The sequence below is a fragment of the Lepidochelys kempii genome, chromosome 1, assembly GCF_965140265.1.
Source record: "Lepidochelys kempii isolate rLepKem1 chromosome 1, rLepKem1.hap2, whole genome shotgun sequence".
Taxonomy (NCBI): Eukaryota; Metazoa; Chordata; order Testudines; family Cheloniidae; genus Lepidochelys; species Lepidochelys kempii.
The window spans coordinates 329,808,394-329,869,379 of record NC_133256.1 but is presented as its reverse complement, the minus strand read 5'-3'; the positions used below and the strand labels follow the sequence as shown (position 1 = coordinate 329,869,379).

Here is a 60,986-nt window from a genome sequence, read left to right as displayed (position 1 = left end):
TACATGCCTTAGCTTTATTGCGGAGGTCTGTTCTTCAGTGGACTCATCTGACACCTTGTTTCTTCTGGAAGTGCGTAGTTCCCAAGTGGTAGTTTTGTGCACATTTCATGTTTCTTGACATTCTTAATTAAATGCACTTTGGGAACTGCTAACACTGTCATCTGAGAAGCATTTAACATGCAGAGGAAGAGTCATAGGGTATGTGAAATCCTTCAATAAAAGACCCATGGCACTGTCTCTCAAAACCCAGATCAATTGACTCCGGCTCAAGCTGCAGGGCTACAAATAGCAGTGTAGACATTCCAGCTTGGGCTGGAGCCCAGGTTCTGAAACCTGTCAAGGGGGGAAGGTCTCAGAGTCTGGGTGCCAGCTCACAGCTGAACAAATTCGTGACAATTTTTAGCCCTGCAGCCTGACCATGCAACTCCAAGTCAATCGACCTGGGCTCTGAGACTTGATGCCATGGGTTTTTCTTTGCAGTGTAAACATACTCTAAATGACAGGTTTCAGAGTAGCAGCCATGTTAGTCTGTATTTGCAAAAAGAAAAGGAGTACTTGTGGCACCTTAGAGACTAACAAATTTATTTGAGCATAAGCTTTCGTGAGCTACAGCTCACTTCATCGGATGCATACTGTGGAAAACACAGTAGGGAGATTTATACACATAGAGAACATGAAACAATGGGTGTTACCATACACAGTGTAACGAGAGTGATCAGGTAAGGTGAGCTATTACCAGCAGGAGAGTGGGGGAGGGGAGGGGGAACCTTTTGTAGTGATAATCAAGGTGGGCCATTTCCAGCAGTTGACAAGAATGTCTGAGGAACAGTAGGGGAGGGGGGTGGGGAAGAGGGAATAAACATGGGGAAATAGTTTTACTTTGTGTAATGACCCATCCACTCCCAGTCTTTATTCAAGCCTAAGTGGTGTATGTCCTCCTATTACATCTGTCCCAGTCTTTAGGATGCTTATTGAGGCCCAAATGTGGAAGTGCTTTGAGCATTCACTCATATGACGTTCACTGAACCATGCTGGGATTGCCATTGTTCTTTCCATCACCCAGAGTACACTCTCCAATATCTGCCACTTTTCCAGATGAGGTTAGACCATGAGCAGGTTTCCACACTGGCACAAGGCAGACATTTTCATAGCCATGAACGTGGCCATGCTCTGGGCAATATCAGAAGGTCATTAACAAAGCAGAAAACAAGAAGCCGCAGAAAAAGTATTAGGTCACAATATATGTAGAAAGTAAACTAGGTATATTACGAGTGAAGAGGAGTTTGCAGCATGTGCCTGAATGCAGTATGAATTTTTTTAATGTATAGTGTAACTGAAGCTTAACTCTTTATTTCCTGGTATCCTGGTTATTTACTTTATATGTTACACAAATTCTGTTTTGCATCTGGGAAAAATAAAGACTCAAAAAAGTGGGGCCACGTACCAGTTAACTTTACAACTCCAGTACCGCAAACCATTTCCACTGGCAGCATGACTCACAGACAAGATAACGTGGTAGTTGGAATTAACTGCTATGCATCTAACTCATATCACTGCTTTAGCTGGAGGAGACAGTGGTTTTGTTTTAGTTTCCATTTTCATCTGAAAATCATGCTTTCTGGCCAAGAGATTTTACTTCAGTGTTTCCCATAGGCCTTTAAAATAAACAGACATTATTAATTAAAAAGAGGGGGATTTTTCTATTAATCAAAAAATTGATGTAATTCTGAAAGGGAAATGTCTTTTCCTCTAGAATATAGGATCTTTCCCTTTCCCTATTACATTACTTTAAAAAACATCTGTTTAATATATGCTATAATACAACCTTCTACAATCAAGGTAAAGTGTTATTTTGTATCTGCACTAGGAAAAGTAAAGTTTAGGTCGGGTTTAGTTAGCCCATTTTGAACTCAACCTCTTGCCTAGTCTAGATAATTCCTATGAGTAACAAATCCTTATAGACATGACTAGGCTTTTCAGCTTAAATGCTCTTTCCCTGAGCCACACTTCAGTTGGTTGGCATTATCTCACTAGGACAAAGTGGACCTTAGCCCAGTAGATCTGGTGTCCAGCAGATCTTGTCTGCATACAGTGATCCTTGGGAGACTTAGAGATGTAGCAGCTTTTAAGGAACTACTTTCCCCCTTGTTAGCACAGAGGATGTAGACAGGGAAAAGGCAGTCATGACTTCGGGCGCCCTCCTCCTGAGGAGGCAGCTATAACAGCTCTTTGAGGACATTGGCTATTGGCACAGATTAGAGCAGACTTCAGACTGCTATAACCTGTTCTGAGGGATTAGCCCAGCGCATACTAGCCCCAGGATTAAGGAGCACTAATAGCAACTTGCAACCCCCACTTCAGTAGTGGGTAATGTTCCCTATTTTTACAGCTCCCAGGGGAGTACAAGGTGTTTACAGCACAAACAAGAACACTTGGTCCCTGCCCCGAAGACCTTGCAGCCTCGCTGTTTAATTAGAGATGAATTCACAGAGCAAATTAGATGCTCAGGCCACTACTGGTGATGCACATAGTTTAAATGGACAGACAGACATGAAATCAAATGGAGTTGCACTGACATAAAGCCAACATAAATGAAAGGAGGGTCAGCCCGTTCGTGTCTGCAGAATAAGCAAGCATTTGACTCAAAGTTATAGCCCTGTGCAATCATGTAATAACTGGTTACATTAAAGAACATTTGTTCAAGTAATTACACTGTCAAGCTTCTGCGTATAAAATAGCTGCTAGCTGCCAGGAATTAGGAAGATGCTTGGATGGATAGGCTATTTCATAATTGTTTGATATGGGGTGTCTTCCACCTTCTTCTGAAACATCTAGAACTGGCCACTCTCCAAGACAGGATCTGAACTAGATGGACCAGTTGTGACCTGCTATGGAAATTCTTATGTTCATCATTATTTTCAAAGCAAACATAACTATTTTAATGAACTAATGTACTGCAGGAGATCTCATTGATGGAGGCATAAAACAACCGGTTATCGGGAACTGCCCAATTTTGTATGATACCAACATCCTCTAAAATGAAAGTACCAAAAGAATTAGAAATAAAAATGGAAGGACAAGAAAAAGGTCATCACAAAGATCCCAGTAAGAAAACTTTTGAGTTGTGTTGAGGGGATTGAAGATGGGATTTTAGCCATATTTACAACTAACATCTGTAGTTCTGTAAATAGACATGCTCTACAGAATACATAAGAAGTCAGTGGGTCACTTACCTGCCCACACACATATCTCACCTCCAACCCTCCACAAAAGCTCAGAGGAACCAGGCCAGGTATGAAAAGAGGCAGTGCTCTTATTGCTGGGGCTCTGCTGGATTTAAAGAGGCTTGGCAAGTACAGATGCGAGTATAAGGAGGCACATAGTTGAGAGTGTGAAAATGTAGCCCAAGGCACAGTTAGAAGAGAAACAGGTAAGGAGGGAGGTAACATGAAATGGAACCATGAATGTGGAGTAAGGTAAAATTGTGTGAGGCCTTGAATATGTGGCTGAGGAGCCTGAATTTAATGCAGAAGGAGAGAAAGATGAAACTATTCTACTACCATCCAGATTGATAGGGACTCAGATTGGTTACCCGCTCATGGCTGTTTGTTCGGTGCAATCAGTTGGAGGTGCCAGTCCAGGTTCTATTAGAGATGTGTCCATGTCTCGAAACCACTGCCACAAGTGGCACTAATTGTCACCCTTAATGGTAGGACACATACTGATGGGCGTGGAAACAACAATCTCCTCATCCATAAATGTGATTCATATTTGAACCTATTCACTATCTTCACCAATTGTGCAGGACAAGTGTATTTGAAATTTTCTGGAGAGAGGACGTGAGGAGGATGAAGAGCTTTTTTCCCATCTATTTTTGTTAATCTGTGGGTGATGCTTCCTGAACATGTGGACAGGAAATCCCTTCCCTTTTCCTAAGGATCTAGGGAGCCTCAGAGCTACACTAACTACATTCAGAAGAGACGTTAGTTTTTTTTTTCTTTCCCTTTCTGATGCTGGAAAAAGAACATTTGAGGGCAACGGTCCCATTCAAGTGGAAATACTTAGCTCTTAAAGTTCCTTCTTTGAGTATGGGGGAAGGAGAGAGGAGATAATCCTGCATTTCTCCCAGAGTCCTTTGCAGGAGAATACTTTCCTTTCTATGGAAAGTGTCAGGAAGATCTATGGACAGCTAGCAGGATGCTGCAGCATAAGCGATAAGGGTATTAATATGATATCAGCACCATTGTATTTTTATTCTCAAAATCACCAAACAGTGACAGGCTTTACTAATGCCCCTGTGTGCTGCATCTGTGTGGATGGGGCCTATCCAGCTTGTAGCTATGAATAGTTCAGGATCACACAGACATTGATCAGAATGTCCTCATTCAGGGTGGCAATACATAATGTGGAACTCTGTGTTGTCTATGCAGAATAGCTGGACTGAGCAAACATGGGCTTGGTGCAAGATGAGCAGGGGGCATGTAAAGGCGGCTTTAGTCACACTTTCAGCCCACAAATCTTGGGAATGGCCAGGAACTAGACTGCTCCCTGGTGTAAGATCACCCATTCTTACAGCTGTCTGCCTATTTCCTCAAGGGACTGTAATGACAGTGGGGTATCACCAGGATGTAGGGACATTTCGGCTTTTCCTCAAGCTACATTCTCTCCCTGCATTGGGCTCCAGGAAGGAGGGTGGCATAGAAATCATTCAGTCAGCCGAATGGTACCTGAGGATTCTCTTAGTCAGGGATTGTCATAAATATACAGGGAAGGGTAACCACCTTTCTGTATACAGAACTATAAAATCCCTCCTAGCCAGAGGCAAAACCCTTTCACCTGTAAAGGGTTAAGAAGCTAAGATAACCTCGCTGGCCCCTGACAAAAATGACCAATGAGGAGACAAGTTACTTTCCAAGCTGGTGTGGGGGGAACAAAGGGTCTGCCTGTCTGTGCGATGCTTTTGCTGGAAACAGAAAAGGAATGGAGTTTTAGAACTTAGTAAGTAATCTAGTTAGATATGCATTAGATTCTGTTTTGTTTAAATGGCTGATAAAATAAGTTGTGCTGAATGGAATCTATATTCCTGTTTTTGTATCTTTTTGTAACTTAAGGTTTTGCCTAGAGGGATTCTCTATGTTTTGAATCTGATTAGCCTGTAAGGTATCTACCATCCTGATTTTACAGAGGTGATTCTTTTACCTTTTATTTAATTAAAATTCTTCTTTTAAGAACCTGATTGCTTTTTCATTGTTCTTAAGATCCAAAGGTTTGGGTCTGTGTTCACCGATGCAAATTGGTGAGGATTTTTATCAAGCCTTCCCCAGGAAAGGGGGTGTAGGGCTTGGGGGGATATTTTCGTGGGAAGACGTCTCCAAGTGGGCTCTTTCCCTGTTCTTTGTTTAACAGGCTTGGTGGTGACAGCTTCAGGTCCAAGGACAAAAGTTTGTACCTTGGGGAAGTTTTAACCTAAGCTGGTAAGAATAAGCTTAGGGGGTCTGTCATGCAGGTCCCCACATCTGTACCCTGGAGTTGAGAGTGGGGAAGGAACCTTGACTCAAATAAATTGGTTAGTCTCTAAGGTGCCACAAGTCCTCCTTTTCTTTTTGAGAAAAGACTTAGACTACCACCACTGGCAGTGCTTCTACTCAGGGTAGTAGTAAAGATCCCTACAGCACAGGACACCCGGGGCAGTTCATTGTCTCTGAAGAACATGCAGTCCCTTGGGTGGGGATTACAGTCAACATCTCAACAGCTCCTCCAGAGAAAAAAGGCAAAGAAGGACCTACTCTTAATGCAGCAAGTTGTCGCCCAGTCCATAACTTTTTAAGCCACAGACTTCTCCCTCTGATTACATAGCACAAGACTACATTGCAGATACATGTGACCTGAAAATCTGGCAGTAAAATGTTTTTCAGTAACTCTTTAGAAACAATTATGCTGAACAGAGCTGCTTTTTCAGGGATATTTTTTATTTGACTCATCCATCCCATGAGGAAGTGGGCCCATCAGGCGTATTTGTCCTCTGAGGACTCTTGCATACAAGTGCTTTCCATCTGTAAGTCCTAACCCTTGTTTGTCACTTAAATGCTGCTTAAATGCTGTTCAAAGGTCAGCCTGCTGGAACATGCTCACTGAATTGGAAGGAAGGAGCTTGCTGCCTCATGAGCACTATGGAAAAATGTGTGCTTTAATCTGTTGTTTATTTGCTCTTGTGTTAATTGGGTCTAGGAGGGAAAGGTTAAAATGGGGGGCTCTACTCAACACATGAAAATTGTGTGTTTTCACTGTTGCTTCAGTTCCTGTGCTGTTAGGCGTTGTGGAAGCTGGCAGGTTCTAAAGATTTGCTCCCACGGGAATTGAAATAAGCCAGAATGGGATGTTTACAGAAAGATGTTCTCATTGTTTTAAGCTGTTCCTTCATGTACTATGTCCACCCTGTACTTGGCAAATGAACTTTTCAACTTAGACATCAAGGATTATCACTTTTCCTTCTGAAAGTCTACATCCTATTTTTTCTAAATACAAGCTGTATCCACAGCAGTAGTAAACTTGGGGAAATGTGAAACAGCCTCATAAGGAATGGAGCAGCATCAACCCATCGTCATAATAGTAAACCTGCAAATGGCTCAGGAGCTGCAGGGTTCTCCCACTGTTCATCACACTGCATTATGTTTTGGCTGGTGTGTGGCTTAACTTTCCTAACAGACTCAGTGAGCTAACATTGATGAGGACTGGAACCTGTTATAAGGGAACCCTCCAGGCAGAAAAGCAGCCACTCACAGTCTGTCAGAGCCCATAGCATGGGCAGTCTGACCTAGTGCTTGGAGCCCAGAGCAGGGTCATGGTCAGGGGTCAAAGCCAGAGTCACAAGCCACACAAAAAGAGAAACTCCGGTACGAAACTGCAGAAAAGCTCCGGTACGAAACTGCAGAAAAACCTGAGTGTCTCTGGATTAAGTTTAGAAGTGTGAACAACAAGAGTGATGTAGTGGTGGGAGTCTGCTATAGACCACCGGACCAGGGGGATGAGGTGGATGAGGCTTTCTTCCGGCAGCTCGCAGAAGCTACTAGATGGCACGCCCTGGTTCTCATGGGTGACTTTAATTTTCCTGATATCTGCTGGGAGAGCAATACAGCAGCGCATAGACAATCCAGGAAGTTTTTGGAAAGCGTAGGGGACAATTTCCTGGTGTAAGTGCTAGAGGAGCCAACTGGGGGGGAGCTTTTCTTGACCTGCTGCTCACAAACCGGGAAGAATTAGTAGGGGAAGCAAAAGTGGATGGGAATCTGGGAGGCAGTTACCATGAGTTATTTGAGTTCAGGATCCTGACACAGGGAAGAAAGGTAAGCAGCAGGATATGGACCCTGGACTTCAGGAAAGCAGACTTCGACTCCCTCAGGGAACGGATGGGTAGGATCCCCTGGGGGAATAACATGAAGGGGAAAGGAGTCCAGGAGAGCTGGCTGTATTTCAAGGAATTCCTGTTGAGGTTACAGGGACAAACCATCCCAATGTGTCGAAAGAATAGTAAATATGGCAGGCGACCAGCTTGGCTTAATGGTGAAATCCTAGCGGATCTTAAACATAAAAAAGAAGCTTACAAGAAGTGGAAGGTTGGACATATGACCAGGGAAGAGTATAAAAATATTGCTCGGGCATGTAGGAATGAAATCAGGAGGGCCAAATCGCACCTGGAGCTGCAGCTAGCGAGGGATGTTAAGAGTAACAAGAAGGGTTTCTTCAGGTATGTTGGCAACAAGAAGAAAGCCAAGGAAAGTGTGGGCCCCTTAATGAATGAGGGAGACAACCTAGTGACAGAGGATGTGGAAAAAGCTAATGTATTCAATGCTTTTTTTGCCTCTGTCTTCACTAACAAGATCAGCTCCCAGACTGCTGCGCTGGGCATCACAACATGGGGAATAGATGGCCAGCCCTCTGTGGAGAAAGAGGTGGTTAGGGACTATTTAGAAAAGCTGGACGTGCACAAGTCCATGGGGCCGGACGAGTTGCATCTGAGAGTGCTAAAGGAATTGGCGACTGTGATTGCAGAGCCATTGGCCATTATCTTTGAAAACTCGTGGCGAATGGGGGAAGTCCCGGATGACTGGAAAAAGGCTAATGTAGTGCCAATCTTTAAAAAAGGGAAGAAGAAGGATCCTGGGAACTACAGGCCAGTCAGCCTCACCTCAGTCCCTGGAAAAATCATGGAGCAGGTCCTCAAAGAATCAATCCTGAAGCACTTATATGAGAGGAAAGTGATCAGGAACAGTCAGCATGGATTCACCAAGGGAAGGTCATGCCTGACTAATCTAATCTCCTTCTATGATGAGATTACTGGTTCTGTGGATGAAGGGAAAGCAGTGGATGTATTGTTTCTTGACTTTAGCAAAGCTTTTGACACGGTCTCCCACAGTATTCTTGTCAGCAAGTTAAGGAAGTATGGGCTGGATGAATGCACTATAAGGTGGGTAGAAAGTTGGCTAGAATGTCAGGCTCAACGGGTAGTAATCAATGGCTCCATGTCTAGTTGGCAGCCGGTGTCAAGTGGAGTGCCCCAGGGGTCGGTCCTGGGGCCGGTTTTGTTCAATATCTTCATAAATGATCTGGAGCATGGTGTGGATTGCACTCTCAGCAAATTTGCGGATGATACTAAACTGGGAGGAGAGGTAGATATGCTGGAGGGTAGGGATAGGATACAGAGGGACCTAGACAAATTGGAGGATTGGGCCAAAAGAAATCTGATGAGGTTCAATAAGGATAAATGCAGGGTCCTGCACTTAGGACGGAAGAACCCAATGCATAGCTACAGACTAGGGACCGAATGGCTAGGCAGCAGTTCTGCGGAAAAGGACCTAGGGGTGACAGTGGACGAGAAGCTGGATATGAGTCAGCAGTGTGTCCTTGTTGCCAAGAAGGCCAATGGCATTTTGGGATGTATAAGTAGGGGCATAGCGAGCAGATCGAGGGACGTGATCGTCCCCCTCTATTCGACATTGGTGAGGCCTCATCTGGAGTACTGTGTCCAGTTTTGGGCCCCACACTACAAGAAGGATGTGGATAGATTGGAAAGAGTCCAGCGAAAGCCAACAAAAATGATTAGGGGTCTGGAACACATGACTTATGAGGAGAGGCTGAGGGAACTGGGATTGTTTAGTCTGCAGAAGAGAAGAATGAGGGGGGATTTGATAGCTGCTTTCAACTACCGGAGAGGTGGTTCCAGAGAGGATGGTTCTAGACTATTCTCAGTGGTAGAAGAGGACAGGACAAGGAGTAATGGTCTCAAGTTACAGTGGGGGAGGTTTAGGTTGGATATTAGGGAAAACTTTTTCACTAGGAGGGTGGTGAAACACTGGAATGCATTACCTAGGGAGGTGGTAGAATCTCCTTCCTTAGAAGTTTTTAAGGTCAGGCTTGAAAAAGCCCTGGCTGGGATGATTTAATTGGGGATTGGTCCTGCTTTGAGCAGGGGGTTGGACTAGATGACTTCCTGAGGTCCCTTCCAACCCTGATATTCTATGATTCTATGAAAAGGTCAAACTGGAGTCAGTAGCTGGTGTTAGGGCGAGGAAGCGGGAGCAAGGTGTGGTAACAGGAAAAGGGTGTGGGTACCTGCAAGGTACCAACAGTTAAAAAGGAGCTGGAACGTCAAAAGTGCTTTTATCAAACCATTGCAGCACGTAGAGAGAGAAGGCAAAGTTGTGCAGGATCAGGATGCAAATAAATTAAACTTTTCCAATTAGTCTCAATAACATCCACTTTTGTTTACTTAGTTAAAACTATTGCTGGTTGGAGATTCTCCAACTGAATGTGGTTTTTTTTTTTTCAAAATACTGATTCATTTAAAGCAAAATGTTTCATTGAGATGGTTCCAGTTTGACAAAGTTGTGATGGAACACAGGCAGGATTCCATCTGAAACCTAATCGGTTTCCCACCAGTTTGCCTATCTGATTCCTCAGCAGCTTGCCTGGTGAACTGACAGGGAGCTGAGAGCCTGAAGCCCTGGGGCTTTGGCATCCAAGCTCTCCTGGTGGGAAGCCAGGAGTGTGGAAACTGTGGCTCCCAAGCTCCAAGGCTCCAGACTCTGCTGGTGCTTATAGGCTCCTGGCTCCCCTTCAGGCCCCCAGCTGAGTTGCAAGGGAGCTGGAAGCCTGGGACCTGTGGCTCCAACACTCCTTGGCTTTGCCAGGGCTCCTCCAAAGCTTGCAGGGAAGGCTGCCAAGGTGCCAGGACTAGAAGCTCTGGGAACAATGGAGCCTAAACTTCAAGGTCCTGTCTTCTGAGCAGCCTAGGTTCTCATAGCATGCAAGATCTGCTCTGGATCTGGACTCCATTCCCTTTCATGCCGAATTTTGGGTTTTCATTCTACAACAAACCAAATTTCACAATTTTTGCAATACTCTGTGAAACAGGATTCCCTTCCTCTGCCCAGCTCTAGAGACACAGTGCAAGGATATTCTTCTTCTCCACTTTGTTCTAGTTATTTTGGCAGTGGTGTCATACCATGGAGTGTGAAGGTGACAGCCCCTCACTGCATGGATGGGTTGAAATCTAATTATATATTGCATTCAATTATGGACTAGTACACCAACAACTGTATTGAAAAAGCTATGTTAGAGAAATACTCAAGCTAATCTCTGCAGAGTCAAGAGCTGAATGCAGTAGATTTGTTGTCCCGATAGCAGCAGCAGGATGAAAGCAGGCTTAATCAGTAGACGAAAGCTAATCTAGACCCCAGCGATTAAAGCCAGAAGGTCCAGAAGAGGCTGACATGTTAGATAACATAGTTCTTAAGCTTCATTGGAAACATGTAGCACAAGGAAGAGATGTCACAACAAGAGGAATAATGTAAGGAGGGTATTAATAGTTGTAGTAACTGACCTGTTCCTACTTGAAAGCTGGATCATTTTTACAGGGATATCTTTTTATTTATGTGTTTTTATTTTATTGATTCCCCCCCCCCCAAATGAGGGGAGAACAGAAAAAAGAACCTCAAAAAGCAGAAAAGTAAAGGAATGGGAAGGGAGGGGCAGAGAAGGGAAAGAAGAATGACATCACAGTTTCCATCTACCAAGAATTAATCAAATATAAAAAGTAAGACCTAATCATTTCAAATTTGTCTGAGGGCCCTTGATTCCGAAATGTTTTTGCTTGGGAAATCCTTGAAACTTGGCAAACTTTTCTGTGGAAAAAGGTGTCTGTATCAGAAAACTTTCAATTTCAAGTAAGTCTGCAATTTATTGTGGATATCTCACCCAACATTAGTGGTGAGTGCCTAGTATGGGCCACTGTTTCTCCATCCCATGAAGTGTCTCTGGGGGACTGTATGTTTATGACACTCACCTGACAGCTGAAACAGTGGTGAAGATACCAAGGATGCAGAGAAACACTATAAATGCTAGCATGGATTTCCTTATAACTACATGCCACAAAAGTGAAGTCCCATATCACTACTTGAGCCCAATCTATAGATTATATCTATATCTATTTAGATAGATAGATAGATAGATAGATAGATAGATAGATAGATAGATAGATAGATAGATTGATTTAAGAATCCCCAGTTATTACTTTGAGGGTTGATAGGTTCTTGTCCCAAGATCAGGCCCAGTATAATACAAACTATTATATAGTTGGGAACCCTGATGTGCACCGTTGTAACACTCAGACTACAGAAACTCCTCTATGTTTACCAATAGTTTATTAATTCGTTTAGCACAGTCACAAACACCCCAACTCAGTAAGGTAGATAGAGATACTACAGAACGTACATCTGTGCATTCATATAATCACACCATCCCTCGCAGAACAACCTGAAATGTTAGCCATCATTTTCCTCATCACCATCACCTTCCTCCTCATCACCGCTGGTCCTCATTTTGGCACCTTCCAATGATTATATCTCCTCTGACTGCCCCTAGGCTGGGATGTGACTTGTGAATGTTATGCTGATGCCACTATGTTTGATGCACATTCAGTAGGATTATTTCCCCTTTTCCTTATTCCTCACCTTACTAATGTTGGAGTGTCTTTACTATAGGTTAGTGTATCAATTATCTCAACTTATTATCATATAATTCAATTCCATACCATAGCCCTCTTGTGGTTGGGTATCTGCGGATGTAGCTCATGTACCTGTTATATACATCAATGCGTTACCACAATGCTCTTGTGGTTGGATCATGTTCCTGTGGTCAGAACTTCCCCTTAAACACCCTATTTTCAGTTCCCCAAAACTTGGGGTTTCTGTTGCTCATTTATCTGTTCAAAGTTTATCTGTTTAAAGTTCATAGGCCTTAAGCCTTATGCTAACTGCTGAAGCTAATGTCTTACAGGATACAGGCCTGTAGGTTCCTTGCATTACTGCTGAATATAATAAAAGCAGAATATAATGCAAAGCAGTGAATATTTAAGAATCCCCTGTGGGCAAGCTAGCCCACTGGGCTACAATACTGCATGTTTACTAGGGGTTAGAAGGTGCTATCAGACTGTTCCAAAAGGAGCAGAAGTGTTTCCAATCTCCCCCTTCTCGTTGCTGGCATTTGAGTGCTTGTTAAGGGAGAGGAGAGTGTGAGGAAGAGAAGAGTAGGGAGCTCAGCACTTCATCTTGATATAGAGCCAAACCTGCATTCAGTGTTTGAAATTTTAAAATACAAAAGATGGAAGCAATTAAATCCAATTAAAGACAATCAATATGAAAAACCATATATTTCCTAAATGCTTAAATACTAGAAAAAGAACACAATTGCCAGGTAGGTTCATAAAGCTGTGGTATCCTTCAGCAGGATGATAGAAAACTTTCACCATCCTCATGATCCAAATAACTTTGGAGTTGTTCCATTTTCTCATGTACATGGTTCCTGGGACAATCATATAGGTCACAATCCAATGTGCATTAACATGATTTATAACACTTCCATTAGTCCAATGTGCATTGAATCAGGTCCATAAAACTTACAGATCCTAGACTTACTCAATTGTTTTGCTTGATTAAGTTTCCTTCTCTTCTCACTGATATTCATTGAAATGGTTGGGAAAAACATTAGTGATAGCGGAAATTATGAGCAGACTCCAGTCTATAAAATGTCATTCTTTACTGTAAAAATATGAAGAAAGAAAGAAAGAAAGAAAGAAAGAAAGAAAGAAAGAAAGAAAGAAAGAAAGAAAGAAAGAAAGAAAGAAAGAAAGAAAAGCCATGCGGGGGCAGATTTCCTCACCTGTCTCTCTCTCTCTGATTAGGAAGAAAAGAATGCTGAAGAACTTTGAAATTCAAAACTGGATCCACTGCAAAAGTTTGCAGACTCTCTTATTATTTGCCAAATCAGAACCCTGGATCTGAACAGCCCTTTATTTTGGGATGTTCAGAATCCAGATACAGATCCAAATTTTCAAACTGATCCTATTCCTTAAAAAAACAATGTAAAAAGTCTCTTCTCTATCATTTCCCTTATTGGCAAAATAATACCATTACCACACACTGCTTTGAATACTAGCACCATCTACTGTGCATTCCTAGCATAAATCCAGTAACATAAATTGAATTACTTATCCTTTTAATGAGCAGTTATAGTCCAAAAGCTTATTATTTCCCAGTAAATTTGATATCAAATGTAGTTAGTTTAGAGATCAAGCCAGAATAAACCCATTTTATTCTCCCATAGCTGTACTGGCTAATATGAATAAAAAGTAGTAAGACTGTTTTTAATGAAATATTTTCATACGATTTGGGAGACAGGCAGTACGCAGGTCTAATGTTACTTTTATAGTTATAATATACCAAATAACACCTAATTAATACCAATATTTGTTTTTATCTTTACTGACTTTCATTACAGCTCCCCTAAGCTAGCAATTTAATTGAAGTGAGTTGTTGTAAATAATCACACTAGCAACTAGAGTTAGTGGGAAATTTGTATTTTAAATGTTGTGGAAATTATAGATCTGATTTTTGATTGCCTTGCTCCTGTGCCAAGTGAGTACAAAGAGGATGTAACACTCTCATTCTGACCTATTTACACTCACCTTGTGCCGGTATACATGACAACAGAAGGTGCAAGGAACTGAAGAACCATTATAGGGTCCAGTTCACCATTTCCCTATTCCAGTTTTATGCATGTGTATCATCAGTATAAAGCTGGAGTAACACAGTGATGAATTAGGCCCATAGTTTTGAGACAATGTTATTCTTCCCTCTAGGCTTGTGACTTTATCATTTAAATTGTAAGTCACTTTATATATATATAGATGTACTGCTCTAAAAATCTAATGCTCTGAAGTTAATCGGAGCTCGAATTCTGATAAACAAATGCCTGGCACAAATCTTTCAGTGATGTGACTCAGTGATTTCATCTTAAAAACATACTGGAAAGATTTGGTTATGCACAGAGATCTTATTACCTGCTATTTTAAAGAATAAATATAGCAGGAATGTTGACTTAACACAGCAGAGTGTTTTTTGGCTGTGCAAATAAGTATGCAAAACTCAATTGTTGACACTTAGCAACTGGTTCCACGCCTATAGAAGAGCAATGCAGAGAGTCATTAAATATGTTGTTTTCTGGTAGAGTTACACCAGTGAGTAACAAGGATGTAATGAAGGAGCCAAATCTGCAGACCTCTGCACCGGGTTATATTGTCTTGTTGATGTGTGGGGATAATGCCTATTACCTAATGGGACCTGCACAGAGGAAAGGATCTATTCCTCAATTAAGACATTTCTCCATTTTGTTCCAAGAGGAATGTAGCCAGTTAATACCATGCTTGCTTTCTCTTTATTCCTTTCTCTGCACATTCACCTCATCCAGCACTGGCCTCCTTCCTCTGACTGCTGACAGTCTGGCCACTACTGGTGCCAGAAACTTCTCCTCTGCTGCTCCTGACCTCAGGCCTCTGTTCATCTCTCTGCCCCCTCGGCACTCATTCTCATTTCACATCTTGTCTGAAAATATAGCGAACCTCACCTGCTTCTATCTGGTCACTGGTATTTCCCTTGGCTATTATTTACAGGGCAAATCCTGAAATACTTGATTTATTTGTGCTACCATAGCTCCTAGGAACCCTATTTGTGGAACTGGATGCAAGTGCATTAAGTGCTGTACAAATGCAGAAGAAAAAGATGGTCCCTGCCCCAGAGAGCTTCCAGTCTAGCTATAAGACAAGAGACAACCAGTGAGTTCAGACAGACAGACAGAGGGGAACAAGGAAATAAGGGGATAATGTTGGTTAGCATGATTGGCAGTGATCTCTGCACAGGTAGCTTAACTGCTGTCAAGTTTTTGGTAAACATCACAGAGAAGACTAATTTTGAAGGGGGATAATGAGTTAGTTGACGATGTTTGCAGGGAACTCCTCCCAAACATGAGGGGCAGCATAGGAGAAAGCATGAAGATGTTTGTTTACAAATGTAACATGGTGATGCAGGCTTTCGTCACACACTGATCAGAGGCAAGAGTCAACCTTTCCATGCTGAGTGAGATGATAGGTCTGGTGGGGATGGATCATGAAGGGCCTTGAAAATGAAGGCAAGTAGCTTAAGTCTAATACAGTAGAGAAAGGGGAGCAAATGAAGAGATGCAGAGAGATGAATGACCTAGGCAAAGCAACTTATATAACCCTCATCACTATGGAATCTGAGCACCTACTGACTCATACAGTCTGGCAAAACTTTTGTTGTGTGTAACCCTGGCATCATTAAAGTCAATGGCAAAACTCCCATTCAGGGCCAGGATTTTACCCGTTGAGTTTTAAGGGAGTTTAAAGTAAGGAATGACTAAGAACTGGACATCATTTGAATTAAATCCTCATCTGCCTTCAGTGTGCACTGCATGCACTTGGACGGAGGGGACAGGAAAGGAGTTGTTTCCAACCCTCCAGTCCTTAGGGGCTTTGTCCCATCCTTTAGCCATGTATTGATTATAGCCGCCACTCCCAGGGCACTGGTGACTTCCCCATGCCAGGGGAAATTTCCACCTGGTTGGCTCCACTGGTTTTGGGAGCCCTTTGCACTGGCCGACTGGCACAGAAAGACCATTGCAAGGGAGAGAATTTGGCCCTTTAGAAAAGCCTGTTCTTCCACCCCAAAAAAGAGGGAGAGTGATATTTCTAACTAAACCCCCAACTGCAATGTGTTCCATAACAGTTAATGGGGTGATAGGAATTGGCAAAGACACCATCGCTTTTACCAAAAGGTAGCCACACAAAAGTGTACTCCAGCAGTTACATATTGTTACAAAGTCTGAACAGGAGTCAATGCATATTCTCATAATAGTGTGAAATTAGAGAACATTTAGACATCCCAGGATGTTAATAATTGATTTATTCTTAATGACGTGATGTCATCAATAACTACCCCTAACCTAGACTTCTCAATGTGAATAACAAGAACATTAGTAAGGATTAAAAAAATTTTAAAATGCACCCAATTGTTAGGGATATAATAAATCCTTATGCTTAAAGGCATAACCCAGCCACTGACTCATGAGGTGAGAAATTTACATTCCCTAGAGCCAGGTTATTCTGTAATTGCCCACTTCAGGTTTCTTGCACTTTCCTCTGAATCATATGCTACCAATCATTGTCAGAGACTGGATACTGGACTAGATGGGCTGCTGCTCTGATCCAGTATGGAAATTCCTATGTTCCTATATCATGATTCTCCATAGCTATAATAGCTGAGTAGGCCATTTTAATTTTTTGACATCATAACCCAGTAATTCCATGTCCCTATGTAAATCTCTGTTTGTGCCGTCTCTGAATCGTGTGATGGATCAAAAGCAACTGCTTAGTCTGAAGGCAATCTCTAGATAAGAGGCTGAATGGGAATTTTAGACTTCCTTATAATATTGCTGTTGCATTGCCTGTTCGAACTAAAGCAGCTCTTCTAATTAGAAATAAACTAGCTAGGACAATACACTGATTCTGTAACACCACACCATGGGTAGTGGAGTCAGTTCAGAGAGTAAGGAGTCTGCCAGAAGATCAAAGGAACTGGAGAAGACACTCCATGAAGATGCAGAGCGGGATGCCAGGACAGTCAAATTGCTCTTGTTGGGTAAATAAATAATAATAATCTATTAGTCCTTCTATTAAAGTATGATTTTCACATTGAAACTAAATTTCAATACAGTGATTATCCAGCTCTTACAATTTTACTTTAAAGCAGACAATTATATAAAGTGAGAAATACAAAAAAGTTTTGTGATTTTACAGTGATGCCATGCACCTGCTTTATGTCAGAACATGAATGATCGGGACAAGCAAGAGGAGACAAGCAGGTTGAAAATGAATTTGGTCTTTTTACATTTAATCATTTTTAGATCATTTAAATTCATGGAATGAAAGAATTTGAGAAACAGAAATCACTCTTAGAATAATTAGTTAGAGTAATTGCTGTAGTTTTTTGTAATGTATAATACAGAAAGTAAGAGTCAACGGTACAATAAGCAGTCTAAACGCCCTAGCAAATGGATTGAAAGAGGCAATTGATTAAACAAAAAATCGACAGATGCAACTGCCTAATGAAAATGTGTTGTTTTAAATTTGCAAAACTGTTGCAACTTGCTGTATAAAGTAAAAACAGATGGTTTAGTGAAAATGTCTATATGTAAAAATGCTTCTGTGTTCAACCTGTTTTAGAATGTTTAGCGGATTATGTGAAATTAAGGCAGATGGATTTTGCTATATGCCATTTCTCCTCCTGTGAACTAGGGAGTACTTGCCAACAGGCAGCATAAGCAATACCGCAGTAGTAGTTCTGTACATGAGAAAGTTTGGAATTTTATCAGACCTCCATCAGTACACTATGTACTTCTATAGATTTCTGAATAGTGTTCTAGTGTGAGAGTAGTGTGATATTTGGCGTAACAATATAAATGAATTTGATCAGATGACTAGGACTCACTATACCTGTATTTACGAAATGCTTACAAAAGCTTTTACATTGTAGTTTATTCATACCAGTCTCATGGGAGAATTTAACTTCCCAGATTAGACTGGAGGACGAGTGCTAGTAATAATAATAGGGCTCAGATTTTCCTAGATGCGTTAGCTGATGGATTCCTTCAGCAAGTAGTTGCTGAACCGACTAGAGGGGATGCCATTTTAGATTTGATTTTGGTGAGTAGTGAGGACCTCATAGAAGAAATGGTTGTAAGGGATAGTCTTGGCTCAAGTGATCATGAGCTAATTCAGTTCAAACTGAACGGAAGGATTAACAAAAATAAATCTGCAACTAGGGTTTTTGATTTCAAAAGGGCTGACTTTCAAAAATTAAGGAAATTAGTTAGGGAAGTGGATTGGACTGAAGAATTTATAGATCTAAAGGTAGAGGAGGAGGCCTGGGATTATTTTAAATTAAAGCTGCAGAAGCTATCGGAAACCTGCATCCCAAGAAAGGGGAAAAAATTCATAGGCAGGAGTTGTAGACCAATCTGGATGAGCAAGCATCTCAGAGCGGTGATTAAGAAAAAGCAGAAAGCATACAGGGAGTGGAAGAAGGGAGGGATCAGCAAGGAAATCTACCTTATTGAGGTCAGAACATGTAGGGATAAAGTGAGACAGGCTAAAAGTCAAGTAGAGTTGGACCTTGCAAAGGGAATTAAAACCAATAGTAAAAGGTTCTATAGTCATATAAATAAGAAGAAAACAAAGAAAGAAGAAGTGGGACCGCTAAACACTGAGGATGGAGTGGAGGTCAAGGATAATCTAGGCATGGCCCAATATCTAAACAAATACTTTGCTTCAGTCTTTAATAATACTAAAGAGGATCTTAGGGATAATGGTAGCATGACAAATGGGAATGAGGATATGGAGGTAGACATTACCATATTTGAGGTAGAAGCGAAACTCAAACAGCTTAATGGGACTAAATCGGGGGGCCCAGATAATCTTCATCCAAGAATATTAAAGGAACTGGCACATGAAATTGCAAGCCCATTAGCAAAAATTTTTAATGAATCCGTAAACTCAGGGGTTGTACCATATGATTGGAGAATTGCTAACATAGTTCCTATTTTTAAGAAAGGGAAAAAAAGTGATCCGGGTAACTAGGCCTGTTAGTTTGACATCTGTAGTATGCAAGGTCTTGGAAAAAAATTTGAAGGAGAAGGTAGTTAAGGACATTGAAATCAATGGTAAATGGGACAAAATACAACATGGTTTTACAAAAGGTAGATTGTGCCAAACCAACCTGATCTCCTTCTTTGAGAATGTAACAGATTTTTTTTAGACAAAGGAAACGCAGTGGATCTAATTTACCTGGATTTCAGTAAGGCATTTGATACCGTGCCACATGGGGAATTATTAGTTAAATTGGATAAGATGGGGATCAATAGAAAATTGAAAGGTGATAAGGAATTGGTTAAAGGGGAAACTACAACGGGTCCTACTGAAAGGTGAACTGTCAGGCTGGAGGGAGGTTACCAGTGGAGTTCCTCAAGGATCGGTTTTGGGACCAATCTTATTTAATCTTTTTATTACTGACCTTGGCACAAAAAGTGGGAGTGTGCTAATAAAGTTTGCGGATGATACAAAGCTGGGAGGTATTGCCAATTTAGAGAAGGACAGGAATATCCTACAGGAGGATCTGGATGACCTTGTAAACTGGAGTAATAGGAATAGGATGAAATTTAATAGTGAGAAGTGTAAGGTCATGCATTTAAGGATTAATAACAAGAATTTTAGTTATAAGCTAAGGACGCATCAATTAGAAGTAACGGAGGAGGAAAAGGACCTTGGAGTATTGGTTGATCACAGGGGTTGATGACTATGAACTGCCAATGTGATATGGCCGTGAAAAAAGCTAATGCGGTCTTGGGATGCATTAGGAGAGGTATTTCCAGTAGGGAAAAGGAGGTTTTAGTACCGTTATACAAGGCACTGGTGAGACTTCACCTGGAATACTGTGTGCAGTTCTGGTCTCCCATGTTTAAGAAGGATGAATTCAAACTGGAACAGGTACAGAGAAGGGTTGCTAGGATGATCCGAGGAATGGAAAACTTGTCTTATGAAAGGAGACTCAAGGAGCTTGGCTTGTTTAGCCTAACTAAAAGAATGTTGAGGGGAGATATGATTGCTCTCTATAAATATATCAGAGGGATAAATACCAGAGAGGGAGAGAATTATTTTAGCTCAGTACCAATGAGGACACAAGAACAAATGGATATAAACTGGCCACAGGAAATTTAGACTAGAAATTAGACAAAGGTTTCTAACCATCAGAGGAGTGAAGTTTTGGAATAGCCTTTCAAGGGAAGCAGTGGGGGGAAAAGATCTATCTGGCTTTAAGATTAAACTCGATAAGTTTATGGAGGAGATGGTATGATGGGATAACATGGTTTTGGTAATTAAATATTCATGGTAAATAGGCCCAATGGCCTGTGATGGGATATTAGATGGGGTGGGATCCGAGTTACCCAGGAAAGAATTTTCTGTATTATCTGGCTGATGAATCTTGCCCATATGCTCAGGGTTTAGCTGATTGCCATATTTGGGGTCAGGAAGGAATTTTCCTCCAGGGCAGATTGGAAGAGGCCCTGGAGGTTTTTCGCCTTCCTCTGTGGCATGGGGCACGGGTCACTTGCTGGAGGATTCTCTGCTCCTTGAAGTCTTTAAACTACGATTATATAGCACAGATATAGGTGTGAGGTTTTCTGCAGGAGTGGTGGGTGAAATTCTGTGGCCTGCATTGTGCAGGAGGTCAGACTAGATGATCATAATGGTCCCTTCTGACCTAAATATCTATGAATCTATACCAGATCATCAGCTAATATAAATCAGCACAGATCCATTGACTTCAGTTTTAAACCAGACTTCAATTTGCACCAGCTGAAGATCTAACCCTCATTATTTAAATAAATTATGGAATAAACATAACACCATAGATATCTCAAGCAATAGTAAGAAGGTACCAGTTTGGTAAATATTACTTGGTTACATCATATTAGGGATATGATGTAATTTGTAAGCAGGAAAAGTTGTAAATCTATTCAGAGATGTTTAGTTGCATATCACATTGGCAAATACTCTATATATGAAAGTTTTCCCTGCAAAATTGACAAATCAGTAATGTTAAAGGGATATATCTTTGCAATCTACTGATGAAAAGTGCTACATAAAAGATAGGCATTTATTATTATTATCATTATTATTATTGTTGTTGTTGTTAGAAAGCCAGAGCTGTATGTGACCATATCAAATCATGAGAAACAGTGTTCCTTAAATAAGACAAATTACTGTCCTCTCAGAGAAAACTAAAGTTGGTCAAAAGTTGGGGAAGAAGGAATCTTTAAAAAAAAATTAAAATTGAAATTCTAAATGTTGATAAAGATTTTAGTCAAAATTTTTAAAAAATTGACCAGCTCTAGAAAAAAAATCCTATTATAGCCAAAAACAGTGGATAGATAGATAGATAGATAGATAGATAGATAGATAGATAGATAGATAGATAGATAGATAGATAGATATTGGTAGGAAATATTAGAATTACCACACTGGATCAGACCCATGGTAACTCTAGTCCATTATCCTGACTCTGACTCTGTCCAGCACCAGTTCCTGCAAAGTAAGGTGTGGGGAAACTCAAAGGAGACAATTATGGGATAACCTGCCACCAGGAAAAATTTTTTCCCAAACCCCCATCATGTAGGGGTTGCATTATACTATGAGGCATGAACAGTTTTATCCCTTCCAAAATGCTTCTTTTTCAGTATTTATTATTATAATTCTGGATATGCTTTGCTGGATAAGAGTTTACTACCGTGTTGAACCCCATTAAGATCTTGGCCTAAATGTTATCCTGTGGCAATGAATTCCATGGCCTAACGGCATGTGATATGAAAAAGTATGCCTTTTTATCATTTTAAATTTGCCACCTTTCAATGTCGTTCACTGTCCTCTTGTTCTTGTCTCAAGATATAGGGTGAGTAGCCTGGTCTACCTTCTCAAAACCGTTCATTATGTTTAAGCCCTTTGCTTCTCAGTTTAAACTGATTTTTACTGAAAATTTTCGGGGTTTTACAAAAAGTATTATTCAGGTTTTTTCTGATTTTCACCCTACTTTTGTATCATTCAAACATATAAAAATAACTTGTTTTATTAGGAAAATACAATACATTGCATGCGATATCTGTATTACGATAATACATTAGTCTGTGTGTATATGCAAAGCTGCCTATTGAAGTAAGGCTATGTATGAGTCTAGAAGATACACACAATAAACAAACAGGTACGCATGCAAGCTCTGAAATGCATGCGCTTCTGAACATACTGATGAATCTCCCACCCACCACATACACATTTCAAGCTGTTAGCAGATAACAACTTAAAGATTTGACACACTGCAATGGGAAGGAAATGAAAATCTGTATCAGAATGCATTTCAGAACACAAGGAAGTATTCCAAAGTTTTAAAAAAAACAAAACCAGGAGAAACGGATGAAGTTGAGTGTATGCACTGCAAATGGTGTAGCCTAGTTATTAAATGTAAATATTTATAGTCAAATAGTTCTAAGTCTACAACAATCAACTGTTTATTGAAATGAAAAGTTTTATTTGGGGATGAGAGATATATTTGGGGATGAGAGAGATATATTCTTAAACTCAGAGGTGGCATTGTGTTTTGTGTTCTGTTTTCATTCTGCAGCAAACCTCGTTGATGAATGGAATTCAAGGCCTCCCCTCCCCCCGTCTTTCCATCCACCAAAATAAACCCCGATATTTTTCATCTGCTTTTGTTGTTGGGGTAATAAACTCTGATAAATTCCCGGGAAAAATTAAATGAAATAAAAATGGAAAAAGAAGGGTCCTAATTATGTTGTACCTTTCAGTCATGTCCCCTTTTATTCACCTTCTCCCTAAGGGAAAGATTTCAGTCTTTTCCATGGGAAATACGTTTTCCCTTCTGGAATCCTTCATGTGGACAATAAGGAGGCAGCTATCTACTAAAGAGCAAGTGAAAGGAAAAGATTTTCTGGGTTTAGCAGATCCTACTTACAGTGTCCTTTAAAAAAAAATATGGAGCTACTAAGACTGTACTTGGCCTGCCCCAGAGGGAACCACAGTGCTTCCCTGAGCTCCTTGTGCAGATGCAGCATACGCCCCCTTCCATGATTAACTAGCACTACTGGCCAGACTAGATCTGGGCCCAGTTCACAGATTTTGGATCTAGCTCTAAAGATGAAATTTCCCCAAAGCTTAGGTTGCTTAAGGTCTGGGCTTTTGGTCCATACCCATCTCTGAGTAAGAGCATGGACCTGATTCTCCTTTCACTTTACACCAGGGTAAATCAAAGCTGCCTGCAGTGTAACTGCACTGAAGACAATGGAGTTACATCAGCGAAAATCCATTTTGCGATCAGATTCAGGACCCCTCATGCGGGGACGGGGAAATGTATAGATGATGTCAGTACTTTGAGCATGGGTCAGCTATTTTTTGTGCAGAAAGTGTTGTTTGTATCCTTAATGTCATCAAGACCCCAATTATTAAATAATTTCAATGTAATTCTACTGAGCATCATAGAAAAGGACTGTCATGTAGACAGATTTTTACCCATTCAGACCATATATTGCCACTGTATTATAGACCAGATGTCACCATTGTTTCTTTAGAGATAGACATATTGCAAATTAGAAGAGTCCTGAGAGTGACCATAATGCCCTTATGATTAAAAGAATGTAATAGAGTGTACTGTTTCCAGCAGTATTTTTACCAAGAGGAGGATTTAATACTTAGGCTAATCTCTCTGGAGTTCACAGCTTTCAAATAGGAACCCACCTACAAAAATGAAGACATCATTACTTAATTCAATTTCCATTATTTGTTCAAGGAGTTTAGCATGGAGATGCTGATTATTGCTCTTGGAACAGGAATTGGGTTGCACAGAACTATAGGTTTCGGATTCACATAAGTCTCACAGTGGATGCAAAGATGAAAGCCTTTGTGATTCTATCTCCTCCCCCTGGAAAAATGCCCCACTCCCCACCATGACCATCCAGACATGCACATAATTCACATTTGATTTATGAGCTAGGAACAAACCCCAAGGAAATAATAAGGTCTCCTTGAGAACATTTGAAAACTTAGTTAAGTGGCAGCCTTTTTTTTTTGGTACATTTCATTTAGACTGTACATTTCACAGAATGGAGACCTGCTACTTTATTGTCCTGCCAAACTCAATGGAGACCCATGACACTGCATCAATAATAATCACAGCGCTCCTATAAGATTGGGCCCCACTGGTAATCTAAGTGATAAACACATTGTTCGAGAATCCTGCTTCAGGACTGCTGAGACTTTGTCCTTTGCTAGGGCTCCAAGCAGCATCAGGACTTAGGCAGCTTTGTGCATGCTGAGCAGAGGCAAGTTAAGTGCCTGAGCTCCCTTAGCATCTACAGGGTTTGGCAGCTGTTGAATGGTGGTTTTTAGAATGTCAGTGGTCTTTAAATGTCAGATTTTGGTGTCTTGAGAAGCAGTTAGGTGTCTAAGGGCAGGTTTACACTTAAAATGCTGCAGCTACACCACTGTAATGCTTACGTGAAAATGCTCCTCCTCGGATTGCAGAGAGCTCTCCCATTGGCATAGTTAATCCAGCTCCGTGAGTGGCAGTAGCCATGTCAATGGGAGAAACTCACCCATCAACATAGCGCTGTCTACATGGTGGTTAAGGTCAGTGTAGCTACATTGCTCAAGGGTGTGGATTTTTCACACCCTTGAGCAACATAGTTATACTGACATAGGTCTGTGGACCTGACCTAAGTGCCTTTGTGAACCTGACCTTAAGCCACTTTCAAAAATGAGACTGGGGGCTTGTCTACACAGGACCACAGTCTGGGCTACATGGGTGAGGGGGGTGAATTGTAAAGTGCTGTAACGTGTTGCACTCTAACTGCCTCTTGTAGACCCTGTAGGCACTAGCTAAAAGGCACCTAGTTTGTGCTGATGTAGACCGAAACAGCACTGTGTTAATGTGAACTAGGTACCTGTTAGTTCTCATCAGCGAACACATTGGAGCGCTAGGGTTGCCAATCCTCCTGGATTGGCAGGGAGTCTCCCAGAATCGGCCTCAATCTCACGGTGCCTATTGAAACCAATCCAGCAGATTTTAATAGGCTGCTAAAAGTCTGGTTGGTGGCACAGTGGGGCTAAGGCAAGCTCCCTACCTGCCCTGGCTCTGTGTGGCTTCTGCAAGTGACTGGCACATCTCTCTGGCTCCTAGGCACAAGGGTGGCCGGGGGTCTCTGCGCACTGTCCCCATCCCAAGCACCATCTCTGCAGCTCCCATTGGCTGAGAACTGCAGCCTAGAAGCCAGATATGTCAATCATTTCCTGGAGTTGCCTGAGGTAAACACCGCCTGAAACCCGCATCCCTCAATCCCTCCCACACCCCAAACTCTTGCCCCAGCCCTGAGCCCACCCAAACTCCCTCCCATATCCTGCAACCCACACCCACTCCTCCATCCCAACCCCATACCCCAGGCTCAGGTCGGAGCCACCTCCTAGTCTCAGATCCCCTCGGCCCCACCCAGAGCCCACACCCCTTCTGCACCCTGCTCCAGCCCAGTGAGAGTGAGCGAGGGTGGGGGAGAGGGAGCAACAGAGGAAGGGGGGAATGGAGTGAGTACAGGGTGGGGCCTCAGAGAAGGGGCATGGCCTCGGGATAGGGGCAGGGGAAGGGTGTTTGGGTTTGTGCAGTTAGACAGTTGGCAATCCTATAGAGTGCTCTACAATTCACCCCCTCCCCATTGTCCGGACTATGGTGGCATCAGTCAGTTAGAAATAGTGTAAACCTTTATAACCATATTAGCTATTTGCGGCCTTTCCCTGGGTTTAACCATAGCCAGCTAGCACACTTTTAAAAACTATTCTCATTGTCTATACTAGGTGCTAAGAGGTGTAAGACAATGTCTTAACTAAAATGTGTTATTTAACACAGCTCATTTATCCCAGTGTAGACAACACCCAGCTTACTCCAGATGCCCATACCAATCCTTACTGCTCCTTTCACCTCCTGTTTCTCACACCTGATTTCATGACTTCTTTCTTGCTGCCCTCCATCCTTTCCCCCACCATACGCCAAGAACATTTCACTAGTCTATAAATAGCATAGCTCAGCCAGATTCACTTAGCCTAAATACCCCCCCCCACACACACACACACCTGCTTCAACAGAAGGGAGTCAGTCTCAGCAGTGAGGGAGGGGACATTAACTGAGGGACACCAAGTAGCTTCTTCCACACCCCCACCAGGAGTCTCTGGCACTCATTGACCAGCTGTGGGGAAAGGTGCTGAATGGCCAGTATTCCCCAGCTCCCTGGATTTAACCTGAAGTGGGAGCCATGTGGAGCCTCTTATCCACCTCAAGCTAGGAATGGGAACCCACTCTGACAGATGCTGTGGGCCTAGCTGATCATTTGGGGGGTCAGAAAAGATTTTTTTCTCCCCTGGTCCAATTGGTAGAGGATCAGGGAGCATTTTGCCTTCCCTGAAGCACCTTCAAGCCACAGTGGCTTAAGTAGGAACAGGTGTAGTATCTAATTAAGGTACTGGAGTGGAGTTGTTTATTGGGCACAACTTGTGGCCAGTTTCCAGTGTAGTTAAAAAAATAAAATGAAGGGTTTGCAGAGGTAAAAGATCTGGGAGCTGGTGTTTGGCCTTGGGCTTTTGGGATAGGGTGAGACCATGTGGCCTTATGGCTCTTGTGGACTGAGGTCCCAACCCTTCAGCACCCTCTGTCCCTCTTGCAGGGGGAAGGTGCTAGGATTCAGAGAGAGCTGAGTCCTGGGGGGTTGGCTGAGGAAAGCCTACCCCGTGTTATGGGTTATATGGTAAAGAGCCCTGTAGCTGCCACAGTGGAACCAATTAAACGCCTGGTATAGAAGAGTGTGGGTGATGGGCAGGTAGCGCCCCTCCCCTGTGCTAAAATGTAATAAAAGTTGCAGCTTGCCGCTTAATTCCATGCATGGGCCTGTCCTCATTTCACTGCTGGTCCGTATCAGTCCAGTTATATTTCTGAACTCGTAGTCATTCATAATCTGTTGAAAAATTTCCTTCCCACCTTCCTTCCAGTCATCATTCATTCCTAATCCCTACCCTCTCTTCCTATCACATGGTTCTGTCTGAGTTTGGGGCTGGTTCGCAATGTCAGATGCTATCTGGCCCTACCTGCTTTGTTAACATCCACTCAATGTGCAGCGGCAGTCAAAAAAGCGAAGAGAATGCTGGGAATCATTAAGAAAGGGATGGATAATAGGACAGAAAATATCATGTTGTTTCTATGTAAATCCATGGTACGCCTACATCTTGAATACTGTGTTCAGATGTAGTCGCCCCATCTCAAAAAAGATATATTGGAACTGAAAAAGGTTCAGAAAGGGGCAACAAAAATTATTAGGGATATGGAACAGCTTCCGTATGAGGAGAGATTAATAAGACTGGGACTTTTCAACTTGGAAAAGAAATGGTTAAGGGGAGATATGATTGAGGTCTTTAAAATCATGACTAGTGTGGAGTAAGTGAATAAGGAAGTGTTATTTACTCCTTCTCATAACACAAGAACTAGGGGTCACCAAATGAAATTAACAGGCAGCAGGTTTAAAACAAATAAAAGGAAGTATTTCTTCACACAACGCACAGTCAACCTGCCAGAGGATGTTGTGAAGGCCAAGACTATAACAGGGATCAAAAAAGAACTAGATAAATTCATGGAGGACAGGTCCATCAATGGCTATTAGCCAGGATGGGCAGGAATGGTGTCCCTAGCCTCTGTTTGCCAGAAGCTGGGAATGAGCGAAAGGGGTTGGATCACTGGATGATTACCTGTTCTGTTTATTCCCTCTGGGGCTCGTGGCATTGACCACTGTAGGAAGACAGGATACTGGGCTAGATGGACCCTTGGTCTGACCCAGTAGGGTCATTCTTATGTTCTAACATTACTCTTTAAAATGACCACTGGCCCACATTCATCCCTGGTGGAACTAACTCTGTGAAGGTTAGTGGACTTAACACTTATAGCAATTCTCTGTCCCAAGTCTTTAAGAAACAAGTTTTATGTTTAGCCATTTATACTAGTCTGAGCATGAATGAAGAGTGTATTTCAGAAAGTTAGAAATGGCTTGTTATAGATTTAAAAGCTTCAAAGGTTTAGTTCAAAGAGGCACCCAAGAATTAGGACGTATGTGCAGACTTTATCCCCTTAACTCAAACATCTTGTGTTTAGACTCTAAATATCACAAGAACAGGCTTTCTAGAGACACTTCCATCCAATGAAGTGAACTGTAGCTCATGAAAGCTTATGCTCAAATAAATTTGTTAGTCTCTAAAGTGCCACAAGTACTTCCATCACTGCATTTCACATTCCATTCAGGAAGAAAATGCAGAGGGAAGTCTTTTCTTATATATTCAACAACAAGCCCTGATGGACTGAGTGTGGATCTGGGGGTCAGGAATCCTTAAATTTTTATCCTGGTTTTGCCATTGACCCACTGTGTAATCTTAGACAAAGCACTTAAACACTCTGTGCCTCAGTTCCCCAATCTGTAAAATAATAAAATACTTCTCTAGCTCACGGTAATGTTGTAGAGGCCCTGACCTGAGATTTTCCAAGTACCTTCCACCCCACTGACATCACTGGAAGTTGCAGGTGTTCTGCTTCTCTTCAGAACGGACCCCAATTTTTAAAAGTGGCCACTGATTGGGGGGGGGCTTCATTTTTGGGGTGCACAACTTGAGAAGTTAAAATGGAGGCACTCGATGTCAGACGCCACTTTGGAAAATGTGAGTTCCGATGCTTTGCAGGTCTTTGATGATATGAAGTTCAAAATACATGCCAAGGGTCTTTCCTGCCAAGCTCAGCAGCAAACTTTGATATTTTCGAAAGTTTACTGAACTTTTCCAGGCTTCAGAAAAGGGTTGGGGTTTTTTTTTCAGCTGTAGACACTAATTAGGGTCAATCATTTTTTATTCAAAGTAGTGTGCCCATTCCAGGACAAACTAACAAATAGTCTGGTGGGGAAGAGTTCTTTATGTTGTTCCTGAATAGTTATACCATTAAAACATCATTTACCTATGGAGAGACTCCAACCTAGGTAGTTATGCAGCTCTTATCATTGTGTATTGTATCTTTACCTTTCCTGGGGCTTGGACTCTGCAGAGGTAGCTGGTGTTTTATGAGCATAAGTGAAGCAACATGTTGCAAAGGAGATGCACGCTGCTCTCACTCACACACGTACACACAGAGATACACCCACACATGGGGACTTCGTTTTTGCATTCTCCTTTTATAGTTTTTTCTCTTTAATCTAAACTAACAGTGATTGAAACTGAATGTGACTGACCTTCCTGCATGGAAAAATTTAACACAGTGGTCCCCAAACTTCTTCATTCATGCCCCCCACCTGGTCTGTGCACACACACACACCCCCAGAACTGCTGTCAGGAGCAGGGCCAGAGCTGCGTTCGGGAGCTAGGGGGCCAGAACGCCAGGGGCAGAGTGGGGCTGGGTTGTGCACCCTCCCTGCCCCCAGTAAGGGCAGGCATGGGCCCCACTCCCCCCGCAAAAAATAGTTCCCCCACACCCATCTAGGGGGCATGCCCCACAGTTTGGGGACCACTGATTTAACAGAACTTATCTCAGTCTTCATCAGTTACTCCAAGTAGGAGATAACCTAAATAGTTGGAAGGATGCAGTGTTGCCTTCTGGCTAGAGCGCTGGACAGGCACTGAGGAGACCTGGGGTCCATTCCCAGCTCTTCAGCTGGCTTGCGGGGTACGTTTAGTCACCTCTCAGTGCCTCAGTTTCCCTATCTGTAAAATGGGGGTGAAGATACTGATCTCCTTTGTAAAGCACTTTGAGATCTATAGATGAAAAGCACTAGATACTACTTAATAAATAAGCATGATTAGATTCACTTTGTAATAGCTCCCCCGTGCATAACTCCAGGAGTGTACATAATTCTGGTCGTTCAGTGTTACGAGCAGAGGTCTGGGAACTCCTTGCTTCCCCTTCTGACTCTATCCCAGACATAAGAGATACATATAAGGTAGGATTATCACTAGCCCTAATCCTCAAAGCGGAACAGGAGGGAGCCAAGGCCCCCAAGACCCTATGCAACCCACTGAAGAGCTATTGTGACTCTGGGTCCTCAGCTCACTTGCCACTGTTCCCTGTGAAGGAGGGATGGAATGCAGGTACAGTCATGACTCTCTGCCCCTTGAATGCTCTGGCCAGAGGAGCGGGCTCAACATGAGGAAAGAAGAAAGGAAAGATTCAGGGTCCAATAAATTCTTACTATTACACTCCCTTGGGAGCAAGAGCTCCTTCTGAGGCAGCTAAGAGTGATCCTATACTCAAGACTGAACCGAAAAGTTCTATGTAGCCTATGATTAAAGTATTCCTGAAAGATTAATTAAGAGTATAAACAAAGGAGAAGAGATGCACCCATTGGGTTTAAATCCCAGCTCCTTCTATAATTTAACATTGTCTTTCAGTCACTGAACAGGGACTCATTTATGTATTATTTTCACTAACATTGTTCAATGCCCTGGGCTAGCATTGGTATTTTGCACGAATATCATAAGACCAGACCTGAAGAAGAGCTCAGTACAGCTTGAAAGCTTGTCTCCCTCACCAACAAAAGTTGGTCCAGTAAAAGATATTACCTCACCCCCCTCATCTCTCTAATATCCTGCCAAGACAGCTACAACAACACTGCATAAGACCTCTCTGTCACGTAGTGAAACTGTAGTAAACATTGCATAATCCGGGATGGGCTGTGGTTTGCTCAGTTCCTTAAATGGGTATTGAGAAGAAACTGACTGATGACCTATTACAAAATTTGCAAGTTTCAAATGCAAAACCAATTGTTGACATGGTCGTAATTAATCACAGAGCGTGGCAGGTGGCTGCATTGGCCAACTTAGCATAATCATGGTATTTTTCACCAGTGCTTTCTGCCACTCATCTGATGGGTTTCAGAAGAATGTTTTGCATCTGTTTTGCTGGTTGTTGTGACTCATTTGCTGACATTTAAATGTTGTGAACTTTAAAAAAAATCTGTTTAGAAAATACTTCTCATCAACTCATTCCCTTTAGCCAATGAACATCTAGTTGGAATAGCGATGGCCTGATTCTCCACTGCAAGTAGCCATTTACACCTGTGCCAAAGGAGGGTAAATCAAAGTATTTATGCACTCATGCTGTAACCGACAAAGAGCAGGGCAATGGAAAATCATGTTCCTTGAGTTCCTGGCGTTTAGCCCTCAAATTATGCCCCAATTCATACAATTGAAACATTAGGGCCTAAGACCTAGATGTGGGAAGTAAGTTACACACCTGAGCTGCGAACATTGCTACTCCCCAGTCTGTGCTCTGACCGCTTTTCATGTGAGTAAGTGCAGCTCCGCTTGCTTTGCAGCAGGGGGATATCGTTTTGTGACTGTTAGCCATTTTGCACCTGAATAGGAGGGCCAGGTTCAAATAAATAAGGCTACCCACTCCCAAACCCTGATCTCAGTTCTTCAACTGACTTTATGCAGGCAGACTCAGGGACCCAGGCAGAACCTCGGTGAAGTCAATGGGGCCCTGTGCAGATACAGAGTTCTTCCTAAACTGAGCGAGCTTGGTTAGGGTCCTACTTTCCACACACACCCTCGCTCTCCCTTCTGCATGAGAGTCCAAGGTTATGGTGCATAGAAAGTGGAGTTATATCTGCAACAACGGGTTTGCACCCATGATGCTTCTAACTTTCCACACTCCCCCACCATGCAACATGATGCAGAATCAGGGGACTTTTGTTCATGAAGCTGAGCTCTCATATGCTTCAAGTGCCCAGTGGATGCTGACAGAACATAAGTCTGGCCCATTTTCTTTTCTCTTTGTTTCCAAAATCTATATTATTTTAATTACATCAGTGTTCTTTTAGCTTTTACAAATGACATTTCTATTAGGATTTCAGTGCAAAATACGCCTTGACTTAAAAAGAAAGAGGATTCTATGAGATAAAATGATGCCTCTGAAGAGAGTATGCGCCTCTCCCCTTCCCCAGTTTTTGTCCATGAAAATTATGGAATTTGCAAGATTATTTTAATGTCTATTAGTCTTATTTGTGTATCAGAAATATTTTTGAATATTCCTTTTCTGCAGGTGCTGGAGAGTCAGGAAAGAGCACTATTGTGAAGCAAATGAAGTAGGTATATGAATATTAATTTCCATTATAAAGTTTGTATACTTGCAATATGTGCAGCAAATGTCTCAGCTATCAGTAATTTTATTTTCAAATAAAATGCAACAAAAAATTAAAATCAACTTCCATTTCCAACATACAAAGTGAAATACAAAATGATCGGAGATATATAGCTGATTTTCTAATCAAATATATTTGGCAAATCTTGCACTGATCCAACTACTACTGAAGTCAAGCAGCCTTTCCATTAGCTTCCACAGGAATTGCACCAAGCCATGAGTAAGGCTGCATGTCTGTCATGGAGGTCACTGAAGTCACAGATTCTGTGACTTTCCATGACCTCTGTGATTTTTGCAGTGGCCGCTGCTGGGGCAGTCTCGGGCCACCACGTCCCCCCTATCCCCACCCCAGCAGCAGCAGTAGTTTGGGTGTGTGAGGGGGCTCAGGGCTGGGTGTGCGGGCAGAGCTTATCTCTGGAGGGGGCTCCCCGGAAGGCCAGGGGGCTCTGCACGCTGTCCCTGCCTGCACCCAATGGGTGCTGCAGAGCCAGAACTAGTGGCAGGGGCAGCGTGTGAAGCCCCTCTGGCCATCCCTCCCCCTAGGACCTGCAGAGACATGCCGGCCATTTCCAGGGAGCTGTGAGGAGCCAGGTAGGGAGCCTGTCAGCCCTGCCAACCCCCCCCAGCATCAGTGGAGGTCCTGGGCCATGTGTCACTGCCCACCACCCCACTTGCACCAGAGGTGGTCCCACGCCACACGCCACTGCCTGCCTCCCCCAGCACCAGTGGGGGTCCTGGACCACCCCACCCAGCAACCACAGTGCCCCCCCACCCCCGGGCCACCTCCACAGCACCTGTGGAGCCCCCAACAGGCCATCCCCCAGCACCCGCAGTGCCCCCCCAGGGCAAGTTTTAGTTAGAAGTATATAGTACAAGTCATGGACAGATCACAGGCCTTCAATTTTTGTTTACTGCCTGTGACCTATCCTTGACTTTTACTAAAAATACCCATGACTAAAATGTAGCCTTAGCTATGAGTATTAGATCAAGGAGTATAACTGAACTCATAAATCTATGCTTTGCTTCTCAGAGTGTCAATCGCTGTTGATCTTCACAGATTTCAGAGTAACAGCCATGTTAGTCTGTATTTGCAAAAAGAAATGCATCCGATGAAGTGAGCTGTAGCTCACGAAAGCTTATGCTCAAATAAATTGGTTAGTCTCTATGGTGACACAAGTCCTCCTTGATCTTCACAGAATTACTCTAATTCCTGCCTATAGCCAACTCTCTAGTGAATGCAAAGATTGTGTCTGGCCCTTGTGCCTTGTGCTGAGTGGGAGGTACAAGCATACCTGATTGCACACTTTGCACCAAGGCTAGGGACAAGTGCAGGGAATGATGTCTTTGTGTACCCAAGGATGTAAACCTCTCCAAAGGGCAAGGGAAGAAGCTGGGATGATGGCCCTACCCCACTTGCAGGCATCAATGGTCCCAGCTGGACACGCTGGGAAGCACAGGTAGGATCATCCAAAGGGCAATATCCCTTTACAGACTCTCATTGGGGATTTGATTGTGCCATTACTTCAGATAAACCTAGTGCAGTAACTGTTCACTCAACAAGGGCCTGGTCCCGCTACCATTGAAGACAATGACTGTATTTCCATTGATTTCAAAGGGAGTGGATTAGGCACTGAATGAGCTTCATCATGGACTATTTTATTATATTTATAGCTAGGCTGTTCACATTTCTTTACATGTAACTAAGCAGGCCAATTTTTCTAAAGGTAGCTAAAGTAGTAGTTTAAAGAAGTAACTCAACTGTGCCAAACCAGTGGCAACATAACTCCAATTTAAATGTGCAGCCCATGTCCTCCTTTACATTTAAAAATTGTAAAATTGTATTGTTTAATCAGGGCTTATTTTTCCAGGTGAATTTGTGAATTATTGCCTGAAATTGCTTTTTATAGTCATCTGACAAATACAGAGGGCGATTACAAAATTCCAGAGCCAGAACCATTGTAATTATTTGAGCATGCCACCACTGTATTGGTATCAATCTGTTCCAATGTAAACATTTTTAAGGAGAGCATTTTTAATAGAGGGGACACTTTATCTCTTATTTAAAATTTTCTGGTTATTTGACATCCTTATCAACCCATTTAAAGAATAATTTGGATAATGTTGGCACAGGGATAAATGCCATAATGGAAAATGTTTCCTTCTTTTCCTTTTGGGTTTGCAGCAGGACAATTTTAATAACATCACCATAACTTTCACCAAATGTTTTTGCCAACTTTTCTGTTTCAAGTAAGATAATGTATTTTTTATTTCCTTCATTGTAAGTCTGATTGAGCCGCACATCCTCTGCACACTCTGCAAAGTGCTTTAAAACGTACTTAACCCCCACTGAAGTTGTGCTGAAGTGCTTTGCTGAATAGGGCTAAATTTAAGCTTGTTCTGTGAGAAATCTGAGAGCTAATTTACCCGATAGCATTAGAGGTAAACCTGAAAAGCTCTATGTAACTTTTAAAGCCCCATGTCTATAAGATTTAGAGCTGGTGGGAAAATAGGGGGGTTTCCATGGAAAATTATTAAAAAAATTGTTTTCATTTTTGTTAACAATTTCCATGGAAAAGTTTGACTTTTTGGTGAAATATCAAAGCCAAAATATGTTGGCCAAAACATGAAATATTTCAATATTCAAAGGTTTGATTGTCAGGTGTTCCGTTTTTCAAAAAAATGTCAAAATTTTCCATGGAAGCAGACACTGTTTCCAAAAAAAAAAAAATTGTTTTGTTGAAAACTTTCCTGTCAAAAACAGTTTTGACAGAAAATTTTTGACTAGCGCTAATGAGGCCATCCTAATACTACTAATATGATTTTTTAATGAATACATTACAATACTATACTTTCTATTATTCATCATAATGGAGATATCTGTAGACCTGATCCAAACCCCACTGAAGTCTGAATTATTCCATTGGCTTCTGTATTCTTTGGATAACATCCTCGGAAACATAAAGGAGAATTACAGCTTATTTTCAGTTAGAATTGAGGAAGACAATTCTTCAGCTATTAAAAGATTTTCTTATCCTTCTGAGTATTTACAAGGTGATATCACTGGTTTTAAATTTTCTCTAAAGAAGGCTATGCTTTGAGAGTGCATTTGAAAATGTTTCCTTGCTTGTTAAAGTCATACATAAAGAGAATAGGGGGCTGCTACTGACTAACTATTCTTCGGGCTGGGTAGCATGGATGCTGCCAGAGGACGTGAATATAAATATAAAAGCCTCAAGAGAAAACAAGTATTTTTCTTTTTGTAATTACAGTAGCTAGTGCTATTTTGAGGCCCTCTATTTTCTTCCTTTCTTTGTTGTTCAAATGCTTTTAAGGATAATAGCAACATTTAAAATGACTGAAAATTATAAGTGCATTTGCCTGTCTTCCCTTCAGATGTTCACAACCCCCCACCCTTTAAAACAGACGGTAAAAACGTGTTCTTTTAATCCCACAACTTCCACACAACCTCTAATGCATGCATTGCTATGGGGCATGCAGACTAAAACAGCCAGCCTTAGGTTTTGAATTCTCTGTAGTTTGGAGTTTCCTTACATTTCATGCCATTGTATGTACTAAAGCATCTGATTTTTATAGCTGGAGGGCTATAAAGGTCACTGCACAAGTTCCAAAATATCTTGAAAACATATCGGAAATAGTTTTTTTCTGTAACAAATAGCATATACAGAAAGTGAGATGGGATAGTACAATGTGGAGGTTTTTTAATACTCATTTGGATGACTTTCTCATGACCTAGTTTTCCACTCATGACGAACATAGACATTCCACGCTCACCCCAATAAGTACTCCATGCTACCATGTATCCTCTACGTGCCTCATATGTTACATACAATTGGCATTCATTTTTTTCTTTCATTTTGAACGTTTCTAGAGGTTCTAGAGGTGTTTCTCATTCTGGGGCCAAGCCCACTGAAATCAATGGGAGTCTCTGAAGCCTTCCACTGTCTTTAATGGGCTTTGAATTAGATCCAATATATATTCATTTTGAGAATGTCACTCAAACCACTAGGCACTTCCAAAAAGGAAGGTAAGCTTTAAGCTATTTTGGAACTGTTTTAGAGAGGGGGTTTGGTACCTCACTGTATGCAAAGTTGTAGCTTTGCCTTTTCTTTTGTGATTCAGGTCAGAGATATGATAGGATTCATAGACATTCCATTCTAGTCCACTCCCATTCTCTCCTAGGCCTTGTCTACCCTACACAGTTTTGTCGATGCAGGTTATGCCAATGATCAAAAACCAGTATAATTACATCGCTTGTGCATGTTCACACAATGCTCCTTCTGTCAGCAGAGCGCGTCCACAGTTGGTGCTCTAGTATTGACAGTGAAACGCTATCCCACTGTGCTACTTCCCACCTTCTGCAGCTAGGAGGTGTGCGACGGCAGAGTGGATCGCAGTGCATCATGGGTGTGGCTCCACGTCCCATGATGCAGTGTTTTCCATCCCATCATTCCATGGGCTTCTGACTGCGTTTCACAGCATTTTTCAACAGCCCCTGTTTACTGTGCGCCCACCATCTCTGTCTGAAAGGATTGATCCTGCACTGCTCTCTACTGTTGTGGTCACTGTTATAAACATATTGCAGACGGTTATGCAATATATCATGAACTCCCCATCTGAGCAGGAATCAGAGTTGCCTGACCTGCTGTTTGTCATGGAAAGAAACTACACCAGATTACTTTAGGCATTCATGGGGCAGCTGCACACAATGGTGCACCGCTTTTGGGCTTTGGTGGAGCACTGAGTGGTGGAGCACTGAGTGGTGGAATCACATCGTTATGCAGGTCTGGCATGATGAGCAGTTGCTGCAGAACTTTCGGATGTGGAAAGCCACCTTCCTGTGTTTGGAGCTTGCACTGCGGCGCAAGGTCACCAAAATGAGAGCTGCCCTCTCAGTGGAGAAGCATGTGGCAATTGCTGTGTGGTGACAGTTACAAATCAATTTGGAGTCGGAAAGTCCACCGCTGGGGCTGTGTTAACGCCAGTGTGCAGGGCCATTAATCACATCCTGCTATGAAGGACTGTGACTCTTGGCAATGTGCATGAAATAGTGGACAGCTTTCCAGCAATGGGTTTCCCTAACTGCAGCAGGGCAATAGATGGTATGCCTATCGCAATTTTGCCCCAGACCATTTTGCAATGGAGTACATCAATAGAAAGGGGTATTTTTCTATGGTATTTCAACTACTTGTGGATCACTGTGGATGTTTTACTGACATCAAAGTGGGATGATCTAGGAAGGTACATGACACATGCATCTTTAGGAACATTGGTCTGTACAGAAAGCTACAAGCAGGGACTTTTTTTCTAGAACAGAGGATTCCAGTGGGAGATGTTGAAATGCCCATATTGATCCTGGGAGACCCAGCCTTCCCCTTAGTCCCATGGCTCACAAAGCCTTACACGGGAATCCTGGACAGCAGCAAGGAACACTTCAACAATAAGCTGAACAGGTGCAGAATGGTCATAGAATGTGCCTTTGGAATATTAAAAGCACACTGGCGCTGCCTTTATGTCAGGTTAGACCTAAATGAGGAAAATATTGCCATGGTCATAGAAGCCTGATGTGCACTCCATAATGTTTGTGATACTAAGGGTGAAACATTTCCCCCAGGATGGAGTATGAAGGTGGATCGCCTGGCATCTGATTTTGAGCAGCCAGATACCAGGACTAATAGAGGAACACAATGGGGGGGAGGAGGGCTATTTAAATCAGGGAAGGTTTGAGGCAACATCTTGACAATGAGCAGCAGTAATGTGTCTTTCTATACAGCACTCTACCATGCTTTGTTAACTTTCATGAAAATTTTGATGATTCCGGATCAGGATTTGTAATCAGCCAATGATGAAATTGCCGTCGTGTATTAATTCCAGCAGCAATCACCATGTTTTGGAGACAAATAAAGATTGGTTATCTTTCAGAGAGTTTATTTTTATTAAATACCAATTAACAACATACACAAAAGGCTTGGTGGGAAGGGATATAATAGTAAAGGGCAGTATAGGCTCTCATACCTGTTTATAAGTTCAGCTATCATTTTGGAAGCTGTCCGAAAGCGTGGAGTGAATGAGTTACCGAGATGGGCTGGGAACTTAGAAGGAATGTGTGGGAGGAGTTTGGGGAGGGCATGGAAAACAGTTCTGTATCAGCTCAGGGGGAAGGGGTGCACTTCCTGCGTGTGAACAGTTTCAGACCAGGTTGCTATACTGCTCACCTGTGTGCTGCTTTGGTCCCTGCACAAGCAATTGCTGATTGGCGTGGGAAAGTTTCCTACAATGGGGGAAGGAACAGAGCTCTTCTCTCCTGTATCATGAGACAGACTCCTGGGACTGGCTAGATCCCTCGGGACTGGAAAAGAGATCTGGACTCGCCACACCACCAGACGACCCTGCCATATGCTGCACATCATCCTCCAACTTGACCTCCTCATTCACGACTTTATCCTTGGGGTTGAGTCCACTGTCCTCAGTCTCCAACCCTGCCGAAGTATCCATGGAGCTCTTGGTGGTTGTCATAAATATAAAGGGAAGGGTAAACCCCTTTGAAATCCCTCCTGGCCAGGGGAAAGCTCCTCTCACCTGTAAAGGGTTAAGAAGCTAAAGGTAACCTCGCTGGCACCTGACCAAAATGACCAATGAGGAGACAAGATACTTTCAAAAGCTGGGAGGAGGGAGAGAAACAAGGGGTCTGTGTGTCTGTCTATAGTCTGTCTTTGTCGGGGATAGACCAGGAATGGAGTCTCAGAACTTTTAGTAAGTAATCTAGCTAGGTATGTGTTAGATTATGATTTCTTTAAATGGCTGAGAAAAGAATTGTGCTGAATAGAATAACTATTTCTGTCTGTGTATCTTTTTTGTAACTTAAGGTTTTGCCTAGAGGGGTTCTCTATGTTTTTGAATCTAAGATTCAAACCTATAACCTATAAGATATCTACCATCCTGATTTTACAGGGGGGATTTCTTTATTTCTATTTACTTCTATTTTTATTAAAAGTCTTCTTGTAAGAAAACTGAATGCTTTTTCATTGTTCTCAGATCCAAGGGTTTGGGTCTGTGGTCACCTATGCAAATTGGTGAGGCTTTTTATCCAACATTTCCCAGGAAAGGGGGGTGCAAGTGTTGGGAGGATTGTTCATTGTTCTTAAGATCCAAGGGTCTGGGTCTGTAGTCACCTAGGCAAATTGGTGAGGCTTTTTACCAAACCTTGTCCAGGAAGTGGGGTGCAAGGTTTTGGGAAGTATTTTGGGGGGAAGGACGCGTCCAAACAGCTCTTCCCCAGTAACCAGTATTAGTTTGGTGGTGGTAGCGGCCAGTCCAAGGACAAAGGGTGGAATATTTTGTACCTTAGGGAAGTTTTGACCTAAGCTGGTAAAGATAAGCTTAGGAGGTTTTTCATGCAGGTCCCCACATCTGTACCCTAGAGTTCAGAGTGGGGGAGGAACCTTGACAGTGGTGAAGGTGGGGTCACTGCAGAGGATGGTGACCAGCTCCTTATAGAAGCGTAAAGTTTTCGGTGCAGCATCAGAGCAAAGGTTTCACTCCCTTGCATTCTGATATGCTTACCTCAGCTCTTTTATCTTTGCATGGCCCTGCTATGTGTACGATTTGTAGCCCTTCTCCAGAATGCCATGAGAAATCTGGCCATAGGTATAAAAGTGCCTATGGCTGGAGCGCAGCTGGGACTGCTCTGCCTCCTCTCCTCACAGTGCCAGCAGATCCAACAACTCAGGTGTGCTCCAAGCAGGACAGCATTTGCTGTGTGGAGCCACCATTGTCATCTGCGAAGATGCTGTGAGAGCTGTCCATGCCAAGAAAACAGGAAGTGGAATTTCAAAAATTCCCAGGTCTTTAAAGGAGGAGGGGTGGATGCCTGTGTACCTGGGTGCTAACTGCTGACCAGAGCAGTCACAAACGGCACTGTGGGACACCTCCTGGAGGCCATTTACAGCAACATAACCAAGTGCAGTGTCTACACTGACACTTTATCGATATAACGTTGCCGCAAAAAGCTCTTCGCCTCTTGTCGAGGTGGTTATATTTTGTCGGCAACGCAGGAGAGTTTTGTTGGCAGAAGGAGCATTGCAGTGGGTACACCTCCACTGTTTTGCCAACAAAACTGTGTAGTGTAAACAAGGCCTTAGTGTAGGCTTGTGCCTTGCAAGAAAAGTCTCGCTCTACACTTCTGTTCATTCAGAACTACATTGTCACAGCCCTTATTCTACTGGGCAGGGAGTACTACTTAGCCCTGTTTGGATTGTAATTCTGGCTACAGGGAAACAGCAGGAGTAGCTCACTTGGTACCCTTTCTTCACCTTTGAGTAAATGGGCAGGAAGAGTGGGAGGAGTGGGAGTAGCCTTGGCTCTCTGCCCTGTATTTCCAGTCAAACACCTAGCTGGATGCACAGCAAGGAGTAAGCTGCACCCCAAAATGAGGGGAAGTAACTTATTCCCCTCCAGAGTCAGTGAGGAATTGTGTCAGAGGGTTTGTTTTCATGCACCGGGGCACCATGGTAGCACTTAAGTGAAGACATGACTATGCCAAAGGGAGAGCTTCTCTTGTTGGTGTAGTTAATCCACTTCCCTGAGAGACAGTAGCTATGGCAACAGGAGAAGCTCTCCAGTCAAGATAGCACCATCTACATGGCAGGGTTAGATCGGTATAACTATGTCGCTCAGGGTCGTGGATTTTTCACACCTCTGAGCAATGTAGTTATACCGATATAGGTCTGTAGTGTAGACCCGACCTGAGTAACAATTTGTTCTCTGGGCTGCTCCTGGAGCAGTGAAATTAGGTGCCACCCCTAACTCAGACAGATCATGAAGTTCCAATCTATCCCTCAGTGTTAGATCTTCCATTCATCCTCACTGTCCATCTGGCTGTGAAACAGGAGAGCTACCATCCCAGTCCTTTTGTTCCCTTTAGCCAAAGGACTGTTCCCTGCTAGTTCCCTACTATATTAGCCACTCCAATGTGGGCAGAGATGTGTAGAGATAGTGGTCTTGAACCTACCCACCTCTTCACCAGCCAGAAGAGCTGACTGACTTCAGAGACTCACAATTGGCTTCACATTTCCTGATTTACAAATGGTTCTTCTAGAGGAGGCTACATTAAGTTCTTCTTAGTATTCAAACAGAATTCAAAAGCACTTGTTATCCAGCTCTTCTTGAACCTTTACTTGAAAGTTATCTGAGATCTGTTTTTCTATTTGCATCACAGGATCATCCATAAAGATGGCTTCACAGATCAGGAATGCATGGAGTTCAGATCTGTCATTTTCAGTAACATATTGCAATCCATCCTGGCTATCGTGAAGGCAATATCCACTTTAGGGATTGATCATAAAAACTCAGCCAGTAAAGTGAGTATGACATCTGTGCCTTTGAAAAGGCATACAAATACAAACGTTTGTATCAAGATAATGGATGCCTATGGGATAGCAAGAGAGCTCAGCCTTTGTTTTACTGTAGTGGACACATTTATTCTTCTTGAATTTTGTTTGTGTCACTGTGTCCTTCGGCATCTGAATTGTAACATTTAACACTGAATTGAACATTTTTTTGAAGGCTGACACATGAGATTCGAGATCTAAACTTTTGAGTAAAATGTTATTCAATTTGTACAAATATTGCCCAGAACCCAAACCAGTAACTCACCTCCTCGCCACTAATAAGAGAGAGAATCCCTTTGTGTTTAATAGCTACTTTTCCACTGCTGTTGGGAAGTGCAATGAATTTTTCCCTTTTATGGACAAATTTGGGGGCTCAGTTTGGGGGCTGAAAGGTCACAGCCATGGTGAGAGTAGTGCAGAGTTACATGGCCTGCTTGTGCTCCCCAGAGCTCCCACATTGTGCAGAAGCAGCACACCCACCACTGCATCTGTAAGGGGTGCAGCGCCTCCTCCCCTGTGTGGTTGCTTAATTCTGCTGGTGGTGCACAGAGGAAGACGTGACCTCCACCCCCCACTTCTCTCTCCAGCCTCATGAGGGTGGCTGGTGGCACTAGTGGTGCTGGTACTTTCCAATCCCTGAGTACCCATCAAATATTGCCACTGTGGCTTGCACACGGTGGAGTGCACAGGGAGTAAAGGAGGAGGGAAGCCCCTTGCTCCCTCACACACACTTTGTGCCCTTGCACACGGACCAGCTACTTTGAAGTCCTATTATGTATTAATGTTCCATATGCAAAATGAAAGCGTTAGGTCTACTCTTTAGAGATACAGACATACAAGTAATTCTCACTTCCTCCACACAAGAAAGTCTATTATCCCAGACTTTTCATGCAAAGCTCCCATCACTATCACCAGGAGCCGCAGGGACAGAACTCAAATAAGGGCCTACATCTTTCCATTTAATGCTATGATTAATCAATTCCCGGTAATTAACACATATATTCCCTACAATTCACATCTATTGATCTGGAATCACAGTATAGTAAGGTCATATTGGGCTTTCAGAGTGGAGAAGCCCCAGCAGGTACTGACCATCTCCTTGTTGCTAAAATGGCAGTTACCTCCTGATTTCACTGCAAGGCTGTGCCTCTTATGACACATAAGGCAAAATGCATCTGTGAAAATTCAGCACTTGCTAACTCCGTCACAATAGAGAACAAATTTGACACACATGGTGCTCTCTCAGATGACGTAGAATCAGCTTGGACAGCCATAAATACAATCATCCAAGAAGCCAGAGATGCTGTTCCCAAACTGGAATGCTACAAGTGATTCCCTTGGCTATCTGATGAGATATTTCAAATTTTGCAAAAGAAATCTAAGGCTAAACAGAGCCATGATGCTGCTGAACAAGGTGTTTGCCATGGTGCCATTGACAAGGCACTTTTTGGTTGAGAGTAAAAATGGGGCATGAAGCTTATTTTGACAACTTGGCAAAAGAGACAGAAGATGGAATAAGATCTAATAAATTATTCTCTGCATTCAAAGCTACTTACTCACTTCGATCAAAACTGGACTTTGCATGAGGTTTATGTGGATAAATACAGCTGATGAGTAAAACATGTTTGACCCAAGAAGTCCTGCAAAGATGGAAAGAATATTATGAGACTGCTCTTAACAATTGTGAATTAACTCCATGCCCATATATGGATGCATTACTAGTAGTTGCATTTCCTGACCCTGAAACCTGTATAGATGTTCCTACATGGGAAGAGTATCACTGCCATGAAGAAACTGCAAAGCTGCCAGACCCAATAGCATAACACCTGAATTTCTCAGCAACACCAGAGAACCCAGAAGAGCAGCATTTTTGTCTGGGCTTGTACTACTGGGAAGGTTTCAGTGGAGTGGAAGAAAGGGATCACCATCCCACTTTATAAGTGCAAAGGTCCATGCACTGAGTGCAGTAGCTACAGGCCAATAACCCTGCTTTTCCCAGAAAAGTTTTTATATGTGTCCTACTCATCTACCTCCAGCCTTTCGTTGTGAAATGCCATTGTCCAGAGCAAGCGGGATTCACTGCTAGGCAATCTACAATGCACACTACACTTGCTTTTTGTCTTTTATTTGAGATCTATCACAAATTCAGTGGTGGCAAAAGGTGGGAAAATTTGCAGACGATACAAAACTTCTCAAAACAGTTAAGTCCCAGCAGACTGTGAAGAGCTACAAATGGATCTCTCAAAACTGGGTGACTGGGCAACAAAATGGCAGATGAGATTAAATGTTGAGAAATGCAAAGTAATGGACATTGTAAAACATAATCCCAACTATACATATAAAGTGATGGGATCTAAATTAGCTGATACCACTCAAGAAAAAGATCTTGGAGTCATTGTGGATAGTTCTCTGAAAACATCCACTTAATGTGCAGCAACAGTCAAAAAAATGAGCAGAATGTTGGGAATCATTAAGAAAGGGATAGATAATAAGACAGAAAATATCATATTGCCTCTATATAAATCCATGGTACTCCCATATCTTGAATACTGCATGCAGATGTGGACACTCCATCTCAAAAAAGGTATATGAGGAGAGATTAATAAAACTGGGACTTTTCAGCTTGGAAAAAAGACAAATAGGGGGGATATGATAGAGTTCTATAAAATCATGACTGGTGTGGAGGAAGTGAATAAGGAAGTGTTATTTACTCCTTCTCATAACATAAGAACTAGGGGTCACCAAATGAAATTAATAGGCAGCAGGTTTAAAACAAACACAAGGAAGTATTTCTTCACACAACACACAGTCAACCTGTGGAACTCCTTGCCAGAGGTTGTTGTGAAGGCCAAGGCTATAACAGGGATCAAAAAAGAACGAAATAAATTCATGGAGGATAGGTCCTTCAATGGCTATTAGCCAGAATGGGCAGGAATGGTGTCCCTACTGTCTGTTTGCCAGAAGCCGGGAATGAGTGACAAGGAATGGATCACTTGATGATTACCTGTTCTGTTCATTCCCTCTGGGGCACCTAGCATTGGCCACTGTTGGAAGACAGGACACTGGGCTAGATGGACCTTTGGTCTGACCCAGTATGGCCATTCTTTTGTTCTTATGTCTTTGACAGCAATATATGTAGACCTAAAGACTGTCTTTGATTCTGTCACCAGAGCTGCCCTATGGAAGGCTATATGAGGCACTTGCATTCCTGACATCCTCTTGAGGTTAATTAACGATCTGCATAATGACCGGGGACATGGATGTGATGGGGGACCCATACATCTGAGAGGTTTTACACTAGATCAGAGGTGAATCAGGGATGTTGTCCTGGCCCCAATCCTGTTCAGTCGTGCAGTGGATTGGTTCCTTGAACATATCTCTGCAAATATGTGTATAACTGTCAATTTAACTTCTAATACAGACCTGGATTAAGTAGATGATGTTGTCCTTTTTGGACAGGGTGCAAATTACTTTAAAGAGGCACTAGAGAGCTTTCGACACATGGCAGCTGCCCTTGGACTAAGAGTTTCTCTGGCAAAACCAAAAATCCAGAGTGATGGCGCAAAATTTCTGATACAGGACATCTGTGCTTCCTGACAAACCATGGAAGTAGTGGATGATTTCATGTATCTAGCAGTAAATTGTCATCAAATGGGTACAGCCAGACACCCTGAGCAGAATCAGTTCAGCAGCCTCTGCCCTGAAGGACCTGCATAGGCTCTGGAGCCAAAAGAAAGTGAAATTATATGAAAAAGTTCAGATTTATCAAATCTGTGTACTTCCGATCCCCTTATATGGAACTGAAACATGGACATTGCTTACACAAGACATCAGAAGGTTGGACGCATTCCATATGCATTGCCAGTGGTGACTATTGGGCATAAGATGGTTTGATTTTATCAATAATAGGGATGTATTCTTAAGAACTGGCCTTGAGAGGACTGAAGACCTTAATGGTCACTGCTGGCTGACACTTTTTGGTCATATAGCCCAACTCAGAGATAAAGCTCCCGCACATCGAGCCCTAAAGGTCGGATTTGAGGTCAGGAGGGGGCACTGCTCAGCCAAAGACTGGCACCAGCCACATGGTCATCCACAATTAATCTGGCTGCACCAGATCAGTAATAACTCTGGGGTGCTTTTAGATACCAGGAGTAAAGCTGTACAATGTGGCCATGGACATTTGGTGCCATGGATCGTTGCCATCTAAGCGTATTGTTGTTGCTGTAGAATTCATATCCTGTTGCAAATTTCTCAAAGGCTTAAGCATAACCAAAATTTCAATTGACTTTTCTAGTTATGGCATGAACTGCTTATTGAATGTTACCCTTATGTTCAATATAGATATTCCCCAAAGATTTATTTAATATTGAATTGAAGCCACTTATGTGAAATTAACTTCTTATTCCAAAAGGCAGCATTTTATGATAATGGCATATGGTATTTTGGCCTAAAAATGATAAACAAACACTTTACAGTTTGAAGAAAATGAAGAATGATGAAATGTAGAAAAATATAAATACTGCTAGTTTATAACTAATAATACAATGAGTCTGCCCATATAATGTTTTATTCATAACTAGAGATGCGTGAAAAATTTGTGATGAAACGCAAAACCATTTGAGTTTCATTATGAACTAGAAATGCATGTCACGTTTGTTCCAAGGATCCACCACTTGATGCTCCTTCTTGGTGAACCTGGACTAAATTATGCTTTCCATTACATCATCCAGAGTTCATGGGTATGGGGAACAGCTTCCATATAGGAGAGATTAATAAGCCTGGGTCTTTTCAGCTTGGAAAAGAGATGACTAAGGAGGGATATGATAGAGGTCTATAAAATCATGACTGGTGTGGAGAAAGTAAATAAGGAAGTGTTGTTTACCCCTTCTCCTAAAACAAGAACTATTAATTAAGAAATTAATAGGCAGCAAGTTTAAAATAAACAAAAGGAAGTATTTCTTCACACAACACACAGTTAATCTGTGAAACTCTTTGCCAGAGGATGTTGTGAAGGCCAGGACTATAAAAGGGTTCAAAAGAGAACTAGATTAGTTCATGGAGGATAGGTCCATCAATGGCTACTAGCCAGGATGGGCAGGGATGCAAAACAATGCTCTGAAGTGTTCCTGGCCTCTCTTTGCCAGAAGCTGGGAATGGGCAACGTGGGATGGATCACTTGATTATCTATTATGTTCATTCCCTGTGAAGCACCTGGTATTGGCCACTATCAGACGACAGGATACTAGGCTGGATGGACCATTGGTCAGACCCAGTATGGCATTCTTATATTCTGATCATTTCTCACAGTTTTGACCTGAGACTGGACAATACTCATTGATTTCAACAGGGCTTTGCTTTTAGATGCAAGTTTTGTTCAAACCCAAACCTATGAAGACTGAAGCAAAAGAAAATGTTTGCACAAAGTTCTTTGGGTGAAACTACTGAGTTTCACAGATCCTTATGGCTAATCCATTTTTTTAAACAACCTTCAATTAAAATACTTTACTTATTCATTTGAGATAGGAATAAAGAAACTTACATTTCAGATCAGACCAAGACTCTACATCTAGAGCAGCATCCTCTTTCATTCTATCCAATGTAATTGGATATTCTGAGGTATATGACACCCAAGTCTGTCAAATTTTGTGAAATATATTTGACTCCAGTGTTTGTATTTTACTGATGCTGGATATACTAGAAAGAGAAATAGACATATAATATATGGTCCACAGGACCCAATCGGCTTTCATGATTCATGCTCAACATCTGTTGTATTTTTCTCTTGTTTTCTCTAAATGACACTTTCCACCAGAAAACTTGGAGGAAGTAGTTTTGTTATTAGTGATGTAGCTATTGTGCTCAATATTGTGTAGATATAGGATAAGGCTTAATTCTGTCACCTTTACTTTCACTGAGCAGTATTGACTCAAGTCAACATGAATAGGATTCATTAAGACACAGTCCCTGCCTTCAGTGATCACATTTAGGAACAGAGAGGATCTACTAGACAGTGCTCCTGCCTTTTTAGCCAGTATTGATCACTACTGCTATAATTTAAAATAAAGGGAAGAGTTTGTTTTGTTTTAGAGCAAAAAAAAGGGAGAATATTTCATTAATTTTTTCAAACGCATCCATTTTTATTCTTCAAAACTTTCAAAATATCATATTTTCAATCAGTTCTAGTTATTTCTTCATTGTGATTCATTTGCTTCACATGTTACAGTAACCAACTTAACTTTCTGCAATCAGCTTCATTCACTCTACAGTATCTATCTGGGAGTGGTGAAAGGGACCCAGGAAAAGTAACAAAACAAAACAAACTTTCAAAAATTAAAAAGAGAACAGACAATTTGTTCCAATGGTTAGAACACAAGACTTGGAATTAGGACACCTTGAGCTCATTCTGTGAAAGGCTTGCTGCATCTTACTCTGGGCAAATGCCAACATTATCAAAACTGTGTGCTCAAAAGTAGGTTTTTAAATCCTTACTTAGGCACCTAACTCAGTAGCCTGGTGTTGAACAGCCATAATACACATTCAAATTAATATCTGGTTGCAGTCATTTCAGTTGTCTTATTATATTACTTAGCTTGGTGAGAAATGATGGTAAGGGATTATTTTCTATAATTATCCACTGATATGACAGTGTATCAAGTGATCCTTATATAATCAAGCTCTTTATTTAAATTCTGCTTCTCAGCCACTGGGTATTGAAAAATATATATATGTTCCACACAGTACATTGCCTGCAGTCTTTTGTTGATTAATTACAACAGGATGCACACAACTATGAATAATATATTTAAAACTGCCACTCTTTTCTTTTTCAATTACAGGTTCCGTCCCTAAAGTCCACATCAGAAGGGAAATGCATTCATTAGCTGGATTCACTTATCAGCTTTTTTTTTTTTTTTGGGGGGGGGGTAGTGCCCTAAAGCTAGCAAAACCTGTGTAATATTTTTTTTCAAATTACATTAAAAATATCCTTAGGAAATATTTAAGTCTTAAATCTCACTAACACTTTAGCTCAGACGACATGTCTCTGACACTACATAAAAAAATCTTTCTTGCCATATCGATCTGCTGTGAATAGCTCTATTAGGATGAAACTGACCTGTGGTACAGAAAGCCAGAGGATGCTTTCTTAACCACTTAAGTCCTGCTTTGGACCTGCACCAGAAGGTGGTGTGATAAGCTGCGAGGCCATGAAGGTGTGTGTATGTGCCCCCCCACCTCCCCACACACAGAAAAGTTGCACAGATCAACATAACAACGACAAAAAAACCTGCAAGAATGAGAAATTTCTAAACCACTGTGATTCATTATAGAATAAGTATATTTCAGAAAGAGATCAAGGACCACAATATGTTTGAACTATATTTACTGAAATTTCCCTTTAGGAAGATGAAAGACAACTGTACACTATGGCAAATTCTCTAGAGGATGGATCCATGACTCCTGAATTGTCTGAAATCATAAAGTGACTATGGAATGACCCCCGAATCCAAGCCTGCTTTGAAAGGGCAGCAGAATATCAGCTCAACGACTCAGCAGTTTAGTAAGTGACAAGAATTTTCCCTTAAGAGCGTTTAGATATTGCAGTGATGTGCAAGAAAGACCTAAAATTAGATGGTCTTTACCAGAGCTTTTAAAAGGTAGTTTCTACTAGCCATTCATTTATTATTGCTATCAAGGAAATATAGCAAGTATAGCCTGAATATCGTGAGAAAGGCAGGGATGCAGCAAATGTGGTGGGTGAAAATAAATGCATGGTAACTTGAAAAAAAACAAGACAATTTTTGATTTGCCTATGATGCATTAGTCACATTTAAACAAAGAAAACAAGTAATGATAAGAAGATATTTCATTCTTTGAAATTTGGTTGATAAAATAGTTGAAATATTCTTAGACTTTTGTAGGGAATTTGATTTCGTACAACACAACATTCAGACTAAAGAATTAGTACTATACAATATCAATTACATGGATTAAGAATGGCTAGCGGCCAGATTTCAAAGTAGCTATCAATGGGAAATCATCACTGAAAGGAAGTGTTTTCTAGTGTGGTTTCCCTGGGGTTGGTACTAGACTATTATGTTCATAGCATTCAATCAGAGAAATTGTATAAAAAATACTCTTTCTGGAAGGTTGCAATTGGAATGTAACACTAATTTATTTCTTAAAATCCAGAACCATAACACAAAGAACCAAAAACAGTGAGAAAGTAGAGAGGCATAACTTATCCTACCTTACTCTAGGCTGGCTCTTGGAGACTGACTCTGAAAGACCCACTTCCCTTCAAACCCCTTGCAAACTTAAAGTGATAGCTTGTAATTTTAACACCATTTTCAATACACCACATAGGCCAGATGCTAGCCAAGATTTTCATCAATGATCAGGAAGTAAACAGAAAATCATTGTTGATAAAAATGTGTGGAAGACACAAGATTGGTAGAGTGGTAAATGATGAAGAGATAATGGATACTTTTAAAATACCACTAGATATCAATGTGCATCTTTAGGCACCTAAATACCTTTGAAAATCAGACCTTTAGAGCAGGGATCGGCAACCTTTGGCATGCGGCCCATCAGGAAAATCTGCTGGCGGGCTGGGATGGTGTGTTTACCTGCAGCGTCTGCAGGTTTGGCCGACTGCAGCTCCCACTGGCCGTGGTTTGCTGTTCCAGGCCAATGGGGGCTGCGAGAAGTGGCGGCCAGCACATACCTCGGCCCACGCCGCTTCCCGCAGACCCCATTGGCCTGGAACGGCGAACTGCGGCCAGTGGGAGATGCAATTGGCCAAACCTGTGGACGCTGCAGGTAAACAAACCATCCCAGCCTGCCAGTGGATTTCCTTGGCGTGCCGCGTGCCAAAGGTTGACAATCCCTGCTTTAGACCCTGATTCTGTACTGTTAAAGTGCAGGTGAGTTTTGTCATTGCATTCAAAGCTCTCATGGTCAGTTTAAAGCCTACTGGAGCCAACCAGCCATTCTAACATTGCACTTAAATTGCTTTTAAAACTACTTAGATTGTAAGCGCTTTGGAGTAGAGACTATCTTTTTGTTCTGTGTTTTTTTCAGGGCCTAGCACGATGGGGTCCTGATCCATGACTGTGGCCCCTAAATGCTATTGTAATTCAAATAATGCAGAATAAAAGACACTTCCTCAGAGGATGTAATTCAGTATAGCTCCACTTATTTCTATGGAGATACTCCAATTTATACCTGCTGAGGATCTGGCCCCAAGAGTTTCATTGACTGATCTTTGAACTTTTTTGTTAGGTGAGTCCAGTAAGTTTGGACACTCTCCTTCTTTCCGGTGTTTTTTTATTGTTTTTTTGTTTTTTCTTAAACTTCTTGAACTCTGGAGACCATCTCTATGTTTAGGGTATCATAATTTAGAAATTCCTTGTTCAAATCAGTTCAAATTTGGCTGAAATTTTTTATCTTGGAATCAGACACAATTTATCCAAATTTAAGGTCAGTGTAACAGGGGAAAAATTAGGGTTATAATAGAAATTCAGTTGCAGCCTGAACTATGGAATGACAGAACAAGCACTTAATGCCTCTGGCTTGTTTAGGCACTTAACTGTTTTTGTGTTTAAGAAGACCCAAGGTGTGTGTATACTGACTAGCATATACACATGTGCTTTACCACTTTTACACATAGTGAAGACTGCCGTGGCTCCTGACTCCCACAAACTGACCTCTGGCTAGAGTAACTGCTAGGACCCGTGCTCAGAGAACAGAAATTTAGATCCAATGAACAAGAATTTGATGGCAATTTTAAAACAATAGGTCAGCCATTTCTGCTGGACATATATAACAGGCTGACATTGAAATGCTCAGCTGAGCTGAAGTACTCCTTCCTTCTTCTGTGAAGTCTATTTAGTTTGCAATATGAAAATCCCATTTGTTTACTAATCTGCAAGGACTGGAAAATCCCAGCACTTTTTAAATTTGCAGGTATGTTAAACATTGCCGGATTACGATGGTGAGTTGCGGTGTTTGCTTTTGTAGTTCTCCAATTAGCTGAACTGTACATAGGCACATCGCACACAGGCTAAACCTTGTGTGAGAGATGAAAAAAGCACAAAGCCTAACAAACATCAGAGAGACTTCCATTTGGGCTACATTCATTGTTTGTCTTTGATACACAAATCACTGAAAAAGTGCCGGCTCAGAGACATCCCAGAGGTCTGAAGATGATGACACCATTGTTAAACCACATATCAAAACTGATGTATTTTGCCTTTACATTTTGTTCACTATTTGGATATCAATTGTAAGAGTCAATATACTTATAAGCCAAAAAAGTTCTTGCCTTCCTTTTTGTTGCTAGTTCATAACTCTCTTTATGTTAGCGTTTAACTTCTTAATGGAGGGAATCTTTACATGTTAGGGAGTTGGGTTACTGATGAGCCATTTCTAAACCTTTACTTGAAGTTAAAAGAGATAGGAGAAGGGTGAGCTTCAGGATGGTCAATGCACTCAAGACTCATGAGATCTGGTTCAATCCCTGGCTCTGCCACAGACTTCCTGTGTGATTCCAGGCAAGGCATATAAACTTCTGTGCCTAGTTTACCCCTTGGTAGAATGGGGATAGTACTCCCCATTTCACAGGGGTGTTGTGAGGATATTAACAAAATGGGCCCCCAACTTGGGTTAAGGCCTCCCTGTGCTACTATAATATAAATGTGAATCAACAGTAGTAATTAATAATAAAGAAGACACACACATTCCTGGACCTTCAACTTGTAAATTCATGCATGTGCAGGGAAATTAACCTTAATTGTGAATTCTTCTGAACCATTATGTTCAGTCATTATTACATTATTCCATTTAGAAGAGGAAAGATATTATAGCAACAACCTGGGAACATTGTCTGATGCTCAGTTTCCTGGAAGATCTCCTTCTATCAGAGGGATTTTGTCATGATGGAAACTTCTACTTGATTGAACTAAGTTAACTAGACAAACTACCTTTCTGATCTGTGCTTTCTTAGCATTCTTGAGGAAGATTAAAGATGTGCTGGAGTTGAAGTTTTCCAGCAGATGCTAAATTCTTTTCTTGCTTCTGAGGGCAGATCCCCATTGAAACCTATGGGACACCACTCTGTATGTGAGAGTAGAATGAGTCCAAATAAACACTTTGACACAAGTGTAACTCCATTGACTTTAGTGGAGTTTCTCCCAGTTTACAGGAGTGGAAGAGAGAAAGAAGTAAACACAGGCCCATTTATATTGGGAAAAAACCACTCAGTTTTATTGGTATCAGAAATCTCCCTTGATTCACGGATTATTAAACTCTGCTCAATTTCTTTAGCTATCTCAATGATCTGGACAGGCTGACAGCTCCTGGATATGTTCCCAATGACCAAGATGTTCTGCGTTCACGAGTGAAAACAACTGGAATTATTGAGACTCAGTTTTCCTTCAAAGATATGAACTTCAGGTATAAAACCCTCTGATGCTTCTTGCTGGGTCTGTCACATTTCAAGGTCTTTGTAAAGGTTGAAAAAATAATTACAAAAGGCTGATTCCTCCGGATGCTACTTATCCAAAAAGGCTGGTTTATTAATAACTCAGTTGTGGCATCTTTGAATCCTCTATTACTTATTTGATAGTTCATAACTGAAACAAGCAAAATACTATGTCGTGAACTTACCAAGTTTAAGTTCATAATGAAATGGTTTTTAAGAGATCCCTGAGGAATTTGAATTAGGGTTTAATCTTGCAGCCCATACTCAGGCACAACTCCCACTGTCTTCCTGTCTGTGTACGGATTGCAGCATCAGAGACCTAAAAGGGCATCTTTACATTTGCAAACGTCTAAGAATCAGGTTTCATGCTGTGCCACCTGCATGGTGGCTTGTGACTCCTGTGCAATCTGGTTACCTAAATGATTTTAACAGCATGCAAATATTTTACTGTTATGGATTTGCATCTACTTTCTTTCTTTCTTCTTCTTCTTTTTTTTTTTTACAGCAAGAAGAACTATGATTTGCATTGGCATTGAAAATTATTAGTGTGGGTCAAAAATTGGAATTTCTGTCCCATGTGAAATTCCAGTACTTCAACATTTGTTTTCTTGGAACAAAAGTTCTGAAAAATATTGATCAAAACTAAATGGTCCAACATTTTGAAATCTTCAATGTTTCATTTCAGTTTGTTGAACCAAATCACAATATTTAGTTTCAGCTTTGTTCAATATCTAACTGCCACAACTCCCCCGCTACCTCATAGTTTGGGTGCTTCATTCCCCCCATTCTCCTCTATGGGCTGGACTCCATCTCCCACCACTGTCATGGGATTCTCATGATGCACCCTGACAGTCCAACTGGGTGGGGGATGGGGATACTGCAGGGCACCATTAGAGATGTAGTCCAGCCAGGGAGCCCAGCTCATAAGGAAGAACAGGGGCATGAGTCACCTCAACTACAACTCTTGTGAATAATTTAGGCAAATCCAGATTAATGTCAAATGGTCCCAAAACAAAATGTTTCAATTTCACAAATTAATATGTTTCAATTTGAGTGGACTCCACTTGGATTTTCTCCATTGAGAAAAATTTTAAAAAAACAGCAAAGTCAAAAATTTTCCATAGAAAATTTTGATTTTCAAGAAACTGCATTTTTCATTGAAAAAACATTGATGAAAAATTCATGACCAGCTGTCATAATTCTGCCTTATGCTTGAAAATTGGCCATGTCTGCTTCCAACTAAGGTCTTTTCCAGACACAGAGTAAAACATCCCCCTGCCAACACACCCATACTTCCAATTAAACAATTTTTGAAAGGGTTCGTATTAAAAATATACTAGTACCTTATAGCTCAGCTCGATGATCAAAGGCTCCTAAGTGACTAAATCCCTTTTAAAAGTTAGCTTTTTGAATCCTAAATCAGTTAGGCATTGTGATGCTGAGCGCAGCAATACGTAAATACCTTTAAAAATCTGAGCCTTAATTGCTACTGCTAGGTCAACCAGTGGCTGGCTTCCCCTTACTCCTATGTTTTCTATTGATCAATCTGCCAGTTCTCCACATGCACAAGAATTAACCAAAGAAAATGATAATGGATTTGCATTGCCTTTTTTTTAAAAAGGTTAGGGAGGCTCCCTGCCTGTGCCTATTACAAAAGGCCCCCCTCCCCCATTCATTTCAATGGAAAATTTAACGTCCACTCCTGCACCAAGCTCTGGGTGGATGGGTTCCTTCACCTGTGCGGAGCCCTAGTGACTTAACTGGAGCTCTGCATGAATGTATGGGGCCAGCCACCCAGAGCTCCCTTGGAGAAGTAGGGCTTTGATTTGTACTGGATCCCCAATATACACTTGGAAGAAAAAATGCAGGTCTGCTTGGCTTCCCTGAGGGGGAAGGAGAATAGTGCCCACCCAAGGCTTGAGCCAGCTACGTATTAAAATATCCATACATCTCAAGTTACTTTGTGTACTTCGGAGGTGTGAGTGTGTCTTCAATTATCTATTGTTACACATAGTATGCATGTTATTTTTTTCTGCCCAGAATGTTTGATGTGGGTGGACAGCGATCAGAGAGAAAAAAGTGGATGCACTGCTTTGAAGGAGTTACTTGCATCATATTTTGTGTTGCAATTAGTGCCTATGACACGATCCTGGCGGAAGATGAAAATGTGGTAAGTCAGAAGGGAAAAAAAACAACCTCTTGTGAGTTGTGAAGATTCAATGTGTTCCTGATGGCACATTAGAAACCTTCCCTTCCCCTGTTTGCCAGAAGCTGGGAATGGGTGACAGGGGATGGGTCACTTGATGACTACCTGTTCTGTTCATTCCCTCTGAAGCACCTGGCATTGGCCACTGTCGGAAGACAGGATACTGAGCTAGATGGACCTTTGGTCTGAGCCAGTATAGCCATTCTTATGTTCTTATGTTCCCTTTCCTTTTCCTAATAGGCTTCTTTTAATGCTTAACACACTATACTGGTTTATTGATAGAAGAGCACATCAGAGTACAAGTAACACAAGGTGATGGACGCTGTCAGCTTCTAATCAGCACCTTTTGCATTTTAACAGAACAGAATGCATGAAAGCCTTCACCTGTTCAACCATATCTGTAATCAAAAGTACTTTGCTACCACCTCTATTGTGCTGTTTCTAAATAAAAAGGACTTCTTCCAAGAAAAAATAACAAAAGTTAATCTCAGTGTCTGCTTTCCAGAATATGATGGTAAGTTGTAGGTTTCAAGATGAAAAAGACATTAAAATAGTCAGCATAGGCAAAGCTGCTGAGAGCTGTCAGAAGGTTATTAGGACAAACCCACACTATGTTATCATCATTCTGTGTGGATGCTATACTGATACACATCAGACCAAATTCAGAACCAATATAAGCAGGTGCAATGCCATTGAAATCAATGGAGTTTCACCTACTTATACCAGGCCTGAATCTCGCCCATTTTTTCCTGCATTCCATAAAGATATACTGTAAAATGTGTGAATGCCGGTCCTTTTTGGAGGTTATAATTTCTATGGATATAGAAAAAAGTCATTGTTACAGGCTGGTACAGCAGAACATATAAAGTCATGTTATACTGCACTAGTAGAAAAACAGTGCCATGCTCCAGATTGTTATCCTAATATGTACATTAAGGCCCAAATTTTCAAAAGTGACTAGTAATTTTGAGTAATTCCAACTTGGAATACCTTTCACAGGGGCCCTGATTTTCAAAATATGGGTTCTCCAGCACTTTCTGAAATTCAGGCCCCTTAAAGGTGTCTCAAATTGGCTACCCAAAATTGCTACTCAATTTTGAAAACTTAGGCCAAACAGTGAAACAATATGGGCCAGATTCAAAGGAGCTATGCTGATGCTGGCTTAGGACGTGGCCTTGCATAAACATGACTGAGGCCCACCATTGTCTTCAGACAGCAATCAGCCAAAAGTTTTCTCCTCCACATTCTGCCCTTGGCTTAAAATTGATCCCCTGAACCTCCTTCCAGGATCCTTCTTTCTGTAGGGAAGGACAAATAGGAAAATTACATAAAGAAACAAATATTGCATCCTTAGACCCATTTGGCTTTCTTGCTTTTTCTTGATCTTTTTTCCTCTTTCTTCTTCTCGCCTGCCTTCCTGCAGGCCTTTTCGTTTCTATTTTCAACTCTTTTCTTCCTTTCCATCTTTGTCCTGCTATTTTCTCATCTCTTCCTGTTTCTCCCACTTACTGCTCTCCTCCCTTTGCCAAGTCCCCCAACTCTTTTGCCAGTAGAAAAACAGCTCAATTTTCCAGATTGTTTCAGAAGGGTCTAGCAAATTTGAGTGCCCAACTAGAGACACCTTTTAAAGGGGCCTAATTTTCAGAAGATGGGTTCTCAGCACTTTCTGAAAATCAGGCCCCTTTAAGATATCTCAAGTTGGCCATCCAAAATTGCTAGTCAATTTTCAAATTTGAGGTTTATGTGGTTTTCTTGCTTTTTCTTCCCTTTTTTTACTCCTTCCTCTTCTCACCTTCCTTTCTCCCAGTCCTTTCTTTTCTATTTTCAACTCCTTTCTTCCTTTCCATTTTTGTCCTACTATTTTCTCATGTCTTCCTCTATTTCTCACACTTACTGCTTTCCTCCTTTTGCCAAGTCCCAAAACCAGACCAATTATTTATATGATGAAATATGAATTTTGCTGCTCAGCTTAGTTTCAGAAATTTCAAGCTTGGGTGCCTCAAGTTATCTTCCTGACAAAATTGTTTGTTATCAGCTGCTATGAAGCCTTTGAGGAAAAATGTTTATGTCACCCACTGTTGTCTCCAATTAGGACAAAACACATTTGAAGATGCGGGAAATTACATCAAGAAGCAGTTCCTAGATTTGAATTTAAAGAAAGAAGACAAGGAGATATATTCTCATATGACCTGCGCCACAGACACCCGGAACATCAAGTTTGTTTTCAATGCAGTAACAGACATCATAATCAAAGAAAACCTGAAAGACTGTGGGCTCTTCTAACCATTCGCTCCCTCAGCCCCATCCTCTCTTTTTTATCTCTACCTCTCTCTTCTCACCTCTCTTTATCCTGTGTGTGGGTTGTGGTGGAAAAATGAGAGGAAAGAGAAGGTGCTGTCAGCTGGGCTTTGGTTAGATGTAACTTTATACCTTGGATGTAGTTTGCATTGTAGAACAAAGACCCCTGTGTAAGGAGAGTCATGAGATTATATGATCCTGATGTTGAGAGATTCTGTGCTCCCATACCTCCTATTGGAGTCAGTAGGAGTTTCCCACTAAAATCAATATGAGTTACCAAGGTGATCAGCACTTCTCAAGATAAGGTCATTTATTCTTCAGTGAGGGGGGGGAAATGGGGGTGAGTGAAAGACAATATGCAGGAAGGATTGTGCTGAGGGTTTTTTAGATTTAAGAAAACCTTAATATTAAAAAAAACCTCTAAATATTACCCAATCATTTCAGTTCAGTTTTCTTTTGTTTTCATGTTACATTGATGGTTCAAAATTATGTTGCATTAATTCAACAGTTTTATGCAAATATAGAATAACATGCCCCAATGGAATTTTAGATTGTTGTATTTAGTTGGCTTATGACACAAAAGTTTATGGAATATATATGTATAAATACGTACATACTGTGACAAAGCTCTGTCCTTGCTTCCGTGAGTCCCGCGTTTCCTGGCAGATTTCGCTAGCCTCAGAGGCTCACTGTGACCCTCCACGTAACCCTTCTTTCTCTAGAGACAAGGGTCACAGTCTACTGAGCCGTTTTCATCATAAGCCAGCAAGGGAGGTGAGGAGAAGTTATCCTTCCTTGCACAGTCTCTGTTGTCTCCCAGTCTCAGTGATTAATCAGGGGGCAAAGGTTAGGGGGGGAGCCCGGGCCCACCCTCTACTCTGGGCTCCAGTCCAGGGACCGTAATAGTATCAGCTATGGTAGCTGACCTTTTAGAAACATGACATGTACAATTCCCTGGGCTACTTCCCCCACAGCAGCCCTCACTTCCTCAAGCTCCACTTCACCCTTACCTAAGGGCCTCCTTCCTCGTGCCTGATATGGTGTGTACTACTCAGCCTCTCCAACAGCGCAACTTCCTCCCACAGCTCCTGACATGCACATCCACCTGTCTGACTGGGAGGCTTTTAACTAGTTTCAGCCAGCCCTTGATTGGCTTCAGGTGTCCCAATCAACCTAGCCTTCTCCCTGCCTTCTGGAAAGTTCTTAATTGGCCCCAGGTGTCTTAATTGACCTGGAGCAGCTTCCATTTAACTTAACCTGGTACCAGGGATTTGTTTAGCCTGGAGCTAATGTATCTATCTCCCACTACTTTTCTATAGCCATCTGGCCTTGCCCCATCACAATATATAAATAATTTATGCAAGAGCTATATACAAAATTTGAAAAAATGTAATATTGGAAGCATGGGGCATCCAATTTTTGGAAATATCATTGATATGCGGTAGAGCAGAATTAGAGATATACCTTACAGTACATCCCTTAAGGATAAACTGCAAATCTTTCTTTGTAGCTGCTAAAATATGAGTTTATGTTAAACCACTTTTCATAGTATGATAGCTGCCATCTTGGACGACTGAAAGTTCTATATATGTGCAGAAAGTTAAGAGGTATAGAGAACAGTCTATAAATATATGAAGAGGGCAAACATCAAAGAGGGAGAGGATTTAAATGTAGGATTAATGGAATAAAATTAAGAAAGGAAAATTTTAGTCCTACTTTCAGGAAAATTCTCTTGACAGTAACACGATTACACTGCGTATAGTCTTTCACTTGGGACTTTTAAAATTAAACTGAACAAAACACTAGAAAATTGAGTGTAGTGGACAGTCCTGCATTACACAAGATGACCAAATATAGTAGGGTCTGCCATCCCTAATATCTGTGTTTCTATTAACTTCTGAATTGCAGCCCTTTACTTGATTTATTCATTATTTGTATTTTCAGTAATGTGTATTCAATGCCAAGGCCTTGGGTTGACTTTAAATCAACAAATCACTTTTAAAATGAACCCTGTCAAGAGTGGCAGCATCAAAATTAATTTCTGGATGCCATGATGGTATAATGCAAGGCAAAACCTTTTTTAAACCATCCCTATTAATTGGGAAATCCATGCATTATTTATGATATTGTTCACACCACTTCAAGCAAGAGCATGAGCAAATGAATGGACCTTATACCGTGCCCTGAAGGTCAACAAATGTAAATTGCACACTCTGGGGTTTTATGCTGCATCCTCTGAAGCATCTGGTGTTGGCCACTCTCAGAGACAGGATTCTAGGCTTCAAGACCCATTGGTCTGATCCAGAATGCCAATTTATTTGTTCTTAAACTTGAGATCTTGCAAGCCAGCAACAGGAATGAGCTTCAGCATTGAAGGCCCAATACCAAAAATATTCTAATGCTCCCAAAAGTGCAAATCTAACTACTTTTAAGAGAAGCACTTCTTCTGATCTCAGCTGTCAGAAAGGCAGTGTCTGTTGTACCCAGAACCAAGACTATGCCTGTAAAATGACCAGTTTTTCCCTCAGGAATATTTGCGTGCAAAACCTGATATTTTCACAAATTCTGCCAACTAAGCAACTCATCAACTTGCTTAAAGTCACCAGAAGAAGAAATTCATTATGGGCCCAGTCCTGTGAGGTGCTGAGAGCTGTCCACTCCCTTCTAATTACTGATTTATCAATTGCTTTCTTTTCTTTTTTGAAAAAAAAAACATAATTAATATAATTGATTACTTTGTAATACATAACACTTCTTGAACCAGCACACAGAGGCAGCAAACACGAGTACTAGCCATATCAAATGGTACCTACCAAAATTTATAGAACATCACGTCATGGTTCTGCCATCTGCCTGTAGAACTGTTGGGTTTTTTTTTTCCAGAAATCCCGATTAAAACAAAGTGCACCTAAAATTCTAAGTGAGAATAGCAACAATTATATCAGCAAAGCAAGGAAAGGCCCCAGGGATCCCTTTCAGTTTGTCTCAAGCCTCATGAAAATAAATAACCATTAAACATTTTCACAATACACTTGAGATAGTGGGGGATTTTGGGGAAAAGCACTTCTATACATTCATTTCATTTTTCAGTGAAACAGGGCAGCAGAATTATTTAAAGAAAAACCACTAAATCTCCATGTACTTTATTTGGATTTGATGCCAAATTGATTGATTTGCCTCTAAATCTCTCCCGAATAGTGAGCAAACAATAGTCTATCTCTGGTACTGTGTACAGGAGTCTACAACCACATGGGGGCATGCTGACACCATTTTTCTCCTTTTAGAATATATGGCATAACTTCATGGGTAAACTTCAGTATCATTTCTGTGCTGCTACCAGTGTCTGTAATGGAACAATA

General features: G+C 41.6%; 1 protein-coding gene across 1 annotated transcript; it reads left to right on the top strand.

Annotated features, from left to right (window-relative positions):
* The first annotated feature begins 16,930 nt into the window (after window positions 1-16,930).
* On the top strand, window positions 16,931-57,612 carry GNAT3 (G protein subunit alpha transducin 3). Its single transcript, XM_073331887.1, is given in 8 exon segments — window positions 16,931-17,048; window positions 32,133-32,175; window positions 41,467-41,608; window positions 49,042-49,199; window positions 52,967-53,095; window positions 55,164-55,293; window positions 55,690-55,843; window positions 57,422-57,612. Coding segments are annotated over 8 exon segments (1,065 nt in total).
* The last annotated feature ends 3,374 nt before the right edge of the window (window positions 57,613-60,986 follow it).